At 43.7% G+C, this 70,852-nt stretch overlaps 2 protein-coding genes and 2 non-coding genes across 4 annotated transcripts; 2 read left to right on the top strand and 2 right to left on the bottom strand.

The window, feature by feature from the left end:
* Window positions 1-800: 800 nt before the first annotated feature.
* Window positions 801-873, bottom strand: TRNAG-CCC. Its single transcript has one exon. It is a non-coding gene; the product is annotated as a tRNA-Gly (tRNA).
* A 1,310-nt stretch (window positions 874-2,183) lies between these two features.
* GCM2 (glial cells missing transcription factor 2) lies at window positions 2,184-8,455 on the bottom strand. The gene is made up of 5 exons (XM_043906967.1): window positions 8,366-8,455; window positions 5,283-5,535; window positions 5,012-5,124; window positions 4,053-4,178; window positions 2,184-3,104 (listed from the first exon to the last, which is right to left on the bottom strand). The coding sequence occupies exons 1-5, from the start codon at window positions 8,453-8,455 to the stop codon at window positions 2,184-2,186; spliced, it is 1,503 nt and encodes a 500-aa protein (XP_043762902.1).
* Window positions 8,456-12,817: 4,362 nt separating this feature from the next.
* SYCP2L (synaptonemal complex protein 2 like) lies at window positions 12,818-67,873 on the top strand. Its single transcript, XM_043908839.1, has 31 exons — window positions 12,818-12,890; window positions 14,564-14,632; window positions 16,002-16,136; window positions 16,221-16,340; window positions 19,798-19,902; window positions 20,307-20,331; window positions 21,659-21,744; window positions 21,845-21,933; window positions 24,087-24,121; window positions 25,488-25,630; window positions 27,263-27,315; window positions 28,243-28,288; window positions 31,589-31,681; window positions 31,784-31,844; window positions 37,402-37,544; window positions 39,145-39,235; window positions 39,730-39,827; window positions 40,913-40,970; window positions 41,069-41,150; window positions 46,012-46,060; window positions 47,049-47,199; window positions 47,962-48,011; window positions 50,706-50,835; window positions 51,911-51,984; window positions 52,143-52,212; window positions 58,362-58,463; window positions 59,763-59,869; window positions 60,938-61,029; window positions 61,224-61,323; window positions 61,429-61,487; window positions 67,526-67,873. Exons 1-31 carry the CDS (start codon window positions 12,882-12,884, stop codon window positions 67,578-67,580), a joined length of 2,580 nt encoding a protein of 859 aa, XP_043764774.1. The 5' UTR covers window positions 12,818-12,881; the 3' UTR covers window positions 67,581-67,873.
* On the top strand, window positions 53,037-53,108 carry TRNAC-GCA. Its single transcript has one exon. It is a non-coding gene; the product is annotated as a tRNA-Cys (tRNA).
* Window positions 67,874-70,852: the final 2,979 nt, after the last annotated feature.

Raw genomic sequence — 70,852 nt, 5'->3', positions numbered from 1 at the left:
AGAGTTTATAATAGTGTCTGGCCCACATAAGTGCTATGTGATTGCTAGATATGATTAGAAGCTGCTGCGAGTTCTGGCAATGGAAATCTAAGGAAGAGAAGTAGTCCATGAATGTATTAGGCACCTTTTCCCTTTGAGAAAAAGTTGGCCATGGAACAGGAGTGTACTGATACTTTTTTTTAATCTTGTAGCCAGTATTGCATGCATTTATTACATCAGAGTATGAGGGCTTTACGAATCAGGTGAGCAGTAGCAATAAATATACAGTGCTCAATGATTTAAAATGGCATATGATTGACTGCAATTCAGTTATGCAAATTGAGTGTTGCAATCAAGTTTGTGGATAATCCTCCTCCCCCTCAAGTCTCAAAAATTTATCTCTATAGTTTGTTCTTATTTGAAAATTGAATATTTTCATTAAGCACTTGGAGCTGTGCAGAAGTGTGGGTTTGTGTGTGTGTTTGCACACTGCTTTGTTGTTTTTTACTTTTGGTTTGTTGTTCAGTCTCTACGTTGTGTCTGACTCTTTGTGACCCCACGGACTGCTGCTGGCCAGGCTCTTCTATCCATGGGATTTCCCAGGCAAGAATACTGGAGTGAGTGGCCATTTCCTTCTCCAGGGGATGGTCCAGACCCAGAGATCAAAACCGCATCTCTTGTGTCTCCTGCGTTGGCAGGCGGGTTCTTCCCCAGCTGAGCCGCTGGGGAAGTCCTGTTTTTTTGGTAATATTTATTTATTTGACTGCACGGGGTCTTAGTTGCAGCCTGTGGAATCTTCAGTTGTGACGTGTAAGATTTAGTTCCCTGACCAGGGTTCAAACCTGGGCCCCCTGAATTGGGAGCTCAGAGTCTTAGCCACTGGACCACCAGGGAAGTCCCACGCACAGTGTTTCGAAGAGAATTTCTATTATTATATAGCAAATAATTTTTTCTAAGATAAACAAAACTTAAATAAACTAGTATGTTTAATCTATTAAAACAACTGTTTCACAGGTCATAATATGAACAATTTTTTTTCCTATTTTTGCTATGAAATAACTGAAGCTTCAGCTACATTATTTAAAAAAAATTTTTATTATGTTTAATTGAATAACTATCAATTACATTTATGAGGAGTAACAGAGGAATAGTAAAACTAAATTTGAATAAAACATCTCAATTCTAATTTTGAAACCTAATCAAAAAATGTTTTAGTACAGTAAAAATCCACTAAATACACATCATCAGTGTCAGGCTATCTCTGTTAGGAAAACATTCATCAATGTTGAGAGAAGATATTCAACTTGAAAACAAAATTCACTTAAAAACAACGGCACTTTATTACTGTTACATGGTAGATTTCCTTAAAAACTATAGGTATATACTTTGGAGATCATGCAAATTACTTCCTGAAGTATTTTAACAAGTTGTAAATGCTAAATAAAAGTCTTATGAAATGACTCAGGAGATAAGATTGTAACAATATCTTCCCAAAGCTATTTTGACAATCCCTAAGAGCCAAATAAAGATTTGTGAAATTCCTTAATATGATCCAGTGGAGGAGGCTTTGAGTGAGAACCAAGATTCTTGATTTCTACTCCAGCTAACAAACAAAATGCACTTAGCTCGTTAGCTTTCATTTGTGTGTGTGTGTGTGTGTGTGTGTGTGTGTGTGTGTGTGTGTACATGTGCATGCATGTGCTAGCTCAGTTGTGTCCAACTCTTTGCGATCCCATGGACTGTAGCTCACCAGCCTCCTTTGTCCATGGGATTCTCCAGGCAGGAATACTGGAGTGGGTTGCTACTTCCTCCTCCAGGAGATCTCCCTGACCCAGGGATCAAACCCTCCCCTCTTGTGTCTCCTACATTGGCAGACAGATTCTTTACCACTGCGCCACCGGGGAAGCCCAGGTGGGCTTATCTGTCCACACTTATCTGTTCATTTGGAAGTCACATTCCAGACCCGATTCTATGTACTCTAGTAGGCTTTGCTGTGCAAAATTTCCCTGCAGTAACTAAACATTTTCAGTCTATAATTTACTCTGATCATTGGTTTTACTATCATACATATGTACATAAATATTATTGATATAATATATATTTCTTTGCATGCTAAATGAGTCTCCCAATTTAAGAGAGAGCTGCCATGTCGTGTTCCACTGCGCGCATGAAGACCAGTATTATGCTGTGCCCAGGACTGCTCTTCAAAAGTCCTCATTGTCACAGCTAAAGAACGGACTGATTCGATCTGCATACCCAACTGTAGACCCCAGTCCGGAGGGACACACGTCCCAGGTCTCCGCTCCATCTGTCCTGGGGGGCAGAGCGTGTTGTCTGACGGTCCAGCAATCTCTGGGAATCTTCAGAGGAAGCGATGCTGTTGGGGAGGTTGCCGTGACGACGGGAGCTGGAAGGTCCAAGGCTTCTGCGTAGATGGACATCTGGGTGTTTTCAGAAGCATAGTTGCAGCTGGAGAGGCTCTTTACCTCCCGTACATTGTCTCGATATTTCAGGGCGGGGGGCGGGTAGGCCTGGTAGGAGACTTTGGTGGTGGTGGTGATCACCGTCTGAAGGGCTGGAGCGGCGGGAGGGGCGGTCGTGAGGTACCTGCAGGGGGGCTGTGGGGTGTACTGAGGGTGAGCGGCCTCGGGCGGGAACTGTGCTTGGTCCAGCCTCTCCCCCGGGCCAGCTTTTCCAAGGGCTGCTTTCCAGCCGTGCTGTTTACTGGTGAAATCAAAACTCCTCTCAAAGCTGCTGTAGGTGTTGACGTTGCACTGCAGGGTGTTCAGATGAACCCAGTCCGCGTCCTTAGGGATACTGCTGGCGTCTTTATAAAAGGTGGGATATGGGCTCGAATTTGCGTCCCCAGGATCTGCCAATTCATAGCTGCAGGCGGGCCGGGGCAAATAGATTCTTGGGTTCGAATATTTCTGAAAGGGCGGTACTATGTCTCCCTGGAAGGTGGTGAGGTCGCAGGTAGCTTTGTAAGCATCCGAGTTTGGAAAGGAAAGGCAGGGCTGGCCCGGAACAGGGAAGCCAGCATCAGGAATCACATCCAAGTCCTCTGGGTTCTCCAGGGAAGGGATGTTGTTGAAATGTCTCCTGTGATCTTGACTCTCTCCTGCCTAAAGAAATAACACGACATTTTCATCTGTAAATAGAGATGTAAATTACACGGACACCCTCACCTGTTAACAGTCACCAACCAACCAAATAACAAGCTTCCAGTCGGTGACTCTGTGTTATGAGCACAGAAACATGATCTGGGCACCCGGCCCGGGAATTTCACGGCTTGAGCTCAGGCTTGAATTCCTCGCTGCTGAACTCGGAGGGTCCAGGGTAGCCCAGGAGGCTGGGTCTGAGTGGTGGATGGTCCTGTCTTCCGCACACTACATGCAGGATAGCAGAGGCTTAGGAGCCTGCCTCAGACCTGGGTTCAAATCCTGCCTGTCCCTCATGAATTGGACTAGTTACTTAACCTCTCTAAGCCTCAGGCTCCTCACTTGAAAATGGGGCTCAGTAACCATAGTTTCTTCTTAAGGCTTTTGTGATCTTAAGAAGTGTAAACCTCTTAGCCTGTATGTACTGGCACATAGAAAGTGCTCAGACAAGGCCAGTGTCTCTTATCTTCAGGCGAATATTCTGCCTGCTTGGCATACTTTGGTAGATAAGTCAATACTTTGGCTCAAGTTGCACAAAGAACTTTTATCTGTTTTATGTTAATAATGCCAAGGACCCTCTCAAAGCTGTACTGTTAACTCACTGGGATGCACCTATGTTTTTCTGTATGACAGTTGGATAATCGCCCTTGTATTAGAATGTCAGCTCACATCCTCACTCTATCATTAACTGTAGAGATATTCTGCTTTTTTTTTTTTTTCAAGAGGAAGAAGGGATTAGAAGCCCTATTCAAAAATTTTGTTCAATGACATTTTGTTAGAGATATCGAATTTTCACATAAAATCAAACCTTTTAAATTAAGGTATGACATTCCTATTTCATGTAATTCTCAGTATATTTTGTGATGATGACAAACACAGACCACAGGAAGTGTAATGGCAGCTCCCCATTACCTCAGGTTCTCGAATTCTCTTTTTCTGTGGTTGGTAAAAAGAAGCCATTTGTCTCTTGACGGCACTTCTTCTAGCTTCCGTCTCTGATTTACTCTCTGGTCTTGGGTGATCATGAACTCCCTTGGCCTGCATTAATAAGGGGATGAATCACATGTGTTCCTCTGTGGCGAAGCTGGGCAAAAATTAAGTATACCTTTCCCAACACCCCAAATTGCTGTTTTTTCAAAGAAACAGGGAAAAAAAAATTCTTAAGCAAATAAAACTGCACTAATAATAGACATCTTAAAAGATGACCTGAAAGTGAAAGTCACTCAGTCGTATCCAACTCTTTGTGACTCCATGGACTATATACAGTTCATGGAATTCTCCAGGCCAGAATACTGGAGTGAGCTTTTCCCTTCTCCACGGAATCTTCCCAATGCAGGGATCGAACCCAGATCTTCCACCTTGTAGCCGGATTCTTTACCAACTGAGCTAACAGGGAAACCCAAAGATGACCTAAGAGTCCTTTTAAATATGAAAAAACTATAACTAAGTTCACTCTTAGAGAGCACACAGTGGGTGAACTAATTTCTAGGAGCCTAGTAAGGCTAGGCTAGAAGCCACAACACCTACTTCTGGCCAGTTGAGCTGTATTTGGCTTGGTCCAGAGTTTCTAAGGGGCTTCCCTGATGGCTTAGATGGTAAAGAACCTGCCTGCCAATGTCGGTGACAGGGGTTCGATCCCTGGGTCGGGGAGATCCCCTAGAGAAGGGAATGGCAACCCACTCCAGTATTCTTGCCTGGAGAATTCCATGGACAGAGGAGGCTGGCAGGCTACAGTCCACTGGGTCACAAAGAATCAGACACGACTTAGGGACTAAACCAGAAGCGAGAGTGTCTAAGACACCTGGCAGGTGGCCTGGTCCCTGTGAGCCGATGAGAATATCCATCACAAACTGTGGGGTTCCCTCACCTACCTGGAAAAAGATTGCGTTGCCATCCAGTCGCCAGAAGTTGGTTACAGGGTAACCGCTGTGCCCACGACAGGGGATCAATTCCAAGGCAGAGTGACAGTTGGGACAAGGCTTCTCTGCAAAGCCAGAGGTCGGAAATATTAATAATCAATATTAATTATATTACTATTAACAAATATTAATTAATAAAATGTTAATAATTCCCGGCCCCCCTGGAAGGAAGGAAGGGGAACGCAGGCCTGCACGGCCACCCCCACCCGGCCCCAGGGCTCACTCTGCTGCTTCAGCCGCGCCTTGTCGCAGATGGCCGGCCGCAGCTGCAGCCGCGAGCCGTCCGGCAGGGCGCAGTCCCGCGCACACACCACCACGCCCAGGCACGACTTCTTGAGGATGTGGCCGTTGTGGTTGTTGGTGTTGCGCATGGCCCAGCCGCTCAGGTGGCGCTGCGCCTTCTTCTCCTCGCTGCTGTAGATGAAGCGCACATAGCCGTCCGGCCACTCGCAGAAGCGGTCAAAGTGAGCTGGCTTCTGCAAAGGCGTCCAAGGACAGCAATCAAGTTTGTCCACCCCAAACCCCATGCAGCAAGGTTTTCATCTTCTCCGAGCATATCAGGATGAAAACTGAGTCTTTTTAATTCCAGAAATGCTGAAAAACCCAGAAACGGTGCTCTTAAGAAATGTCACTCATCTTGTGTGTGGACCCTTCTGACAATTGGCTATAAACTGATGTTTCTATAGCGCTTCCCACAAAAATGGTACAGGTATTAGTTCTAGCTTTCATATGCCCACAGACCACAGGCACTAGTATTATCCCTATTTAATTGAATAGTAGAGGTTCATCGACTTGCCCAAGGTCACACAGCTAGTAAAATCTGGCTGTAGGATTTGAGCCCACACATTCTGACTCCAGAGCCTGTCCTCCTTACCACCAGGTTATACCACTTCTTGGTGTATTTACATGTTACAAGTATTTTTAAGGTAAGCATTAAAGTGCCAGGGCAGAAAGTGGTTAGAGAGTTCTATCACTGATACACACTTGAGCCTGTATCTTTTCTTCCATGCAGTGGTTTTTCTTCCAAAGCTCTTGGCTTGATACCCAACATGAGAGAGACAGGAACAGCTTCCCAAAGTAGCCTTCCAGGTTTGCCTGCACGCATGTAAGTCACTTCAGCCGTGTCTAGCTATTTGCAACCCCATGGACTGTAGCCTCCCAGGCTCCTCTGTCCATGGGCTTCTCCAGGCAAGAATACTAGAGCAGATGGCCATGCCCTCCTCCAGGGGATCTTTCTGACCCAGGGATTGAACCCATGTCTCCCTCTGATGTCTCCTGCACTGGCAGGCAGGTTCTTTACCACTAGTGCGACCTGGGAAGCCCAGCCTTCCAGGATTACAAGGGTGTTACGATGACAGCCTGGCCATAAGGTAAACCCGAGCACTTGGTGGAGCCTGCTAAGTCCCGGGCCTCTCTCCAGAGCAATATGGATTGTCATTCTCCTACACAAAGAGCTGCCTGGCTAAAATAACGTGATATCTAAAATACTGAACATCATTTTCCTATTCATGTTTGGTGGTCCTTGTCCATATTATGCATTATTTATACTGCAATGTCTTTCCTGTTATAAGTTTAATATAAAATTACCCTTTCCTGTGCACTATTTACCCGGTACTCTCTACGGCATGGGTCTGCAAACTAGGGACCGTGGGCCTAATTCAGCCTCCCACTTGTTTTAGTACCTCCCACAAGCTAAGAATGATTTTGACATTTTTTAATGATTGAGGGGACAAATCAAAACAATTACATGTTGTGACACATGCAAATCATATGAAATTCAGATTTTGGTATCCGTAATAAAGTTGTATTAGAACACGGGCATGTACATTTGTCTACGTGTGGTCTGTTTTCGTGCTATAGTGTGCTAAACACGCACAGGATGGGAGTCTAAGATTGTTATCTAATTCCACTGCTTGATGACAAGTGAATGACCCGAGACTAAGGCAAATTCAGGAACTGTGTCAAGGTCACACCGCGAGGGTAGCCCTTCCTCCTTGGGTTAGCCGGAGCAGGATCCCCTTTCTCCAGCCCAGAGCACCTACCTCTTTAGAGACAGCACACACACTCTCTGTTTAAGAACTAATCTCCCAGAGGATAAGTTCTTCACATTTACATGGGAAGTTTAGAAAATGCTTGTGAGAGAACCCATCCTTCCCTTATTTGGATATGGCTCTTTTCTAAAATACAAGAACAGATTCCCAACCACCGCCTCCCTGGCCCCGTGGGGATTTACATGGACAGAAGTCAGTGAGAAGGACTCACCCTTACTGTAATGTGGTCCACTTTCACAAAATGGCACAGCGTGACACTAAAGTAGGCAGGCTTTAAAACTAACAAATAGGTTTCCACGAATGTGTAGCCCAGAGTACTTATCTCTTTGAGAGGCTACACAATTCATTCTAACTACACAGTTCATTGCTAATGAACTGCTGTCCACCTAAAACCTGAACGGCACATAATGGATGCTGAATAAAGGTCAAGTCTCTCTCACCCCTTGTACCAGAGCATTGCCATAAGTCCACGTCAGCAAAAGCTCCCAGGTCACTCCTAATTCTCCTTGCACCTGCACCCAGGACTTTAAAGTCACTCCCCAGGTTTTGCTTCCAACCACTATGACCAAGCATAACTGCCCAGACCATTCCTTCCTTCTGTTAAAAAATAAAACAAATTCACCCTAAACAGATGACTTTGGTTTTCTCCTCACTAGAGAGGTAAGCTCAGAAGTTGTGTCCAAAACCTGGATTCCAAAGGCTGTCTGGGCACCTGTGACCTGGTTAGCATGACTACAAAGCCCCCCAAGAGCCACGCTTCATCCTGGCAGCCAGGATAGACGGCCCAAGTCCTGCTCTTTAAGATACGGTCGCTGCAATTTATGGTCCTATCTCACAGTTCTGCTGCGTGAGAAGAGGTGGCATCTACATTCACCAAGATGCCGCTCCACCTTTCTAGTGGATGTCGAAGAATGGACAAGGAAGAGTCAGCGGATTTCTACCTCGGTTAAAAGAAAGTGAGGGACGAGGAGTCAGGCTCCCTCCGGCCAGACGACCCGAAACGTGGAGCCTAATTGACAGTTCCCGCTGCTTTCGGTCGTTTTCGAAAGAGTCCGAGGAAACAGGTGGGAGAAGACACATCTCTAACCCCAGCTCTGCCATCGGTGGAGTCCCTGAACACTGGAGGGCTCTCAGGGATGTGTTGCTTTTTTTTTCCTTTGGGGGTGAGGGGTGGCAGGGCGGCCTGTCCACAGTCTCTGCCAAGACACCCCTCCTCTTTGGATAGAAAGCCGCGCGCGCAGCGGGTTTCACGCACCTGCGGCATCTGCGGGTCGTTGATGTCCCAGCTGAGCTTCATGCCGTAGGACCACGCGCAGTCCGCCAGCTGCGCCTCCGCCGCCGGCATCCGCTCCTCCTCGCGGGCGCTCCGCGCCAAGAGCCCTGAAAGATACAAGAAAAACAGACCAACCTAGAGCTGCCCACGGTTGTTCCCCGCCCTGTTGTAAAAGCAAGTGGAGAGAGAGACAGACAGAGAGGCCGATTTAGAAATGCAGAAGCGGCGGGTGAGGGTTCAGGGCGGCTCGGGTGGAGCCCTGTTCTTGGTCGCGGTGCTGAAAAGTCTCCACCTGGAGCGCAGCGCGGGCGCCAGGCGGCTGCCCGCACGTTTATTAAAGGTGCCCCCGCCCCGCGGCCCCGCGCGCGGTGCTCCGCCTTTCCTCGCTCCCCGCCCACTCCCACCCTCCAGGGACCTGCAGGGCCGGTCCCCCACTCCCAGGCAGGGCGAGCGACGGAGGGGAGGTGGACCTGAGCCCTCGAGGTGACGGGAAACTGAAGCCTAGACGGGCCAGAGTGAGGGGGAGGTTGGAATGGCTAAGTTGAAAATCATGTTTTTTCCCTAACCGTTTCAGATTGGATCTAAAGAGAGGCTTCTGAGACAGAACCTTTCCAGCAAAGTCCCCGAGAGGCAATACTCAGTTCCCAGGCAGTTCGGGAACCACCTCGAAGCGCCTCGGCTGCCGCGCGCCCTTATACGAGAAGACGCGCGCACGCCCACTAGCTTTGGGGCGCGTCCTTTTCGCGGATTTTGTTCCGGCTGATGATGATGTTGTTCAGGCGCTCAGTCGTGTCCGACTCCCTGAGACCCCATGGACTGCAGCACTCCAGGCCTCCCTGTCCTCCACCACCTCCCGGAGCTTGCTCAAACATGTCCCCTGAGCCGGTGATGCCATCCAGCCATCTCGTCCTCTGCCGTCCCCTTCTGCTCCGGCCTCTCGGTCTTTTCTAATGAGTCAGTTCTTCACATCAGGTAGGAAGGGGGAAGGGGAAAGAGGGGGCGGGGGGAACTGTGCGGCCCCCAAATCTGTATTTTCTCGGCCTCCTTGACTACTTCTGAGCCTGTTTTCTTTCTGCTAGGAAAAGGATCTGAGGCTCGGGGATTTCTCAGTCGCCATCCACCTGAAACGACCCTTTTAAAAAGTGTTTTTTTTTTTCCTAACCGCGTGGAAATCGTCGTGGAAATACCACCACAAAATCGTATTTACACCTATTCCGTCTGCGGAGGCTCTGGAGACTGGAGGAACCAGATGAACGGGTAGGGCGCTGTGGGCTTCCCAGGGCTGAGACCAAGCCTTTTTTTTAGCTGTGCACCCACTTCCTTAGTGATGGAAGGGCCCAATACAAGAAACCAATGGAAGGAATTAAGTTGCTCTTTGGCCGCCCGGGTCAGCGAGGGAGGGGGGGTTTCCAGAATTCATTCCCTTCGCCTTTGTTCTTGGGGATGGCACGCTCCAGCTACCTGCATAGCCAGACAGAAGTGAAGTAGTTGCTCAGTCCTGCCCGACTCTTTGCGACCCCATGGACTGCAGCCCACCAGCCTCCGCTGTCCATGGGATTTTCCAGGCAAGGATAATGGAGTGGGTTGCCATTTCCTTCTCCAGGGGATCTTCCCGACCCAGGGATAGAACCCGGGTCTCCTGCACTGCAGGCAGATTCTTCAGGCAGCCAAACGGAAGCCGACTTCTAAAGACGTTCCCTGTTAGAGGAGGACGCTTGGAACCTGCATCCCGCCAAATCCTCACCCCCGCGCGCCTAGCGTTTGGCATCGCCGAGCGCGCACACGGATGCAGCGTGGCACCCGGCGGGAAGGACGCCCAGTCCAGCGCCTCTTGCAGGATTACAGCCTCTTCCTTTGGCGAAAAGTGAGGAATGCGATGCGCACTTACAACCGCAGGAAGTGAATCTCGTCCACGCTCCCAGTCCTCTTAACTCTCCAGGTGGAGGGCAAGTCAAACCAACAGTGGAGTTCGACTCAGAGCCGCTGCCGTTGACGGCCCAGGGGCAGAGAATTCCCAAAAGGATAGAAGCCAGATTTGGGTAATGACATGAATTTTCTTCTTTCTCTAGTTTCAAGCCGGGCTTCCCTGCTCCCACCCTCCCCCCAACTCTCCTCTCCCCCACCCCACCCCCTCAAGCAGAGGCGCAAAGTTCTTGTATGAGAAAGTGACAAGTTCATTCCCCAGCCTCCCTACCGTGATCACCCTGCCCCTAAAGTTTTCTATGTTCTAGTGGGTTAGCATTTCTGATTAAAATCATTCAGAGTTGCCGCGAAAGTCTGGGAGGAAACGGAGAAACGTGTTCACTGTTCATCCACTAGTTTCATCCCCAGACTTTCAGTGTCAACCGCTCACTGAACCTCCTGGCATCTCCTATCATTCAGCAGCTTTTTGGGTTGTTTTCTTTTTCCACGATTAAAATTACTGACCCTTCTCTTTTCATTTATTTATTTATTACAAATCGACATTTCTTTGTCGAGTTTAAGATAAAAACAATTTAAAGGCGATCAAGCCTGTCACTCCTCATGGAAATCAGTCCTGAATATTCATTGGAAGGACTGATGCTGAAGCTGAAGCTCCAATACTTGGATCATTTGATGTGAAGAGAGCCAACTCATTGGAAAAGACCCTGATACTGGGAAAGATCGAAAGCAGGAAGAGGAGTCCACAGAGAATGAGATGTTTGGATGGCATCACCAACTCAGAGGACATGAATTTGAGCAAGCTCCGGGAGTTGGAGAAGGACAGGGAAACCTGGCATAATGCAGTCCTCGGGGTCCTAAAGAGTCAGACATGACTTGGCGACTGAACAATAACAACAAAATGTTTTTAATATAACTTCAAAAACAAACTTAAAATCACTTCTGAAAATATGTAGGAACTAATTTCTGGTCTTACTGTAACCACTGTTATACTATTCCTTTTCTCTGTAATTTTGGAATATTCCTAGAGAGTCCTTACCCTTCAAAAATATAAAAAAGAACAATTAAAAAAATGAAAGCCAAGTCAATTAATCAAGTAGTTTTTTTTCTAAATAGATTCTGGTATCCAAAGAAAAGTCTTTGTCTCTACTGTATTTAGTTTGAGCAGAATTAGAATATATATTCCAAGTTATCCTAAAATTATGTCTGGGTGAAACATGTTAGTAAAACAAGCTAATCAAAGTGAAAACATTAAAAAAAAATGGTGTTGTCTGTGATGTTATCTTTAATTTCTCCTGAATTTTTTAATGCATTAACAACCATGTAGTTTGAAAGGCTGTTGTATTTTCCCCACAGTCTGAAAATAATTGATTAAAACTTTTAAACTAATATCAAGAAGACTTAAATGTCATACATTATATTCTTACTGTATTACCTATTTTATTCTCTAAAATAAAGTGTGTTTAAACTGTATTTGATTATTTGTTATTAACCTTTAAATTTTCCTGCCTTAATACTTACATTGATTCAGAACACTATATTCAGAGCTGATTTTGAAATCATTAAAGTTTATTAATTCAAAAGCAAAGGAATCTAAAAGTTTGGTTTAGATTAAAGTAAGTAAATTACATTGTATTTGCCTGGAATGGATATGATGAGCCATGGAATAAGTACTGTATTGAATGGACTGGAGATACAATGCAGAGTTCAAGGCTGACTTGCAGGGATTCTGGTTACATTAAGTTTACCTCTGATACAAACAAATACCTTCTGTACACGTCATGACACCAAGTACCCACAGCACCCGATTATCATACAAGTTAATTTTTTACAAGGAATGTTTGGATTTGAGGGGTCCTTTTGTCTACTTACTTCCCCCCCCCCTTTTTAAAGAAAATTCCAGTCCAACTTATTTTTGTCACCGTGTTCCCATATCAGACAACCGATCAGCCTGAACCTGGCCATTAGTACACATTCTTGTGGGGCTAGAGGAAGTGGGCAGAAAACAAGCAGACTGGATGAAAATGTTTATTTTATTTTGACTGAGCACAGCGAGGTGTGTATATTTTAAAATCCTTTCTTTTGTAATATCAGGAATAAAGTCACAGTTTCGGGTACAAATCTGGTTCCTATGTGGACAGTTCGGTTTCAGTCTGTTAATATCAATGGATCGAAACCAGCTCTACTATCTGTTAAAGGGGGGGCGAAAACTGCCGGCTTCAGCACAGGGAACGCCTATCAGTTTAGAAGTTCGCTTTTAAAGTCTGTTAATTGACATGTTTTCATCCCTCGAGAAATCGCTTTTTCTTAAGGTGCGCTTGCGTGCGCCCAGGTGGCCTTACCCTGGTTCTTACTTAACAGGCCAGCGTTTCTCAAACACGCTTGTCAATCACGGGACTCTCCTAGGTTTTCAGGGGCGGGATGATTAATTAGAGTTTGGGGCGGAGCTTGGCATCCCGGAGCCGTGTGTTACCCCAGCCCTCGCCTGCAGAACCCGGGAGGCGGAGTGCGGCGCGGCGCGTCCGGCTCTGAGCGTGCGCCCTGGTTCGGGTACGTGGCGTCCTGCCTGAGCCTCGGGATGGGGGAGGTGAGTGATCTCGGGGGGAACCTGAGCACCGTAGAACCCCGGCCCCCTCTCCACCGTTCTAGGGGGACGCGGGGGCGCACGTCCGTCGGGCTCTGGGCTCCGAGCAGGATGCTCGGGTTGCTTAGTCGTGTCCGACTCTGCGACTGTAGCCCCGCCAGGCTCCTCTGTCCATGGGATTCTCCAGGTAGGAATACTGGGGTGGGTTGCCAGTTCCTTCTCCGGGGGATCTTCCTGACCCAAGGATCGAACCCGTGTCTCCGTCATTGGCAGGCGGATTCTTTACCACTGCGCCTCCTGGGAAGCCTGGCGTGCCCCCGGCCCTGCGCAGGGGCGCTGGGGCGCTTCACCATTCTTAGGTTTGCTGGGAGTTTATTGGTCGCTTTCAGGCAGACTATAAGGTAGAATAGAAACTTCTGGTCCCTCGCTAGTAAAGCGTTTGGGGAAGGGGGAATTGGAGAATTAATGTTTGAAGGCAATGAAGTGGTTCTTTCCCAGTTGCTCGGGATGTTTTCCCAGCCCGTTTTCTCTCTGGTTGCGTAGAAAGTGCAAGGACGCAAACCCACCCAGGTCCCAGATATACGGCCCCAAGATTCTGGGGCTTCTGTTAGCCCCGCCGCCCAGGGTTTGGAAGGGGTAAAGTGGATTGGTACTTTCCCTCATTCCTTTTCTTGAATACACTGTTGGCAGAAAAAACAAGCCTGGATTTGAGTTTTTAAATTCACCTTTTTTTTCCTATTTAAAAATAATATTATTGTAAAATGTGCTGACATTTAAGGATTTTATCCAGTACACAAAGGACTGTTAGCCCAAGCTAGATTTTTTTTTTTTTTAACAACCTCTTTGGGAGAGAGATTAAGATTTTTTAAAAAGTTATTTTTTAATTGTTGGGAGCAGGTGAGATGCCATTGTTAAGCGTGTTTGTGAAAACTAGGTTGGTAATCCGGGAATCACTTCTTGAAGAAAATGTGCAACAACCCAACGTTTAGTAAGTTTTCTTGTCGTTGCTGTTTTGTTCCTTGGAGTTTCAGTTTTAAGTCCTAGTGAAGTGAAGTCGCTCAGTCGTGTGCGACTCTTTGCAACCCCATGGACTGTAGCCCACCAGGCTCCTTGGTCCATGGGATTTTCCAGGCATGAATACTGGAGTGGGTTGCCATTTCCTTCTCCAGGGGATCTTCCCGACCCAGGGAAGGAACCTGGGTCTCCTGCATTGTAGGTAGACACTTTTACAGTCTGAGCCACCACATTTAAAATTCATGAAAGTCAAAAAAAATAAAATTCGTGAAAGTCAGAAATATAAAGCTTAAGCTCACGACTGGGCTTGAAACTCACTTTAGAAAACTTTATTTTATAAGCTCTCATTCTGAAAATGGTTCATTATTTCAAAGCCGCCTTTTTTTTTTTTAAACTATAGTTGCCGCTATAGAGTTTAAATTTATTTTATATGGTCACTTATTACAATGATATTTGCTTTGTTCCTTGTGATAGTTTGTCGTAAGTGTTAAGGTTGGATAAAGCTTTGGGTCTTTCTTCTAAGTCGTAGTTTTCTTAGACCTATAGTCAGTGGCATGAATGAAGAAAGTTTTGTTCAGGAAAATAATATAAACCTTATTTCTTTTTAAAACTTAGTGCATTTCTTTGAAATAAATTTTTTTAAATGTTTTCTTTGTACACAGGAGAATGAAGGTCCTTTGCAGTCCATTCAGGAAAAGGATGAGAGTGGAATGCCCCAGGATGCTTTCTCTGTAAAGATCAAGTTTCTGTTCTGTGTGTGTGTGCTGTGTTGTTCTTTGTTTCCTGGACTACCCACGTGATTTCTTCCTCCAGTTATTCAAGCCTGAGAAATCCTCTTCTACTTTTCTAATCTGCATCAATTTATCACCATGTCTTTATTACCCTACTAATATCCTAATGTAGGCTATTCCATTGCACTATTCTAGGTGGAAGTAGACAGTATCGAACTAAATGGACACAATGCTGGCTCTTCTAGAACTTCCAGCCTGGCAGAGAGCCAAAGAGACAGATTAACAACAAAAGTAAGATGGTAGGAAGAAAATGGAACAGGTGTTGTGATGGAGAATAATTGCACTTGACTGACTATAGACAGGGGCTTCCCAGGTGGTGTAGTGATAAAGAACCTGCCTGCCAGTGCAGGAGACCTAAGAGGCGTGGGTTCGATCCCTGGGTTGGGAAGATCCCCTGGAGGGGAGGGCATGGCAACCCATTCCAGTATTCTTGCCTAGAGAATCCCATGGACAGAGGAGCCTGGTGGGCTACAGTCCCTAGGGTTGCAAAGAGTCGGACATGACTGAAGCAGCATAACACAACTTAAATTCTGTTTAAATGTTTAATTTCAAATGCTCTCTCCTCACTTAAATCAATACTAGGAATAAATGGAATATCAGGTTGGATATAGTAAAATGACTCGGTAAAATACTGAAGTTAGCCTGTAGGGTTGGACTGGGTTTTCTTGATTAAAGAAGAAATCATATCTTTTATAGTACAGGTATTTAAGAATACATGTTATTCAAGCACACATACAGAGACACACATATAGAGATAGGTCTCGACTAACTTTCAGGCAGAAAAGTTCAGTTTCATTCATCATAGCAATTTGTGTTTATTAGTTCCTTTAACTGTAAATATTTGTGTTGAAATTGTTTTCTCCTGTTAAAATCATTTATGTAACTTAATGAGTAATAATAGGCTTGAATTTTGTAGTGTTATAGAGTTTCTAACATCACTGAGGATAAAGTCTCTTTATCCACAGATACCTGGAATTCAGGTGTGGTTTTCCGTAAGTCAGCGGTTCTCAGACTTTAGCATGATGAGGATCACCTGAAAGGCCCTGCTCCCAGAGTTTCTGGCTCCTAACACGTCCCCTGGTGATGTCCGTGCTGTACCGGTGGTGGTTTTGCAAACTACTGTCTTAAGCCCCCAAAATCATTGCCTGCATGGTTATTATTCAAGACATAACTCTCTATTCTTACCCTCTTTTTCGGCACTGAATTTTTCTGCACTGAATTATTCCTGATAACAATTGTTAGAAATATCACTATGAGATAAATATCCTTGGGGGGGGAAAGAGTAATTTTCAAACGGTCAACATTCCAGCTTCAATCGCTTATTACCAATGCATTCCATGATGAAGGATTTCAGAAAATCAAAGAATATTTTCAGGGACAGCGCCATGTTCCTCAAAAATATAACAGTCTTTTATTACGCCATCTTGACAGATCAATAAATAAGGCAAGTGAGTTTTGTTTGTTTTGTAATCAGAATACCGACGTGTAACTGTGTAAGATTTTTAACTTGGTGTGGTCTCATCCCAAGGAACTGGATAAAAATGAATTCCAGCATGTTTCTCTGTTGCTGAAATGTATCCAGCGATTCTTCATTGATGGCCTCAAAGAAGATGAGCCTTTACTGATTAAGCAGGGTCTGATCCCAAAGATAAGTGTCATCTTTTAATTTTGTGCGGATTTGGGTAATTTAAAGTGCAATAGAAGATTCAGTTGCCCAGTTTGGTATTTTATGTTCCTTTGAAGTCAGATTTGAAAAGGAATTGATGGCAGGGCTTATGCCTGTATCTAATCAAAACTTAAGTTCCACGTGTTTCCTGATGTATGGGGTGGACGGGACACTTGGGGAGTGGACAGGAATAAGCAGACACAGTCCCCCCTCCCCTTGACAAGTCAATGCGCAGTTATGGTATGATTTTATTATTTCAGTGAATTTAGCTTAAATATAGAATGAAGAGAGTGGATTATTACACCCCTCCCCCAAAAGCTGTATAACTATTTCAATAGACTTTATTAACAAGATTATTGTTGTTCACTGACTCAGTCACGTCTGACTCTTTGCGACCCCATGGACTGCAGCACTCCATGCTTCCCTGTCCTTCACCATCTCCCAGAGTTTTTGCTCAGATTCATGTCCATTGAGTCAGTGATGCCACCCAACCACCATCTTCTGTCAATCCCTTTCTCCTCCTGTCCTCAGTCTTTCCAGCATCAGGGTCTTTTCCAATAACAAGATTGGACCTAGATAAATGATCAGTTTATCCTTTGCCACAGGCCACTTCTCCAACTTCCTAGAAGCCTAGCTGAATCTGTAAAAAACACATGGCAAAAGTATCTTTTGTTTATTCTAGGTCACCCAATCACGCAATTCTGTTTTTTAATCAGAAGGTAACATTGTGTGTGCCTTTGATGATGGCATCTGGAAGCAAAACAGAGTTTTCACAGTCTCTTGCTGTCCTTTTTTTTTTTTTTCCATGATTAAGATTTGCAGCCCTGAGATTGATTATTGATGAGAACATGAGGGTAGGTAGGGGACAGAAGGGTGACAAAGCTGGCAATGAAATCTCTGTTTACCCACTTGTACCTGAAGTTTATCAAGATCAGGTTGGGCCAAGGAGATGTGTCTGTCCTTTTTCACTTTAAAATGCCCGGAGGCCTACAGTCCATGGGGTTGAAAAGAGTTGGACGTGACTGAGCGACTAAGCAACAACTCCCTGGTATACTTACTTATGCAGGTGATGTGAAGTGGGGGCAAAGAGCCAAAACTCCAAAAGAATGGAGCGGGGTGTCCCAAGGCACCTTGGAAGCTGAAGCTGATTTGAGGGGATGAATTGGGATCTGCTCTGAGCGGAAATCTATATTTAGACTTCAGAATGCCTTCCCAAGTGTTGAAAAGTGTCAGATCAGGTCTCCACTGGACTTTTGAAACCAAATAGGAATTTCCACATTCCGTTGGAATTCTAGCTGGTGATGGAAATGCCACAGCCATAATTTAAACACCTTGTAAAGCATGTAGTGTTAATTCGTGTAGGTATTGACCCAGGAGACTAGGTTGATATTATCAGAGTGGAGGTGGGTACCAGAGTTTGTACTTCGAAAGCCCACTGGGCTCACAGGCTCAACACAGTGTGCTGGGAGGTGGTTCGCCATAGAAGAAGAATTTCCTACAGAGAGGAGCAAGTGTGGCCCTGTACTTGAAGATTCAGGAGGACTGGGTGACTTCTCCTTTGCCATATGCGTAATGGTAACAGTTACTGCATCCATCAATAATTATCTGTCTGGTTTCTGGTAATGACACAGCTGTAGGGGCAACTGGTGTAACAGTTATTATGCATAATCTTGGCACAGAGATGCCTTCAGAGTGAATTCCTAGTCCAGGTTTGATCAAATAATGTGACATTTTGCCCACTTGTCTAAATCTATACTCAGTGGATTTTGATGGGCTGGGGCAGGGGGACAGGATTTGGGGGCATAAATGGAATAGTTACAGAAATGTATTTAAAAGCATAGAATATTGAGCATGAGTATAGGGAGGAAGAAAAATGTGCCTTAGCAGTGAGTTCTGCTTGTAGAGGAACATTAAAAAAGATTTTTTTATTAGAGAGTAGCTGATTTACAATGTCATGTTAGTTTCAGGTATATAGCCAAGTGAATCACTTACACGTATATCCACTTGTTAAAATTTCTTTCCCGATGTAGGCCATTAGAGTGTTGAGTAGAGTTCCCTGTACTATACAACAAGTTATTATTTATCTGTTATATATATATTAATAGTGTTGTGTATAAAGCAGTCTCAATTTATCCCCTGCCCCACTGACCTCTGGGACATTTCTTCCATGGACTGTTGGAGAAAAGTTTGCTTTAGGAGGTGGATGATTCAATCAAATGCAAATATTTGTCTGATTTGAGATAAAAGAAAATCACCTGGAACTTAATAGAGCTTCCAAACCTTGCTGTACCTTAGAATCACCTAGAGAGCTTTGAGACATCATGTGAGGGTCCCATTGCCAGAGATTCTGATTTACTGGGTCTGCAGTGGTCTCACTCATGAGGGCATTTTAAAGCTCCCCAGGATTTCCTAATGTGCAGCAAAGATTGAGAGCTGATGGTTTCATCCATGGCCTTCAGATGGTACCTCAGGTTCTCGACTCTAAAGTGGACAAAGTTTCCAAGGCCCCACTCCTGTAAGAGTTCCTCATCACAAACTCATGTCACCAACCTCTTGTTCAATTGATGATTTCTAACTGTGCATGCCAGGGTTTTCTTTCTTTTTTATAAGGATGTCTAGTCTCTGCAAAAAACATCCAAAGATGGCCTTCGCTTTATTGAATAAATATATTCTAGAGAGGTTTATGGGCTTCCCAGGTGGCTCAGTGGTAAAGAATCTGCCTGCCCATGCAGGAGACACTGGTTTGATCCCTGGGTTGGGAAGATTTCCTGGAGAAGGGAATGGCAACCCACTCCAGTGTTCTTGCCTGGAGAATCCCATGGACAGAGGAGCCCGGCGTGCTGCAGTCTGTGTGGTCGCAAAGAGAGACGACTGAGCATCTGAGCATACACAGAGCACAGAGGGTTTATATGTTAATTTTAAATCACACCAATTCTAGCAACGTAATATGAACTGGGATAGATGTTCCTATGGGGTGGGGGTGGTGAGGGGTGGGGATCTCTAACTAGCTGGAAGCTTCTCGAAGAAGAAAGGAAGGAAGGTGGCCGGGCCTGTGTCCTGCACTGGCCCACTTCTGGAGCGCTCCCTGGAATCTGCTGTCCTTTGACTTTGGATGGCTTGTTTTCTGTAGCCTCCCAGGTTACAGGAATGAGAAATTTCTCCTGCGTTCTCTTGACCACTCACTAGCCCCTTTATAAGGCTTTCTGGTGTGGATGATCCTGGCACAGTCTCCAGTTCTTGCTGGTATCAGAACTTATTGCAACCCTGTAGTGGTCTGAGTCCATTCTGGAGTGGTCTAGATGAAGACTTCAGGACCAGACCTAATCGAAATGACAGGGAATGGAAAGAGGTCTTTAAAATGATAGAGTTGTGAAATTTATCGAATGGAGAGTAGTAATTCAGTCCTAGAGGTTGTATAAGTATTTCTTTTCTTGTGTACATGGTTTCCTGGTTTGAAAGAACAGTGGGATTTCTGACCATGGCAGACCTAGCCTCAGACACATCTCTGAAGAATGTGACAGAAGACTTTTTTGACACAGCCTTGGTAAGGATGGGGGTGGGTGCTTTCCTGAGCAGATACCATTGGTAATTTGCAGGAATCTTCAAGTCGTTTATAAAGCTTGTGTTTTTCTAAGAAGTGGATTTTACTAAATGACTCATATTTTATTATTAGAAATGTTATATGAAATAGTAACAAACAATATGTGTAACCAATGTTATAGAAAAATAAGGTGATTTATTTTCAAATATTTTATTCACCTGAATGGAGGTAATAGGCGGATTTTAATAAAGTGGATTGAAAGTCAACTAGGATTTCTCTATAATTTTTTTCTATGGTAGTTAAAGTCAACTTCTGCCTGTTAGAGAATTATCAGCATTAATACATTAATGTTATAGTTGCTAATGCTTTTAAAAAATAATAGAAGTTTTACTTTTTCTTTTCATTAGACTATTTCCAGAAGTAGTAGTAAAGGTAAGTGTACTATTTACTACTAATTGGCTGTTGACCTCTCACTAATAGAATATTCTTGAATAGAGAAGAATATTTATCTAAATGATACATAGAAGTGATGTGGGTTTAACTATTATATTTGGGTTAACTGACCATCTTATCATAGATTGTGGTGCTGCAGTGAATTTTGCTATAAAGGGTGCCTCATTTACCTCTGGTACGTCTTTATTTTGCTGCTTCTCCCACCATTTGGTTATTCAGTTCTGATAGGGATGGAGAGCCACTTTTATCATCCAAACAGCAAAATTACCTATTACTGATTTAACTTAAAATCAATTCTGATGCCTCTGTCTGTCTTTCAAAAGCACAAAAGGTAGGTAATTTGGATGTTAGGGTGATATTGTTCAGCTTAACTCACGTTAAAGGCAATTCCACATTTATGAAACCATGCTTTCAAAGATGCAGAGGGGTGGAGTGGGGTGGGGGAGGTTAAGAGGGAGGGGCCATGTATACTTCGGGCTAATTCACGATATTGTATGGCAGAAACCAACACAACATTGTAAAGCAATTATCCTCCAATTAAATATAAAGAAAACAAAGATGGATAGATATCGGGGCCATTTTAATGTCCTCTCTCTGTTGTCCGTCTTTTTTATTTTGAAAAGCTGCTACTAAATTCACACTACATTCTACAGTGGATGTGCTGCACTATGCTTAGTCGCTCAGTCGTGTCCGACTCTTTGCGACCTGTGGATTATAGTCTGCCCGGCTCCTCTGTCCATGGGATTCTCCAGGCAAGAATCCTGGAGTGGGTTGCCATTCCCATCTCCAGGGTATCTTCCTGATCCAGGGATCGAACCTGGGTCTTCTGCATTGCAGGCAGATTCTTTACCGTCTGAGCCACCAGAGAAGCCGCCTAAGACCTTTATAAAATTTTTGCTTTTACGAAATACACAAATGTGGGAAACGCATGGAAACAATGGTAAACTGTGCAGGGGCCGCCCTTGCCCGTTGCTCACTCTGGATACCAAACCAGCTTTGCCTGAGATGTGGTGATCGCAGTCAGACTCTGCATGCACTGCTGCTGTTTCTCTCCACGGGCGTCTAGGTCGTGCAGGGCAAGGAAGCCTGGCGTGCTGCAGTTCATGGGATCGCAGAGAGTCTGACAGGACTTAGTGACTGAACAACAACAAACGCCCTGGGGGTTTCTACAACTTGCAGTAGGCTGTCATGTGTCCCTTATCCAGCCTAGATAATTTCACAAACATTTGCTGCCCATGGCTTTTCAGCCTTTGCCTCCTTTCTCTTTTTTAGCATCAGTGTGATTCTTGGAAAATTCTGCTTTCAGGGAAAATTCAGATGTTGAATTCCTTCATATTGACCTTGGGATTTCTAGTGACGGAAGAAGCTGTAAATCCTTTGATCCAACGGGAGGTGAGCTGCTGACAGCCGTTGCCCTGGGCCCCGTGGAGAAGGTTGTGCCTAGTCCCCTCTCTCGTTTCTTCCTCTGAAAACCTTTCCTGACTCCCAACAGGCACTGAGGACCTTGAACAGCATTCTGCAAGCTGTCCCTCGGGAAGAGAGAAAACGGCTCCTCTTGTTGGAAGGCCCCTGTCGCCTTATGTACGTGACCTTGACCTGATTTGGTGGTGATATAAGGGCAAAATCTCTCTGGAGCATACTACCCCAATCTATTGTGCTTCCGTGGTGGCTCAGATGGTAAAGAATCTGCCTGCAATGCAGGAGACCTGGATTGGATCCCTGGGTCAGGAAGATCCCCTGGAGAAGGGCATGGCAACCCACTCCAGGATTCTTGTCTGGAGAATCCCATGGACAGAGGAGCCTGATGGGCTACAGTCCATGGGGTCACAAAGAGCCAGACACAACGGGGCAACTAACACACAGACAATCTTTGTTCTGTTTAGGTGTTTGCAGTGGTGGTGGGTTTTTTGTGGTTTTTTTTTGTTGTTGTTCTATCACATTTGTGAGGTGAAATACTTTTCTCAGGCTTTAGATTATTTTTCACTGTGAATGTGAAGCGAATTAGCGACTCCTGGGAGAATGTTAAGAATACAGACCTGGTGCCAGGCTTCAGCCTTCCAATCCTGGTTTTGCCACTCACACTGGTTGTTCTCTAGAGCACAGTCTTTTTTTTTTTTTTTGATAGAGCACAGTCTTAACTCACTACGCCTCAGTCTGCTCACCTGTAAAACGGAACCAACATTAATACCTGATCGATAGAGAGCAGGTTGAATCAGGCAATCCGTTGGAAGTGATTAGCATATCACCTGGTAGGGAGCAGATACTCACAGGTTACCAGCCGTTAGCTGTCCCAGGGCGGCATGTATTGCTTTCCACGGGATGGACTTGGGGGGTTTTGGTGACCCACTCACAGTTACATGGTTCCTGGGACATTGAAATTTGGAGGTAAGGTGGTCGTGTTGACCATGGAAGCAGCACTGACTTGTTTTGAGATTTGAGCCTGAACCTGTGACGGTGTGCTGAGCACCAGTCAGCATCAGAGACATCACTGTGGCCCTCCTCTGTTCAAGTGACACGCAGCCATGCCTGCAAGAGGAGGGAATCCAGTGTATTACAGTGTGGGCTTCCCTGATGGCTCAGATGGTGAAGAATCCGCCTGCAATGCAGGAGACATGGGTTCGATCCCTGAGTCAGGAAGATCCCCTGGAGGAGGACATGGAAACCCACTCCAGTGTTCTTGCCTGGAGAATCCCCAAGGACAGAGGAGCCAGGCGGGCCGCGGTCCATGGGGTCACCAGGGGTTGGACACGACTGAGTGACTAAGCCCAGCAGAGACCTGATAGAGGTGGTTGGTGCCTGTGGAGCTCAGCGCGTTTGTCCGTTTAACTCTGCAGGATGCAGTGTTTCCTCTGAAGTTTTCCTGCTGCGTTTCTTTGAACACAGTAGTTTAATTGTTACCCTTAGTCATGCACCTAGATCTGGAGAGGAGTCGACCTGATGGACTCTGCTCAGTTTTCAGACTAATGCAATGGTCCTGTCTTAACATTTGAGTGTTCTCACCTGGAATGTTCTGCACTTCTAGTCAAATGTAAACCTGCAAACATAAAATTAAGTAGAACTCTCGATAAGACCATTCTAAAATGTCTACTAAATTGTGACAAATCCATCCATTTATGATGAGAAACTGAACTGTTACAAGATTTCTGAAATCCATTCTTTAACTGTGGAGTTATGACATTAAAAAAGACCAGCCCCACACTTGTTAGCATTTAATTGAAATTCTTAAATGAACATGAAGTTTGGGAATCTCTGGTGGTTACCATAATGTGATAACTTAACCCCATTACATCTGTAACTTTATCAGTTTTAAAATTTGATTCCAAACAGTGATAGGAAAGACCCACAGCACCTACTATATCGTTTCTTCCAGGGTCAAGCTATGTGATAATAGTAATAAAAAATATACATCTTCACAGGCTGGTGAGGTGATTATAGAATTCCAGAATCTTAGCATTTGCTGAATCTTCAGAGATGATCAAACTCACTTTACAGAAGAACTAGAATCTCAGAATGTGTAGTAGTTCTGGTTTCTCTTTAAAAAGTATATTTAAGTCAATATATACATTTGAGACTTTTCCCATAAAAATGTGTTCTTGACATTGAGGACATTCTGATAATGAGTTTGAAATACTTAAAAAAATATACATCTCAGTTTAAAATTTTAATGCCAATGTAGTAAAGTTTTACTTATTTATGTTCATCCCAGTAAAATGAAATTTATCTAAATATTTCAGGAAAGACCTTGCAAGGACAATCTTGACTGTGGGTGGTAAGAAGCATTTAGAATTTTAAATATGAGAATATTAAATACTGGACATGGGGGGTTTAATGAGCATCTGGGAACTATGGGGAGTAAAGTATGGTCAAATTGAAAATAGGAAGTAGAATTTTATTTTTAATTTATGATTGAAGCATTAAGCATGCTGAAACGAATAGTTAATGAATATTCCTTTACTCTCCAATGAGGTGAGTCAGATTTGATCATTTTTCCACATTTGCTTTAAATTCTTTTTTAAGTAAATCAAAGTTACAGGTAAAGCCCTGTGTCCAAATTCCCATCCCATTCCCCTCTTTATCTGTAGAGATAATCCTTGACTTGGACTTGTTTTCCATTTTCAAGAATATGTTTATACTTTAATACATATATTCACAAGCAACATACACTGTTACTTTGCAAATTTAAGTTTGCATATCCAGTTGCCATTTGATTTTTACCTTTAAAATTGTTTAAAATCTAAGCATGTTGGGATATGTAGTTTTGTTTATCTGCTCTGAAAAACCAGTTTATGTTGAGATTTTGTTACAGTAGAAATATTTCTTAAGGCTGGGAAAAAAATCTTTTTTTTTTTTTTTTTTAAATTGAGGTCTAGTTGATGTATAATATGTTACAGGTATACAATATAGTAATTCACAATTTTTAAAGGTTATACTCAGTTTATAGTTACTGTAAAATTCGTTCTGTATTCCCCATGCTGGGCAGTGTATCCTTATAGCTGATTTTATACTCAATACTTTGTATCTCTTACTTCCTCACTCCTATCTTGCCCCTCTCCCCTTCCCTCTTCCCACTGGTAACCACTAATTTGTTCTCTGTGTCTGCAAGTCTTAGACATAGTTGCTTTTGAATGTTTTAATATATCTGAAATATATACTGCAGATGTAACATTTAATTTTTTAAGAAATTGTTGCATATTGACCTGTTGTTTGGATTTTTCTCCTAATATTTCTTATAGATGAATGTAAATGATTATTGGGACTTCCCTTGGTGGCTCAGATTGTAAAGAATCTGCCTGCAGTGCAGGAGACCTGGGTTTGAACCCTAGGTTGGGAAGATCCTCCAGAGAAGGGAATGGCAACCCACTCTTGTATTCTTGCGTGGAGAATCGCACAGACAGAGGAGCCTGGCGGGCTGCAGTCCATGGGGTCGCAAAGGGTCAGACACGACTGAGCGACTCACACTTTCACACTTCAAATGATTATAATTGCTCCAGGATATAGCTTGCTACTTAAAACTAGAAGCCACAGGCTAGCCTTCTGAGCTGGAACTTCTTAGAGCAAATGCTGATCTGTGGAACTCGTTTCTTCTTTGCTCTGTGCCCAGAATTATCCCTGTCTGCCGTGTTTTTAATCTCTAGATTATGACCAGCAGGTGGCTCTCTGTGAAGCGTTGTGTAGACTGACGATGAGAAAATCCAGGGAGGACTTTGTCCCTCAGTGGTTTGAAGATGACACCATAGCTAAGGCTTTCAAAGAAATTAACGACCGAGAATTTGAGACGGTGAGATCTGTGGTCATGAAAATTCCATTTAATCAATACTCATGAAGCATCTTCTCAGAGCCTTCGTGTATGTTGGGCTTAGGGGAGGGCTTTTTTTCTTGAGTGTGATTGTGTTGCCATTTTGAAGCTTCCTGTTTCCCACTTTTGTGAAAATAACTTGAGGACAATAAAAATAAAGTATGTGTGGGCCAAATACCAGCCTAGAGTTAGGACATCTTTATAGGAAACCCAGCCTGGAGACAGAACTGTGTGAATTTGATGGATCCAGTCAGAGACCATGTCATGGAGCGGGAAGTGACTTTCAACAAACCTGGAAGGCTAGGGAGAGTCGGAAAAGAAAAGAGTGTGCCTTGCAGAGAGCAGCTGGGGTGATGATGCAGGCTGAGGCTGGTCTGGGGGCTCTGGTCTGGGGTGGTTATGACATGAGCTCTCCAGCCTCCGCAGTCTGAAGTGAAGTGAAAGCCGCTCAGTCGTGTCTGACTCTTTGTGACCCCATGCTCTATACAGTCCATGGAATTCTCCAGGCCAGGATACTGGAGTGGGTAGCCTTTCCCTTCTCCAGGGCATCTTCCCAACCTATAGTTCGAACCCAGGTCTCCCACATTGCAGGCGGATTCTTTACCAGCTGAGCCACAAGGAAAGCCAATAATTTTTGGTGTCTTTCATGCAACCTGCTTCCCTGGTAGCTCAGTTGGTAAAGAATCCGCTTGCAATGCAGGAGACCCCGGTTCGATTCCTGGATCAGGAAGATCTATGGGAGAATGAATAGGTTACCCACTCTAGTATTCTGGCCTGGAGAATTCCATGCCCTGTATAATCCATGGGGTCACAAAGAGTCGGACACGACTGAGCAACTTCACTTTCACTTTTCACTTTCAGTTTTGCAAAACAAAAGTAATTACCTTGTTTCTCAAATCATTTTCCATCAGAGCCGTCAGTTTCTTAGTGGAGTTGCTTTCAGAGGAAGGCTCACATCCGTGTCCCTTTAGTGCTGAATGTAGACGTGGAGCATGAGAACTGTTTACCGCAACAGACATCCCCTGCCAACAAGAGGGGAAAAAAACCTGGATCAGTACTTCTCTAGTTTTAGAATTTGGGGGGTAACAAGTTTGCTTCCCTAATGGTTTTTGATCAGGAGAACTCTAGACGTATTCTTTATTCTTAGAACCTATAGCAGGAGAGAGATTCCAGGAAGGAGCAGGAGAGAGAACTGCTGATAAAGAAAATTGGCAGTGGATAAATCCACCAGGATAAACCCCCAGTTGATAAGTTTTATGGGTTTGTGGTTGGCTTGCGCTGGGGAGATGGATGCCCAAGGGTTAGTCAAATATTACAGTCTAGGTAATCAGTAAGAGGTATTCCACTTGTTCACTTGTTTAACCCAGGGAAACATAATTGCACATAAAGTATTCCTCAGCTGGGGGTTCAGAACTTGAGCCTGGAGCCTCCTCTTTCTGACACAAAGCATTGTTACAGTTATCATGGTTAATAATAAGTCCTTATGGAGTCTTGATGTCACTGGATCCTGAAAATGTAGAAGCAAACACTGGTCTCTGTTATGCTGCAAAGGGTAGTATTTAAATTGAATATCTTGGTTTGTTTAACAAAAAGTTTGCATTCTTTACTTTGAAGGATTGTAGACGGTTTGTCAATCACCTAAATGACAGACTTGGTGACCAAAGAAGGTAAGATGTTTCTCTGAGCTTTACTTGATTGACTAGTTCTATTCTGAGTGTCTTTTTAAACATTTTTTTGGTTTTTGATTGTGCTGGGTCTTTGTCTCTGCACGCGGGCTTTCTCTATAGTTGTGGCAAGCGGGGGCTTCTCTCCATGGTGGAGCACAGATTTCTCTTGGGGTGATGTCTCTTGTTGCAGAGCGCAGGCTGTGGGGTGCGTGGGTTTCGGTAGTTGTGGCTCACGGGCGTAGCTGTTCCGAGGCATGTAGGATCTTCCCTGGGCTAGGGATCGAACCTGTGTCTCCTGCATTGGCAGGCAGATTCTTATCCCCGTACTACCAGAGAAATCACTGAATGTCTGATTATTTTTAGGAAATCTAGAATCTGTTTTATTTTAGGGGAGAATTAGAATACAGAATTTACTGGGCATCGCTGGGTTATCCACTGAGTAAGAATGCTCAGAAGCGAAGCCTCATTGTGCCTAGCGATTCATTAGTGTGTGTGTAAAATGGTTTCATTCAGTCTGTAACATATTTATTTGTGATTTAGAGCAGTTGTAACATTATACCCTCCAGAGAGATTTTATGATGATTTCCTGTAGGTCTGAGGATAACTAGGGAAAGATGTATTATGGACAGGTAAGTCTCTGAGACGATATTGGCTAAGTTCACTCCTTTCGTTAGGACTCTTGCCAGGCAGCTGGGTTGCGGTGTATGCAGGACTGAAAACCTGGCTTGTAACCTTCCAGGTGGGATTTGAATTCTGCCCATGGAAACAGATCTCCATTTGCAGCTTTGAGAGCCTCTTCCATACTTTGTACCAAGGGAGTTAACAGCACACCTAGTTATCCATACTTGTGTATAGAATGTCTGTAGCTTGTGTGTGGGGGGTCCATCCATATTTTATTTTACTTTTTAATTGTGAGATGTTTTGCAGGGTCTATTCATTTCCATGCATTGCTGCTTTTGCTGGTGAGCATGAGGTATGTCTGTCTTTGGGGCTGTGAAGTTGGGTGCTATATACTGAGATCCATAGGTAGATGTACATCAGGCCAAACTGCTTTTGCTACATAGAAGGGTGTTTTCGTTTTTTTTTTTAAAAGGAATCTTTCTTCCTAGAGGGCTCAACTCTGAAGCTTACTATGTAAGAGCTCTACTGTTACTACTTGATCAATGAATTTTTGAGTCTGTATACCTTGCTCATGAGGTCAGTTATAGGATCCTTGTATTACTCTATCCTGTTGATGGGCAGCATTGTTCACTCCTGGATTGGAGGGAAAAGGGCAGGTCCCTTGCTTATTTCCTTCCAGGAGGTGCCTCCCACTCTGTCCCCAGCAACTGGGGTCACTCTCCTTTCTCTAGCTCATTCTACCTTGTTCTTCATAGTCCAAAATTGTGTAGTCTCTTTTCACCCTCTTCTTTGGCTTCTAGAGGAACAAGATCCTTCATGTAAAAGTGCCCCAACCTGTGCCATCTCAGGTTTTTTTCGGGTAAACTTTTCAAAGGTCTCTGAACCTGGACTTCACTGAGGTTTCCTGGATCATGTCTCTTGAATGTCCTCGTTAACTCTTTCTTTGCTTTGGTTCTAGCGCTGGCTTCTTGGCCTCTGTGAGCTGAACTGTTAGATCATGACTACATGATAAATTCTTTCTCTCTCAAACTGATTTTGATAGCTTGATTCCTGCATCTCAGGTCTATCTCTTTTTCCTTTCGGTTGTCTGAGGACTCCAATCCCTGCTTGCTTGCTTCTTTCTAGGCCTTCTAAATTTCCATCAGCTTCAGTAGGGGTCTGTACACTGGCTCTCCACGACACAGACATGTGTTAACACCTTTGCTCAACTCTAGCTGTTATTAATAAAAAGGGGACATGCATGATGGAATGGTGACCAAGAAATACTGTTTATTGGAGAAGCAAGTGGGAGAAGAGTAAGTCTAGTGTTTGTCCCACTTGCTGAGGAATAGAAACTTTATATATGCTTGTCGAGTGTGTCTGACGTATCTGGGAAGAAACAAAGGCATTGTTAATGGTTCCCATGAAAAGGAACCTCTGTGAAGTTGGGGGATAAAGAAGGAGACATTTACTCTTTCTTTAAGCACCATACTGTTTTAATCTATCTTTCTTTCCTTCTTCCTCCTTTCTTTTTCTTATTAAAAAAAAAAAAAAAAGTAAAAATATATCTAGGAATTTCTCTGGAGCTGTTGCGGTCAGTGTCGGTTCGGCTCAGTTTCAGATATCTCCTCGTTCCAGCTTACAGATCTCGATATCTACAGGCCTCTTCCGGTATAATCGGTGTTTTCTACAGGGATTTTAATCTGTTGCACCGCTCTCTTCTGAAGCGGTTCCCTTTGTTTATTTGGCTTCTGTTTGCCAGTTTCTTCAGAGCCTCATTTCCGCCCTGACACAGGCGGGCGGAGGTGGACTCTTATTCAGGTAGCTAGTTCCGTCGCGCTGCAGGGAGGGGCTGACGCTGCGGGGAGGGGCTGGCGCTGCGGGGAGAGGCTGGCGCTGGTTTCTCGGTCTGCGCTGCTCAGAGTCCCGGCCGCTCCTCATGGAGCGCGCCGCGCGCAGCTTCAGCTCAGCGCGGAACAAAAGGCTGCGTCCGCTCTTGTGCCTTCCCCGTCAGAGCGTTCCAGGAAGCCAGAAGCTTGACCGGCGCACTCTCTCCAGGTGCGGCGCACCCTCTCCCTTCCACGGTCCCAATCTCGGTTTCCGCCGGCGCCAGTCGGTGTGTGCGCCTTCTGCCCTCTGCCCCCAGCCCGTCCCCGCCCGCGTCGGTCGGGTGCCTGCGCGCTGTGTCCCGCCGCGACCTGCTCCCGCCTCAGGCGGGTCTGGGCCGGTCCGCAGTCTGCGAGCCCCTCTCCGGACTCTCTCGGTCCCCCCGTTCGGCGAACGGCCGGCAGCGAGTTCGGGCCGGCCAATTTTCTCTCTCTTCCCTGCTCTCCCACAGTTCAAGCCGGCAGCTCACAAAAGCTGCCTCCGATTGTCCTCAGGGCACTCAGGCCCGGACCCTGCCCCAAACAATGCCGCCCGCTCCTCTCCGTGCCGACCCCACTTGCTGGTGGCGGATGCGGGTGTCTGGGGCACTTTTCTGCTGAGAGTTGCTTTTAGGCACGTAATCTGTGGGTTTTATTTATTGTTTCCCTCCCAGTCAGGTTGCCCTCCTAGATTCAAACGCTTCCCCCAGGCCTGCCAGTGCGAGGGTTTCCCGGTGTCTGGAAACGTCCTCTAAAGACTTGCTTCCCGGGACGGATCTCCGTCCTTAGCTCTTTTGTCTCACTTTTTATCTTTTATATTTTTTCCTACCTCCTTTCGAAGACAATGGGCTGCTTTTCTGGGCGCCTGATGACCTCAGCTAGCGATCAGAAGTTGTTTTGTGAAGTTTGCTCTGCGTTCAGATATTCTTTTGATGAATTTGTAGGAGAGAAAGTGGTCTCCCCTTCCTACTCCTCCGCCATCTTGGCTCCTCCTCTGACTTCTTCCTCCTTTCTTTAAGAGCATATATTTACTTTGTAATACAATCATTTCTTGGTTCCTATGGGGGGCCAGGCCCAGGACCCCTTGTGGATGCCAAAATCTGAGGATACCCAAGTCCCTTATCTAAAATAGCTTAGTATTTGCATACAATGAACACACACTCTCCCACATACTTTAAATCATCTCTAGATTACTTACCATGCAAATGCTATGCAAATAGTTGCAAATATTAATACAGTATGTTATATAAATAATTGCCAGTGTGGCAAAAATCAAGGTTTGCTTTTTAGAACTTTCTGAATCAATCCACATTTGTTTGAATGAACCCATGGATATGGAGGACGGATGGTAATCAATGAAAATGAGGATAATGTGAAATCTTCAGGTCTTAGCCTTCTTCTAACATGTGGCAAGTTAGACAGCCAATCAGCATTTTTATTTGATCACAGTACCTCCTTGCTAGAAGTTTCTATCCGTATGCCATGTGGATTGTTACTGCTTTCACATAGAACTGTTTTCTCTGTGACTTGAACTAGAAAAAAATGGTGTGGATAGTTATCTGACACATTTAAACATCTATTGCTAAGTACGGAGTTGTTTATATAAGTTTTTATAAGTATATAGAGCTTTTCCAGAAATAGGTGAGCTGTTACAATTGAAACCTTCTTCCTGTTTTGCAGAAGTTAGAGACAATAGAAGGAGACTCTGTAATCTTGAAGTAGGGTGGTTCTAGGGAAAAAAAGCTCTGTTTTTAGTGGAATTTTCATTTGAACCTTTCACAGATTAACACTGGAATTATATCTTACAGATGAGAAAACCTGCAGATGAAAAATTAGAGAAATTTTGGATCGATTTCAACCTAGGGAGTCAGAGTGTAACTTTTTATATAAACAATCCTGAGGTAATCATGTTTGATTCCTGTTTAGACCTCAGTGCCTAGAGAATGTTGATATCCAAGTGTGTGTTAGTGCTCATGAATTTCACTTATTTTTTTTTCCCCAAGAGTGATCTGTGGGACTCAGTAAGACTTTTGAAGGAAGCAGTGATGAATTTCAGCATACTGGGTAAGATGTTCATTCTAAACTACTCCACACTTTACTGCCGAGTGTTATTTCTGTTTACAGTTGCTGTGTATGGTTAGTGAATCCAGGGCGAACTTTGCTTGCCCTGACGTAGAGGGCGCTGGTGAGTGTGGTGGAAGCTGGGCTGTGCTCGGGGGAAGGACTCGTGACCTCCAGTCTGTAACGTTGGGGTTCGGTGACTTGCCTGATTTTCTCACTGTAAAAAAAATGGCTATAGTTCCTGAACAAACTGAAAATAGACTCACCATGGGATCCAGCAGTTCCACTTCTGGATTTATATACAGAAGAATTGAAAGTTGGGCTTGAATAGATTTGCATGCCAATGTTCATGGCCGCCTGATTCACAATAGCCAAGAGAGGGAAGACACTCACGTGTTCATTGACCGATGGATGGATAAAGTAGATGTAATCTGTACATACAGTGGACTGTTATTTACCTTTAAAAAAAGGAAATTTTGGCACATGCCACAACATAGATGAACCCTGAGGATGTCATGCTAAGTAGTAAACGCTAGTCACAAAAAGACAAATACTGTGTGGTTCCACTAAAACGAAGTGTCTAAAGTCAAGTCAAGTCGAGAGAGACAGAAAGCAGAATGGTGGTTACCAGGGGCTGTGGGGAGGGGGAAATGGAGGGTTGCTTAATGGGTACAGAGTTTCAGATTAGTAAGATGAAAAAGTTCTGGAGATCTTTTCTACACCCATGTGAATATACTTAATACCACTGAACTCTACACTTAAGAAAGATTAACAAGGTAATTGTTATATTTTGTATCACAATTTTAAGAAGTAGATATAGTACCTGCCTTCTGTTTCCCACACATTTACACTAACGATTTATGAGTTACATGGGTATGTACAACATGTAGGTAAATATAAGCCCTCTGCCCCCCTCTTCGTAAATCTCTATCGCTCACCTCTCTTCTCTGCTTGGTAGGTAGAATTGAGGGGCATGGAGTTGGGGAGCGATCCTTTTCTGGGTGGATAAAAGTAAGGTCCTGGTCTAGTTCAGCATTTCAGATATCATCACACTTAACCAGGATCCCTGAAATTGGGTCTTTAAAAAATACAAGGATGTTTTGAATATAACTCAATATGCATAATCATTGGGTTTACTAAGGAGTTAAATAAATTGAATTAATTGGGTTTACTAAAGAGTTAACTAGATAGCATATTAAAAAGCAGAGACATTACTTTGCCAACAAAGGTCTGTCTGGTCAAGGCTATGGTTTTTCCAGTGGTCATATATGGATGTGAGAGTTGGACTGTGAAGAAAGCTGAGCACCGAAAAACTGATGCTTCTAAACTGTGGTGTTGGAGAAGACTCTTGAGAGTCCCTTGGACTGCAAGGAGATCCAACCAGTCCATCCTAAAGGAGATCAGTCCTGGGTGTTCATTGGAAGGACTGATGCTGAAGCTGAAACTCCAATATTTTGGCCACCTCATGTGAAGTGTTGACTCATTGGAAAAGACCCTGATGCTGGGAGGGATCCAGGCCAGGAGGAGAAGGGGATGACAGAGAATGAGATGGCTGGATGGCATCACCGACTCGATGGGCATGAGTTTGAGTAAAATCTGAGAGTTGGTGATGGACAGGGAGGCCTGGCGTGCTGCGATTCATGGGGTTGCAAAGAGTCAGACACGACTGAGCGACTGAACTGAACTGAAGGAGTTAAAATACCATGCAATTATATGGATTCTATGCTTACTTCACAAAGAATCTAGGGCGGCTTGCCTATTTATACCAAAATAAGAGAAATGGAAAGTTGAAAGCACAAATAAGCATGACAGAGTCTATCGTGAAGGCTGAACTGAACTTGGCCACCGTGGAGATTCAGACTTGGTGCTTAGCTTACTGAAGGCCAGGGTGAAAAGTGAAGCAGAATATATAACATGATTCCTACCTTATAAGCCCTGTAAAGAACAGATCCATCCTTCTAGCTTTGAACTCTCACTGGAGGTTCTCCCAAGGGGCTCCTGAGGGTAAGCCAGTCTTTCCTCAGCCCCGAGTGTTCCTTGCTGGACTTTCCTGGGTACATAAGTTAACTTCAGTGTTTTGTTAAAGGATGATTTTTGAAAAGGTGAAATGGTGACCCTCATAAAAATACATTAATAAAATGTGGATTAAAGGCCATATTAATGAGATAATTGGTAAGATGTAATAACCAGGAAGATGCAAAAAACTACATAATATAGACAATTTACAAATAGGTTTGTAAATAGAATAGTTGTGTTTCATAAACACAATTTGAGTTTCTATGAACAAGAATCACTTGCATTATTTAATTTCTTCTGTTAAATATTATTAGAAAAAGAGGGAAATTGGGGCAAGAGGAGGCAGTAAAGGAAGAAACAGGAGAGGAGAGTCTTTCACTGTTCAGCTCTGGAAGAAAAGGAAAGAAGGAAAGGATGGTGAAGACCGCCCATCATTCAGATGCTAGTTGCAAGTCAATTACAGGTTGACACCTGTATGTCTGACCAACCGGGTACCACTCAGAGGTTCCCACAAGCTCCTCCTGGGGTTTCATAATTTGCTATAATGGTTCACAGAACTCAGGGAAACATGTTTGTTTACATTTATCAGATTGTTGTAGGGGATGATAAAGTGACTGCCTGTAATGCGGGAGACCTGGGTTCAATCCCTGGGTCAGGAAGATCCCCTGGAGAAGGAAATGGCAACCCACTCCAGTACTCTTGCCTGGAAAATCCCATGGATGGAGGAGCCTGGTAGGCTATAGTCCATGGGGTCGCAAAGAGTCGGATACGACTGAACAACTTCACTGGTACGTAATAAAGGATCCAGAGGGTCCATAGTGCAGGGGCTTCTCTTTCTGAGGAGCTGGGCTGCGTCACCCTCCTGGAATGTTTGTGTTCACCAGCCTGACAGCTCTGTGAACCCCATAGTTCAGGGATTTTTATGGCAGCTTTATCATGTAGGCATGATCCAATATTAACTCCACCTCTGGCCTTTTCTCCCCTCCCTGAAGGTTGGAGAGATGGAAGTTCCAGCCCTCTAACCATACCTTGGTCTTTCTGGGGACCAGTCTGCATCCTGAAGTTGTCTAGGCTCCTCCAGCTACTAGTCATCTCATGAACTTACAAAACACTCATTACTCAGGAGATGCCAAGGGTGTTAGACACTCTGGTGTCAGGAACCAAGGTCAAACACCAAATATGAGAGCAAAAGATGCTTCTAGCACCCCGTTGCTTAAAATGGATTTTAGGAGCTCTGCGTCAGGAACCAAGGCCAAGATCAAATGTATATTTTTTATGGTGACATAGATGGGAAGGAGCAGAAGCCAGCGTTTCTGTAGTCACAGAATTGGAAAGACAGTATACGCTGAGCTGGAAGTGCCTCCTCTCTCTAGGAAAGGGGTTTAAAGACATCTCATTAAAAATGTAAATTAAAAATAAGTATAAATTAAGAATAACTCTTTGCAATCCCATGGACTGTAGCCTGCCAGGCTCTTCTGTCCATAGGTTTCTCCAGGCAAGAATACTGAAATGGGTTGCTATGCCCTCCTCCAGGGGGTCTTCCCAACCCAGGGATCCAGCCCGGGTCTCCCGCATTGCAGGAAGATTCTTTTCTGTCTGAGCTACTAAGGAAGCTATATAGTCATTACCTGCTACTATTTAAGATATGTAACATATCATTGGTATTTACTCTGAAGTCAATATTTTGTAGAGACTTCCATGGATCTGACTGTGGTCAGATCCTAATATTACTTTACAGATTGTAAGTTTTTGAACCCTGAACTTTGCTGCTGAGGTGTTTTCAATAACCCACTTGTCAAGTTAATATCCCAATTCATAAATATATCACCTTTTGGGGAGACTCTTAAGATTCATAAAGTGCCTCATAGGAGCTGGAGGAGGTAGGTGTGACTTGGTAGTTCTGTAGTCGAGGAAGCTGAGGCTTGTATAGCAAACTCAGTGAACAAGACTCGCCTTTTGTGTGCACAGCCCTTCCTGCTAAGGGGTTGGCAGTGCTTTAGGAGCCTGTTGAGGGTTTGGTGTAGCTCTTGGGCTATTTTTTCTCACCCTTGTTTCTTTGCATTTAGCCCCACAGCCCAGTTCAGTTCAGTTGCTCAGTTGTGTCCGACTCTGTGACCCCATGGACTGCAGCATGCCAGGCTTCCTCGTCTATCACCAGCTCCCAGAGCTTGCTAAAACTCATATCCATTGAGTCGGTGACGCCATCCAACCATCTCACCATCTGCCATCCCCTTCTGCCTTCAGTCTTTCCCAACATCAGGATCTTTTCCAATGAGTCAGCTCTTCGCATCAGGTGGCCAAAGTATTAGAGCTTCAGCATTAGTCCTACCGATGAATACCCAGGACTGATTTCCTTTAGGATGGACTGGTTTGATCAGCTTGCAGTTCAAGGGACTCTCAAGAGTCTTCTCCAGCACCACAGTTAGCTATTTACTTTTTCAGACACTGTTTAAAATTGGTTTTGCTGAAGAGTTTGAGACTTACCCCCAGAGACTGAATGTCCAGTAAGATCAGCCTTTGGGGGATTGTTGAATTTCACTAGAGGCTAGCACTATCCTATATAAATATGATCCGAACCATGTATTAAAATTTTTCTAGTAGCCTCATTAAAGTTTTGTTTTTTTTTCAAGTGGACTGATTTTAATGTGTATTTCACTCAGTATGTCCAAAATATTCACAGTTTAACATGTACTCAATGTGAACAATTAATGAGATACTTTACCTTCTCTTTTTGGTACTAGTCTTTATAAGCTCTGGTTTTATGCTTATAACGCATCTCGTGTTGTACTAGCCGTATTTCGAGTATCAGGGGCCACAGATCTGAGCTCAGGTGTGGTTTTTTTTTCTCCTTTTTCCATTCTCAGCAGTTTGTGAAAGAGCTTTGCCGGCTCTCTCATGGTTTTTTGTTCCTGCTGCTTCCAACGCAGCTTGTACTCACCGCGGCTTATGCTTGGACTCACTATGAATTGTGGTCTGAACTAGTTGTCTATTAAAAACAACTACTATTTGTCAGTAAAGGGCTGGTGTCTGGGTTGGAGACCCTCAAGGACACTATTGTCTGAGAAGCAGGCCTCTCCGAGGATGTTTCCATTTCTCTTTAAGTGGAGTCTGTTGAGATGAGTGTGGATTATTTCAGTTTGTGTATTGGAAACAGTGGGTTTTTATTTTGAATTGTAGAAATGGGTGGGGTCTAAGAGAATGAAGTTTGTGCTTAATATATTGAGAAGTAAAATACCTGTCAGAGATGATAGCTTTGTGTTCACAAATGTTCTTTAAAAAATGGATTGAATTTTAGAAGACCTATCTCAACTGCTATGCTGCTAAATTACATCTGTTTCTGCAAGATTAACTACTTAAACATAATGTGTGTATATAAAAACACATGTGCATTTGATAAAAATAATTTCAGAGTAACTTTATTTAAATAATATCTTTTCAGCTTATTGCAGAAAAATCTGGACAGTAGTTGTCATTTAAAATTATAAAATTTAAAAACACAACCCTTTTCAGTTTGTCGATCTACGTGGACTTTATTTTTTGCTAGAAACTGAGATGAAGATGCTCAAAATTTACCTGAAGAAGCCAATTAATATCCGAAACAAAGAAGTGATGAAAATAGAAATCCATTTTGAACTGCAATTCAACATATCACAAGCTTCCATTAAGGCTTTAGGAGAAGACAAACAGGTGACAGATTTAATTCTTCTTTACTATTTGAATATGTTTCGTTTCATTTCCATATTGGGGTTTTATAAATTGAAGTATAATTGACATAAAACATTATTTGTTTCAGGTATAAATCATAACGATCCCATTTTGTATATATTGTGAAATAATTGTCATAATGAGACTAGTTGACAGCCATCACCATCGTTAGAAGTTTTTTTTTCTTGTGAAAGCTTTTACTCTCTTAGCAACATCAAATATGCAGTATAGTATTAACTATAATCACGATGCTGTATGTTAAATTCCCTTGACATACTCATTTTAAAATAGGAAATTTGTACCTTTCGACCCCCTTCACTCATTTCACCTACCCTCAACCCCCTCCTCTGGAATCATCAATCTGCTGTTTGTATCTGTGAGCTTATTTTTGTTGTTGTCATTTTTAAGACTCCACACACAAGTAAGGTCGTATGGAATTTGCCTTTCTCTGTCTGACTTACCTCAGTTTGCATAAGGCCCTCACAGTCCATCCATATTGTTGCAAATGGCAAATTTGCTTCTTTTTAATGGCTGTATAACATTCTATATAAAAATACATATGTGACTCCAGAGAAACATTTGTCAATTTTGTTTATATTTTCAAAGAAATTGCTCTTAGTTTTGTTGATCTTTTCTGGGGTTTTTTTTCCTCTACTTTGTTCATTTCCATCCTTTTTTCTTTGTTCTACTAACTGGGTTCATTTATTTTCGTTTTCTAGTTCCTTCAAGTGTAAAGATATGTTGTTTATTTGAGATCTTTCTTCTTTATTTTTTGATGTGGGCATTTATCACTACAACTTCCCTCTTAGAACTGCTTTTGCTGTATCTCATAAATTTGGTATGTTTTATTTCCATTTTCATTTGCCAAAAGGTATTTTTAAACTCTCCTTTGCTTTCTTCATTGACCCATTGGTTTTTCAGACGTGTGTCATTTAGTCGGCACATATTTATGAATTTACCAGTTTTCCTCTTGTAATTGATTTCTGGTTTCACATCATTGTGGTCGGTAAGGACTTACTATGATTTCAGTCTTAAGTTTATTAAGACTTGTTTTGTGGCCTAATATATGAGTGTTTCCTGGATTCTGTGTGTGTTGAAAGAAAGTGTATTCTGTTGCTTTTGGGTAGAACGTTATGTGTATGTCAAGTCCATCTGATCTAACATTAATTTAAGGCTGATGTCTTCACTTAATTTTCCATCTAAATGATGTATCCATGATGTAAGTGGGGTATTAAAGTCCCTTTTGTGTGTTCAGTCACTCAGTCATGTCCGACTCTTTGCAGCCGCATGTACCCTATGTAGGCCTCCAGGCTCCTCTGCCCATGGAATTTTCCCAGCAAGAATACTGGAGTGGGTAGCCATTCCCTTTTCCAGGGGACCTTCCTGACCCACGGATGGAACCCATGTCTCTTGCATCCCTTGCCTTGGCAGGTGGATTCTTTACCCCTACCTCCACCTGGGAAGCCCCCATTTAAAGTCCCTTCCTATTATCATATTGCTATTTCTCTCTATGTATGTTAATGTTAAATTTATAAAAGAATTATTGCTTTTAAAAACCGTGTGGTTTTGGTGTGCATTTCAGGTGATGCCTGACCAGACAAAAATCTCGGCCGTTTTTGGTGAATTAGAGAAAGAAGACCCTGAGATTCCTAGCAGCCACAAAATAGAGACAGGTATATTGGGAAATAACAAAATTTCTTACCTGGATTCCCTGTAGAAGCAATGATAAAATGTTACTTGAAAGAGGTTACTGAAAACCTGTGGTCATATGAGTAATTAATGTGCTACGCCTTTGGAGAAAAAAGTTGGAAATTAAACCTTGAATTATTTTGTCCACCTGATACAGTCTCTCTGGGGGTCAGTTGGAAATGACAAAGGAGAAATAATGGTGGGGTGGCTGGGGGAAAGTGCTAGGGGCGTGTAGGGGCCTGTCTGCCCACAAAGCTGGCCCTGCACTGGTAAAATATTTCTTATGAGTTAGACCCAAAGGCCAAGGTGCCTCTAGATTTTTGGTGTGTTTGAGGCAGGCCCTAATTACCAGTTCTCACCAGAAGATGGCGCTGTACCAGCCGTGTGGCTCCCATGACCAGGGTTTGCAGGGCGTATGCAGCATTTTGTATGGTTATTGTTACCATTTTTTTTATTGCTCTTTTCTTCATGCGTATAGACGAAGCAAAGGACTCCACAGAGCCGGCAGAGGTAACCGGGGCTGAAGACGACCACCACCTGATAACTGTCCCCTTAAACAACCAGTCTGAGCCTGCTGTAAGTACAGGGGCCTGGGCCGGACTCTGAACCGTGTCCTCCAGGGTGCTGGCAGGTGGAAGCCGGCTCTCCCGGCTTGTTGTCCAGGTTCTCCCTGCCAGCCATCGCGCTCTTCTCTTGACTCTCCCCTCCTTTCAGTTAGGTTCACCAGCTGCACTTATTCTTCCGTGCCTTTCCTCAACTTGGCTCTCCCGCGGAGTGTGTGACTGGGCTGGCTTGGCCTCATTTGGGATTTGGAGACTGAGCTTGGGAGAAGCAACATCGTTTCTGGAATCAGACCTGGCTCTTAGTTACTGACTGTGGGAACTTGGAGAAATGATGTAACATCACTGGGGCTGAGGCTTCTCATCTAGAGAACAAAGCTGGTTTGGGCTTCCCTGGAGGCTCAGTGATAAAGAATCCACCTGCCAATGCAGGAGACGCAGGTTCAGTCATTGGATCTGGAAGATCCCAGGAAGAAGGACATGGCAACCCACTCCGGTATTCTTGCCTGGAGAATCCCATGGACAGAGGAGCCTGGCAGGCTGTAGTCCATGGGGTCGTAAAGAGCTGGACACGACTTAAGTGAATAAAGAAAACAAACAATAGCTGGTTTATAGTGTGGTCCTCTTAGGACCAAAAACCCAACACACATAAAGCTCCTAACACAAGGCTTGGCATGTATTGGTGTTCAGTCCATTTTCTTATGTTTGATCACATGGACACATTATAGAGAAGTGTGATGATAGTGTCATAGTTTTAAAACAAATATACACCAAAGATTATTTCTACAGATAGATTGTCTTTTGGGGAACTCGTACATCTCAACAGTTATGATGCTGTTGACATTTTTGTAAGTCTTCCTTTGATGTTTCCCTTAGTAACTGTGAGACACTCTTGATTATCTTTGATGTTGTAGATCTTCTCCTGTGGGTGGGTATCTTTTTTTTTTTTTAACAACCAGTAGTCACTTGGAGACAAATTTAATGAAGAAAGAGCCTGATATCTAAGTATTCAAATGCTTTTCTTTGGAGGTGTAGAATGATTCCCAAAAGTCTCAAAGGCACCCTAATTAAGCAGATGTTTATATATGCATTTTCCTGCAGCAAACAAACACAGCTGATAATTCACCTGAAAAATCAAAACTGGATGATACACAAAAAGGTCGGATTTTTTTTTTCCATCATACGACTTGAATGGTATATTTCAATGTATACTTCAGATGCTTAACAATTTTTGTTTTCTATTTTTATGCTTGGAAGTTACTTCAGAACGCGAGTATTCTGTAGATTCACAAGAATCATCAGCAACAATTCAGTTTCCTACATTAAATGATGCATCTAGGTAAGTGATTTTCAGAAGTCATAAACCACTTAGATTGTTGTTAATGTGACTTGTTAATTGCAATTTGACTGTCTGGGTTTTCCCCTTTCCTGTATCTGGCCATGCCCCACACAAGGAGAGAGCATTGTGTGCAGTTTTCTGTGAATAACTTCAGCAGGGCTGCAGTGTTTTCTTGTCCTACGGGTCTCTACCCCTTTCATGGATCACAGCCTTGTCGTGGCCACGGGGCCTGCATAACTCAATGAAGCTATGAGCTGTGCTGGACAGGGCCCCCCAAGATGGACGGGTCATGCTGGAGAGTTCTGACAAAGTGTGGTCCACTGGAGGAGGAAACTGTAGCCCCAATGTTATCTTTGATGATGTAGTTTTCCCTAGCAGAAGACTGGATACTCCTAGACAGAAAATGCGTATCACTTGGCACTAATTTATTTGCCACTTTTCCATGGAGGCCTCTGAAGAATGGGTCATACATGTGATTTTTTTTTTTTACAGCTTTGTTGAGATAGAATTGAAATAACATGTACCTATGTAAAGTGTACAATTTGAGTTTTGACATTTGTCTACACCTGGGAGCCATCACCACAATCAAGATAAGGACCATATCCATCATCTCCAAGAATTTCTTCCTGCCCCTTGGAAATCCCTCCCTCTTTCTCCATGACCACCCCCACCCTTGGCAATCACTGATCTGCTTTGTCACTATAGATGAGTTTGTAGTTTTAAAAATCTTACTTAAATGGAATCAAGCTGGAGGCACTCTTTTTTTTACCCCCGCCCCTAGCGTCTTTCATTCATTGTAATTATTGGGATTGGCCAAGAAGTTTGTTCAGTTTTTTCATCACTTATAGAAAAATCTGAACAAACTTTTTGACCAACCCAGTGTTTTGAGATTCTTCATGTTGTATCAGCAGTTCAGTAGTATTGAAGAGAATATGGAGAACAGTGGATCCATTGTATGGATACACCACAACTTGTCTGTCCATTCTCCTGTTGATGGACATTTGAGTTTCCAGTTTTTTTGTTGTTACAAGTAAAGCCCTTGGGCTTCATGTATAAGCCTCTCTGTGGAGGTGGAGGTGGCTTAGCTGCTAAGTCATGTCTGGCTCTTTGCAGCTCCATGGACTGTAGCCCGCCAGCCTCCTCTGTCCGTGGGATTCTCCAGGCAAGAATACTGGAGTGGTTTTTCATTTCCTTCTCCAGGGGATCTTCCTGACCCAGGAATTGAACTCCGGTCTCCTGCACTGCAGGCAGATTCTTTACCACTGAGCCACCTGGGAAACTCCTCTGTATGGAGATTTATGCTTTCTTTTCTCTTGGGTGAATATATAGGAGTGGAATAGCTGGATCATAATCGGTGTATATTTAACTTTTTAAAAAACTGCCAAGATGTTTTCCAGTGTCTTTAGAGCATTCTACATTACCACCAATAGTCTTTGAGGGTTCTGGTTGCTAGGCTTTCTCATCAGTAGGTTCAGTAATATATTTTCACTGATGGATGAACTAAGGAAAGAATGAACAGATCCAGTACTGATGTGGGCTGTTTCTTCATTTTTCTACCAGAACCACACAGTCCCACAAAGGGTCCTCAGTGAGTGATAATTTCCTTTATTTACTTCATTAATTTTTATTTATTGTTATGGCTCCACCTCCCAAACACCATTCTTCTTCTTTGAATTATTAGATATCTTTCTGTGTTGTGTATCTGTGTCAGCATTTATTATTTGGGGGCTTTAAGGGTTTACAGTTTATATGTAATTGTAAATTACATATGTAATTTACATATGTAAATTCCAAATTGTAAATTACACATGCAGCTCTAGGACCTGCATTTGTCTCAGTCTTGTCCGACTCTTTGCGACCCCGTGGACTGTAGCCTGCCAGGCTCCTCTGGGATTTTCCAGGCATGAACACTTGTTTGTGGGTTGCTGTTTCCTGCTCCAGGGGATCTTCCCGACCCAGGGATCGAACCGTTGTCTCCTACATTGCAGGCGGATGCTTTACCAATGAACAGGTCTATTTCTCCCTTAATAATGTTAGTTTAAAGTACTCTTTGTCACACTGTGAAATCTGTTCCTTTCTGACCTTAAAAATGAGAGTTAGAAGCCAGGAGTAGAGCCTACATGAGTCAGGCCGTCCAGGAACGAAAAAGGAGTGTTTGTATATCATCCCTGTAGCTAGCCATTTCGTGGTCAAAGGTCAGTCTCAATTGGAAGAGAGTAGAGACCTACCCCCCCCCCCCCGCCCACTCTGCTTCCTTCTCGTCACACTTTCCTGTCCAGGCACCCAGTGTTTCGTCCTTCCAGATCCCTGGAGCAGTCCAGGTTTCTTCTGGCTCCGCTCCTACCTCTCACGCCCGCCCCAGCAGGAGTGGGAGCCGGAGGGCCTGTGCCACCTGGTTTGGAAGTGTGCCGAGCTCAGGCGACCCTGCAGCCTTCCTCTGGGGCTCTGATCCTCCCGGAAACCTGCTGCCCTGCTCTGCGCCTGTCTGATCCTCCGTTCAGCAGTGAGAACTCCCCAGCCCTGCTTGAATCCGAGAATCCTTCTCCTTCTGGGAAGTGTGGGACATTGTTGCTGCTGCTCCGAGAAGTCTAGATTCGTCTTTGGGAAGGGGCTGCCCACGTGTTGTCCTGCGGAATATGGCCATGTAGAGCAGAGGGTAGGTCTTGGTCTTCCGGAGGGTACTCATTCCCCGAGAACATCTAGCAAAACCACTGCAGACTCTGAGCAAGGGGATTCCAGACTGGAGTAATCTGTTCACCTCCAGGTCTCTGTTTCTCTGTCTGCAAATGAGTACCTCAATTAAAAGGGACATTCAGATGCCTTTACGGCAAAGAAATCTTGGGTACTGCTCGGAGCTTTTTAGCTCTTTCGTGTTGGAATAAATAAAACAGCACATACAACTGCTTTTACATTCAGACTGAAACCGCAGAATGCAATTGAGGGCTCAGAAGAGCACAGGTTTCTCTGTCTCGATGCAGAAAGAACTCAGAAGCAGAGTGGCAGGTAAGGGAAGAGTTTATTAGTTCTTGCCTGGAAAATTCCATGGATAGAGGGCTACAGTCTGTGGGGTCCCAAAGAGTTGGTAATGGCTGAGCATGCTCTTGCTAAAAAGGTTCAAGTTGCAGGCAGATGAGAGGGCTTTGAGCACTTCATAGCTTATGTTTTTATAGTCAAAGGAACAGCAGGGAGAAAGCCACTGTCTTCCTCATCCTTGAGTTAAGCTTCCATCATCGGCTCCTCCCCCATGTCAGGCTGGGAAATTTTCTTCTCCCCTACATGGTAAACTGGGACCATCATGGCACTATTCAAATCATCAGAAGAGTGGTTACATATGCTACTGCTGCTAGACTATGGTAAATCATGTCAGGTGTCAGTATAATGGGGCTTCCCAGGTGACTCAGTCAGTAAAGAATCTACCTGCCAATGCAGGAGACATGGGTTCGATCCCTGGATCAGGAAGATCCTCCTGGAGGAGGTGGCAACCCACTTTAGTATTCTCACCTGGAGAATTCCATGGACAGAGGAGCCTGGCAGCTACAGTCCACGGGGTCGCAAAGAGTTGGACACAACTTGGTGACTGAACAACAGCAACCAGTATGATGAGGATTTTCCACATTGGAATGTCACCTCTCCCCTCTATTTTTGTTTTTAATGTGTGCAGAGGAGCATGTCCTGGGGATCATTAACCTAGTGACCTCAACCAGGAGGATGCAGACATCATTGACTTGATGTGCGTTTTTGTTGGTTTCATTGTTAAGCAGGCCTGCTTTGCTTCATGATTTTCCAGCTGCTTTCTGGGGTGATCATTAACTTAACGTTGGTCTCCCAAAGTTCTTTAAAGTTCTCCATCTACCTATAGTCTTCAAGTGGGATTTTAAAGTAGCTCTTTGATTATTGCAGTCTGTCCCTGTTCAGACTACACACACATGCACAATAACATTTAGTATGGGGCTGACTTTTTAAAAAATTGTGATAAAATATACATAATGTAAAGTTTGCCATCTTCACCATTGTAAGTATATCTTCTGTGGCATTAAATGCACTCACGTTGTTGTAGTCATCACCTCTGTCCACCTCCTGAGCATTTTCCATTTTCCCCGTCTGAAATGCTCATTTTCCATCTTCCCCATTAAACAACTCCCCAATTTAACAACATTGAAAGATATAAGAGACCTAGAAGGACACACCAAATGCTAAACTACTTGTGATCATGAATCACTTTGTTTTTTGCTCCTTGTGTTTTTTGGTTTCCTATTATGCATGTGTTAACTTTTAAGAAATAAATGTTATTTTAAAAACCTTAAAGATTAGTATACAAAAATCAAATTTCTTTCTGTATGCTAGCAAATAGATAATAGCAAACCATGTTATCTGATAAGGGGTTAATGTCCAAAATATATAAGGAATAACTACATTCAGTAGCAAAAAAAAAAAAAAATCATCTGATTAATAAAGGAGGGGAAAGGCTTTCAACAGACATTTCTCCAAAGACGATATACAAACGGTCAAGAAGTGTGTGAGAAGATGCTTGATGTCACTAATCATCCAGAAAGGCTTTCGTAGCGCCCAGCTGAGTCTAAGACAGAACAGGGTAGGAAACGCTGCTGACTTGCTCATCTTGCCCTGCCAGCCTCTTCTTTATATGCCACATGGGGATGGGCTCAACAAAGGTTTTGTTTTAAATAGCAAATTGTTGGCAGGCAGAAGATGTATGGAACTGAATTGCAAGACAAGAAGTTTGTCACAGAATGGGGTGCTTCCCTGCGCTGGGCTCACAGAAGACAGAGGGCACGTGGAAGAAAAAAGAAGGGCGAAGGTGTTGGGGCCACAGTTCTGTTAATTCAATGTATTTTGATTTCAGGGAAGATTCTGCTTTTGAGGATAATAGAAAGCAAGAAACAAGGATGTCGGTAATGGAATCACTTTCATTGTTTTGGGGCAGTCCTTCCCGTTTTAGTTACTTGCATACCATCTTCAGACTTTGCCTTGGCTCTGCGTCTTTATGATTCTCAGTTAAATTTATCTTAAGGTCTTTTTAAAAGGAGGTATTTCACTTTCAAGGGGAAAATCAGCATTAATTCTAATAGTGGGTAAAGCCCCTGAGTAGGTACAACAGAGAATAGCAAAGTTATATCGAATTGTAATATTTTTCCTTGTATTAGGCTTTGAGCCAAAAGTCTGTCCTTGCTTTGTCAAAAAAGACATGTTGTATGGCAGAAACCAATACCACATTGTAAAGCAATTATCCTCCAAATTAAAAGTAAATTTAAAAGAAGATTATGAAGTAAAAGAGAAGTGTTAAAGACTTTCTAGCAGCTGAGATTTCCTCTGATAGAATCAGAAGTGTTAATGAATTGAAAAGAAATTTTTTGCTCTAAGTCAGTGATGTTGTTTTGTTCCTACATTATCCGCTTCCATCTCTCTGTTGGTCTTCCTTGGAGAAGCAGAGTGCTTTAAGTCTATCATCAGTGCGTTAGAACAGAAATCTGTGTGAGCAATAAATGAGATTTTTGTTCCTAAAGTTGAGGTCAAGGATTTCAAACAAAGCTCCTTCTGGCTTGCTTTTAGCTGTGGTTCTCAGTCCCATGGGCTGGCATTTTGAAGTTGGTATTGCCATAGTAATCAGGTGCACCAGCGTTTGGAGAGTTACCTACCGTCTCTACAGTTACGATTAGGGAGGATTTTGTTATCTTTTACAACAGCAGCTGTCGAGGGATATCATCATCTTCTTTTTCTCCCTTCTCTGAACTTCTGTGCCCTTTTGTTATGTAAAACAGCCCAGTCTTCGACAAGGAGTTACTTCTCTTTTGCCTAACTTCATAGTCATGTGTTTAAGTGAACATAAATGCTACTAGCATCCTTCCAATAGTTCTCATGTATCACCTGTGTCTGTAAAAGTTTGGTTATAGGAAACACCTTTTCTCGGAGAGTAATCAAGATTCAAGTAGTAGTGGCAGTGAGCTGTCTTGGGCCGGTAACCGAAAAAGGAAATCCTTGAAGTCGTATCCTAGTAGGAAAAAGACAAGAACCAGGAGAAGCAGCTTAAGAGGTAAGTTTGGCATGTGTGTTCTTTCCAGTCACTTTGGAAACAAATCAGTAGGTATTACTTTGGTGGGATGTGATGGGAAAGGGTATCAAAGAGATGTATGATCACATGATCCTGCTACCATTACACGGGAAAGGGAAAATGTCCATATGTGAAACAGTACTAAAGAATATGGAATTGACCAATAATTGTGAAATATGAACTACAGATAAGTGGAGTAAAGAGTTCAGATAAGAAGAGTTTGATGTAATAAGCTGAAATCTTCAGGAAAAGCTTCAAGGAAGGCTGGGTGGGACCTCAGCTAATCCTTGGGAAAAGAACAGGGTTTGAAGAAGTATGGAGAAGAGGAAGCGTTCTGGTTAGGTAAAACTGGAAGAACATGGGCCGGTCTGCTGGGCAGGATGGCAGCCCAAAGGGGAAGAGGGTGGCAGAGGGCGAGATGGTGAGGTGGCATCACCGACTCAACGGACACGCATTTGAGCAAACCCCGAGAGATAGTGAAGGACGGGGAAGCCCGGCGTGCTGCAGTCCGTGGGGTCGCAAAGAGTCGGACACGACTTAGCAGCTGAACAACACCACCAAGAACATGAGAAGAGCGTTCAGAAGCAGCATCGGGAGCAAAGAATTCACGCTGGCCGGAGAGGAACAAAGCTGAGTAGTTAGAGGGTCAGACATTTCAGCAAGCTGCGGGAAGTGTGGATTGCCTCTCGAGTGTATCCTGTGTCTCTCATAAGTAAACAAGGCTCTTGTTTCCTTTCATTCTAGTCTTGCCTCCTTTCCCTCCCAGTAGTGGCAGCGACCTTGACAAAGATCGAGTAAGTAAGTTTTTTCTGTGCTTGCATGCGCCCTTTCATGCTGTAAGTTTGAAACAAGTTGGTCTGTTTAGGTTTGAACTACTTTTATTTAAAAAAACTGCTTTCCGGAATAGAAAAATAACAAACCAGTGGTTTACTAGTGTGTAAACCACCTTCAGTAGAAACTTCAAGGACTTCCACATATTTAATATGGATCTTGGGCAGAGATTTAGGATCTTTTTTTTTTTTGGTTGAAAGCTTATTGAAAGATGTTTATTACAAAGTATGCTTGAAATCTGGGCTATTCTGATTTCCTGCAAATATGTGTTCTTTTGAATTTGTATTTTAAAATAAACTTCTTAATTTAATTCTTCTCTTAGTTTTAGGTTTGTGGACATGTTATTCACAAAGATTTTAATTATTTAAATCTTTATGTTGCCAGAGGTTGAAATGCCTTCAGGCTTATATAAATATTGAATAAACTCTGAACTTTCTTAAATCCCTTCAATTATCCTAGTTTTGTAGGAAAGTAGTTAAGAACATGGACATGAGTGTCCTCCAGACTAATTCAAAGCTTAATTTATCATGTTTTTAGCTGAATTACCTTTCTCAGCAGTTGGCTTATGTCCTTTGTTGAATGAAATTAGATATAGTGTATATAGTAAAGTATGTGTTTGTGTGTGATTATGGTTATATTTTATATATAATATATATCATGTATATAAATATACATCACAAACTATATGTATATATCACATTATATACCATATATAAAACATGTACATATATACATGATTATATATTATGTCACACAGTGAAAATGAAAACTGTTTCACTTTCCATTTTCACTATGTAACATATAATCATATATATGTGTAACACTTTATATGTGTGTGTATATATGCAGACACACAAAAACACACATACTACAGAATTAGTGCAAAGTGTGTAAGAATTTTCTAGTTTTACTTTTCACTTTCACTATATAACATAATCACGTATATATGAAATATATTTTATATATGGTATATACTGTGATACATAATCATGTGTGTATAGTATGTGATGTATATTCTATATAATTGTGTACATACATGTAGAATACATACACTTAACTTATAGATAAATATATATATTTATATATATGTGTATATGCACACAAAAGCACAGACACTACAGAACACAGTGTGAAGTGTTTAAGGATTTCCTGTGGGCGGCGCCGGGATTCTGAGGACGTCAGCAGCACCCTGCTCATCTGTACACAAGTATAATGTGTTTAGTGCTCTGATGGGATCTGGCCGTGGAGCTGGGGGTAAAGAACCCGCCTGGGTTCGATCCCTGGGTCAGGAAGATCCCCTGGAGGAGGAAATGGCAACCCATTCCAGTATCTTGCCTAGAGCATCCCATGGACAGAGAAACCTGGCGGGCTGCAGTCCACGGGGTCGCAGAGTCGGACATGACCGAGCGACTTGGCCCGCACAGGGCTCCGTCATAGCTTGTTATCTGCCCTCCCTCTGCGTTCCTTCTGCCGTCTGCCCAGGGGGACTCATGTTCTGCAATGACAGGGAGTGGCGATAACTCAAACTTTAAGCCAGAGCAAGTACCTAAATATTTGTTGAGTAGTTCAACCTGAGATAAGGAGTTATCACTTAGAAATAGACCACAGAAGGACTTCCCTGGTGGTCCAGTGGTTCAGATGTGGCCTTCCAGGGCAATGGGTGCAGGTCTGATCCCTGGTTGAGGAGCTAGGATCCCATATGCTTCTGAGCCAAAAAACCAAAACATAAAAACAGAAGCAATATGTAACAAATTCAATAAAGACTCAAAAAAATAGTCCACATCAAAAAAATCTTTAAAAAAAGAAATAGGCTCAAAGAACAGTTTTTAGCAATATACAGCTTTAAAAAAAAAATCAGGTACCAAAAAACATCAAAGCTTTGAGAATCCACAAATTTAAGATATGCAGCTGCCAGGAAGTCTGTGGTGATTCTCAGGGCATTGCTGACTTTATAGAGGCCTTGGTAGCTGACACTGACATCTCTGTGCTGGAGTTTAAGAGAATAACTTAGAGCGAGCGCTGGCAAACCTTTTCTGTGGAGGGTCAGTAGTAAATATCTTGGTCTCTTGGGGCATATGGTTTCTACGGCAACTGTTCACCTCTGCCATTGTAGCATGCAGGCAGCCTATGTGTAGTACGCGAATGCATGGATGTTCCAATTAAACTTCATTTACGAAAACTTTATTCCCATTGAGCTGTAGAGCTGTCGTTTGTTGACTCCTGGTTTAGAGCAGTGGTTCTCAGACTTTGGTGACCATCAGAATGACCAGAATGGTCACCAGAAATTCAGAAATGGGAATGGTCACCAGAAATGCAGATCGCTGGGTCCTGTCCCCAGAGTTTTTGATTGAGTGTGTTGTCAGTAGGGCTTAAGAATTTACATTTCCATCAAGTTCTCAGGTGCTGCTGAGGCTGTGGTCTGGGACCACACTTTGAGAACTTAGAGTCAGCTTTGAGTTAGTTTATTGATTCATGACCTAATGTGTTTCCAGCCCCGGGATCTTATGGCCTTACTGTTTTTGTTTTTTTTTTCCCAAATGAATCATGTCCAATCCTTAAACATTTTAAAAGGATATTGGAAGTGTATTGGAATGTTTTGATAACTTGCCTTGCGTGGTTGTGAATGATAACACTTTGTAAAAAGTATTGTGTTTTAGGTTAAAATTCTAACACCCTTATCGAAGGATGCCTCCAGGCAAAATAATGTCACACCTCCCAAAATTTCTGGAACCGAATTTCAGAGTAGTTCTGCCTTTTTAACTCCTGAAGATTCTGCCCAGAAAACAAGTATGTGATTTTCTGTTGATTTACATAGAAAAAATTGTATTTTGGAAATGGTAGTTTAAAAAAGCAAACAATGTTTCTGTTAATATCTGTTGAAGAAAGTGTGAAGATATGATTGATTAATCTTCTCTTTCTTGTCCTGATTAACAAAAGACAGAGGACTTTGTGTTTTAATTCCGTTTAACATTTGAGATCGCCTTGTGGGTAAGAATGGCTGGAATTCATCTGCTTTTAAAACGCAAATGGTGGTTGACTGCAGGGTTTGGTAAACTTTTTCTGTAGAGCAACAGGTAGTATTTATTTTTTTGCTTTTTTGGCCCCTAGAGTTTCTGTTGCAACTATTCAACTCTGCGTTTGTAGTCCCAAATCAGTCACAGACAAGATGTAAACCAATGGTTGTATCTGTGTTTCCATAAAATTTTATTTATAAAGCCAAGTGACAGATTGGATTTGACCTGAGGGGCCAGGGTGTGCCGACTCTTGACTTATAAGGTTTATCTCATCCCCCACTGTGTTTTATTGAAACAGTTGACATCTTTTAAATTGGTGAGAGTCAGGATATTGTTTTCTTCACCTTTATCATCCTACAGCTTTGCACATTGGCGGGTACATAGTAACACTTAGCAGGCAAGTGCCAGCCTCTAAGTTTGGCTGCCCCTGGAAGAAAAGAGGTAGGGAAAGAAAAATAGGAGAGAGGAAATGCAGCATGAGAGAGTCAGGGCAATAAAGGAACAGATCTCAGAGAGGAAAGAGAACTACAGCGGTGAGGTCATAGAATTCTTGCCACGCATTTGGGGCCACATGGGCAGCTACTAAAGGTGCCGATCTAGTGAGGTAACAGGCTATTCGTTTTATCTGCAAACCTGTAAACCTAATACCCGTGTATACTCTGAAAGATACAAAGTGTTTTTTGGTTTGAGTTTTTTTCTTTTTCTTTTTTTTTTTTAATAACTGTATCCCTTACAGGGGGCAGGGTATGTTGAAATTTAATTTGTAGATTGATAGTGAAATGTCATTTCCTCATTTGCTTCTTAGCATGTTTATTCTCTTATAACTATTCATTCTCTCCAATACGCAGAGCTTCACAGTCCCAGCCCAGTGAGCGATCTTTCTTCGCTGGGGCACTCAGATGTTGAAGAAAATGTATCTAAGGTACGATTTAATTGTTGGTTATGTATCTGGTTTTCCAGAATTGATATTATACTTAATGTACTGGCTTATTCCTTCTTAAGGGATGATGTAATACTGTGTATTGCTTATTTTGACACAAATACATGTATTTCTGATCCTTTTTTTTTTTTTTTTTTAAGACTGTGGCCCCAGAGTCATTGATGAAAAGTACTAGCTTCCAACATAAACTGCAAACTGTAGAAGACAGAGGTGAGAGAATTCTAAACTTTTTTTTTTTTTTTTTGCAGAATTAAGCAAAATTAATCTGATTTTGGCTGACAGGGCTGTTATTCAAATGGAGGCAGATATAATCACTATACAGAGAGACAGTTGCCAGACCTTGGGGAGGGCAATGCCGTCTGCTTCCTTGCTCCAAGTGTGCTGAAGGTCAAGGGGAGGAACGGGTTTCACTCCCGAAACAAGAAGGTCTGTGTCAGGAAGCACATAGCCTGGGATCCGAGTCCCATCACCTAGCACACCCCCTCTCTGACCCCGGGGTGGGTGGTACTGAAGTCCTGCGCTATTATAGCGTTGTTGCTTCCTCCTTTCACATCTGTTAATGTTTGCGTAAAATAGGTGCTGCGATATCGGGTGCATATATATTTACAGTTTGTTACCTTCTTTTCATGAATTGATCCATATGTCATTATGTGATGATCTTTTTCTCGCATTATATTTTTTAACCTAAAGTCTATTTTTCTGATAATCTATAGTAGATACATAAAAGATAAAGAAAAGGGAATCAAAACATACCACTGTAGAAAATTGACTGCAAAAGAAAACAGCAAGAGAAGGACTGTAAAAGAGCCAGAAATCAATGAATATAAAGGCGTTAGTAAGCCCTTAAAAATCAATCACTACTTTAAGTGTAAATAGATTAAATTGTCCAATCAAATGATGGAGAGTGGCTAAATGGATAAAAATAACAAGACCCAACTATCTGCTGCCTACCGAGACTCAGTTCAGCTTTAAGGATGCACAAAGGCTCAGAGTGAAAGATTGGAAAAGGGTATTCTATGCAAGTGGACAGGGCTTCCCTGGTGGCTCAGTTGGTAAAGAATCTGCCTGCAATGCAGGAGAGCCAGGTTCGATCCCTGGGCAGGGAAGATCCCCTGAAGAAGGAAATGGCAACCCACTCTAGTATACTTGCCTGGAGAATCCCATGGACAGAGGAGCCTGGTGGGCTACAGGGGATCACAAAGAGTCAGACACAACTTAGCAACTAAACCAAGGGTCCCCTTGTATATGAGGAATCTTTTCCCACTGCTTTTAAAATTTTCTCTCTGTGTTTGATTTGAGACAGTTTTGTTATGGTGTGTCTTAACAGAAGATCTTTGTGAGGGAATCTTTGGGGGAGTTTATGAGCTTCCTGAACTGGGATGTCCAAATTTCTCCCCAGATTTTGCAAGTTTTCAGCCATTATTATTTTCTTAAATTTTATTTATTTATTTTTGGCTGTACCTGGGTCTTCGTTGCTGCATGGGCTTTTCCATAGTTGGGGTGAGCAGGGGTTACTCGTTGCAGTCCGTGGCCTTCTTATTGTGGTGGCTTCGCTAGTTGTGATGCACAGGCTTTTGTGGTTGCAGCACATGGGCTCAGAGTTGTGGTCCCCAGGCTCTAGAGCACAGGCTCAGTAGTTGTAGCACCGGGGCTTGGTTGCTCTGTGGCATGTGGACTCTTCCCAGACCAGGGATCGAACCCACGTCTCCTGCATTGGAAGGCAGAGTCTTTACCAACTGAGCCACCAGGGAAGCCTGCCATTATTTTCTTAAATAGCTTTCTGCTCCTTTTCCCTCTTTTCTCCTTCTGGGACTCCGAAAAAGTGTAGATTGTTTCCTTTTTTAAAAAATTGGGATATCACTGACAGCATATTAATTTCAAGTGTACGACATAATCATTTGCTATTCATACATGTTGTAAATGATCACAGTGAATGTAGTTAACATCTGTCCCCACACATAGTGAGTCTTTTTCTTGTGATGAGAACTTTTAAGGTCTGCTCTCTCAGAATCTTTCAAATGTGCGATAAAGTCTTAAACTGTAGTTACCCCACTGCCTGTTATGTTTCATCCCCAGGACTTGACTTGCTTCGTCACTGGAAGTTTGTACCTTTGAGTGTTCTTATAGCTAACTGAGCTTCCTTAGAGCAACTATTTTGCATTCTTTTTTAGGCAAATTGTAGAGCTCCATTTTTTTTTTTTTTTTGTGGAGGTCAGTCGCTGTATTTTTTTTTTTTTTTAAAGTCGCTCAGTCATATCCGACTCTTTGCAACCCCATGGACTATGCACTCCATGGAATTCTCCAGGCCAGGATACTGTATAATCGTGTTTTTTGGAGGGGTCGCATTTCCCTGAGTTTCCTGTTCCTTGAAGTTTTGCGTTGCTGTCTTCATATTCAGTCTATACTGATTGGCTTCAGGAGAGAAATGCATTTTGTCTCCTAGGGATTCTGAAGCCTTCCCAGGCCTTTTGTAAGGATATGCCTGCTCCACGCTTTTCTTTCTCCGGGGACCCTCTGCAGACTGCGTTTTCTCTGCACGCTGCACAGCAGGCCGGGTGCTGACAGCCTCCTGGGGCCGTGGGGGGTGGGTGCTCACGCTTGGTGCTTCCTCCCAGTCCTGCCGAGTGGGCCGTGGGGGGTGGGTGCTCATGCTTGGTGCTTCCTCCCAGTCCTGCCGAGTGGGTCGTGGGGGGTGGGTGCTCATGCTTGGTGCTTCCAGTCCTGCCGAGTGGGTCGTGGGGGGTGGGTGCTCACGCTTGGTGCTTCCTCCCAGTCCTGCCGAGTAGGTCGTGGGGGGTGGGTGCTCATGCTTGGTGCTTCCTCCCAGTCCTGCCGAGTGGGTCTGGCTGCCTTAAGGGTGCTCACAGCAGGTGCCCTTCGTTGTTGCTTAGTCGCTCAGTCATGTCTGACTCTTTGTGATCCTGTGGACTGTAGCCCGCCAGGCTCCTCTGTCCTGTGGGATTTCTCAGGCAGGAATACTGGAGTGCTCTTGGGAGTGTGCAAAAGGAGCCAGCCCCAGGGTGGGCTTGTGTGTGGGCGAGGCGTCCAGATTTTTGTGGTGTCCGTGGACCAGCTGCAGGGTCATCCCGTAGGTGATGCGTGTCCAGCAGCTCTTGAGAAGGCTTCCTTATGGGGTCCCTGCAGGCTTCCTTATGGGGCCTCTGAGGCAGGTAGTAGGATCTGCGCCTCTTCGATGCTCCCTGAGAACCCTGGATGCTGTTCTCCAAGCCCCTCCCCACCCCAGGCCCTGTAGTGTACCTCAGGATTCTGGATGGAGCAAGAAAGAAATGGTCTTCTGTGCCTGGGGAAACTGAGCACTCACCCACATGCTCTCGTCGTCCCCCGAGGGAGAAAGCTTGAGCTCAGAGGGTTTCTCTTGGGCCTGAGCTGGGCTGCCCTGAGCACGCGCTGACGTGGCTCAAGTGAGACGGTCCTTGTTATCCTCTCGGATGCGTCCAGTCGCATATTTTTCCTTGTCCAACAGCGTGTCAGGCCTTCACACTGAACTCTCAGACTTCCACAAAGTCCCGTTGTTAGGTGATTTTCAAAACCCTGTGTCCTTTGGGGGAAGACAGGAGGAAACTCCTGTTTGGCTTTTTTGCTCATGGGCTGTTGTTTTAATGTTTACCCTGGAACTTTGGATGTCCTGGGCTCCCAGAGCTGAGAGCAGACAGGAAGACTGACTACTCATGATTTTGCGTTTTGCCCTCATTGTGTACGTTCTTCGAAAGGGGCTTCCCAGGTGTCTCAATAATGAAGAATCTGCCTACAATGCAGGAGACCCGAGTTCGATCCCTGGGTCGGGAAGATCCCCTGGAGAAGCAAATAGCAACCCACTCCAGTATTCTTGCCTGGAAAATCCCGTGGATGGAGGAGCCTGACAGGCTACAGTCCTTGAGGTCACAACGAGTCACACACGACTTAGCAACCAAACAGCAACAACACAACTTAGAAATAAGAATAAGAAATTTAAAAAATAAATAAGAAACTTAGACAATGCTATCATGTAGTGATGAACCTCTGCAGAATTCCATGTTTGAATAATCATCTATACATACTCACAAATAAGTATTTATTATTAATTGGTTTGTGTGTGTATTCTCAGTTGTGTCTGACTCTCTGCAACTCGATGGACTGTATAGCCCACCAGGTTCCTCTGTCCATGGGATTCTGCACGCAAGAATACTGCAGTGGACTGTCATGCCCTCCTCCAGTGGATCTTTCCAACCCAGGGATCAAACCCACAGCTCTTGAGTCTCCTGCATTGGCAAGCAAAATGCATTAATCCAGACAAAAGATTTTTCAGTGGTCTCCATCAGGCTGATAAATTCAACAATAAAGATTGTCTTTAACTTTTCAGATTCTTAGCATAGTACACATTGGTAGAATAAACAGAGGAATTGGCAGTAGGAAAGTGCCTCCACAGGAAGGGTATTTTGGTAAAAAAGGCTTTTCTTGCCCCAGTGAAGGCTCTTGGCCTTTGTCATTTATAGCCACTTGGTGTCACTTCAGAGTAAGGTTTTTTTAATGCCTCAACTTGGGAGAACTTGGCTCTTCATCATAGGGTTGGTTCTGTGTGGCACTAGAAACTGTTTTCGTCAGAAATATGAGTATATAAATGCAATATGGACACCAAATTATTCACTACATACAACATGTGCCCAAAATAAGTTCAGAAGCTCCTCAGATTGCAAAAGCCCTCAACTTTCACAGCGATAAAGACACCTGTGTCCAAAAGCAAGCGGACACTCCTTTAGCAGCCACCAAGAGAACCAGCATTCATTCAAGATCACCTTAGTCTTGGCCACGCTGTGTTTACTCCCTGTGTTCATTTTTTAAGTGCTGCGTGTACATAGTTTTAGCCCCTTTGTGAAAATGTCCAAAAGTCCTGGTTCAAAGAGGCATGCAGTTGCCATGGAAACAAAGCTGAGTCAGCTGCATCACTTAGGACCTGCGTGCTTTAAGGAGTGCGCTGCTTTCCCTAGAGGAGCTCGTTCTCTCTGGAGAGCCGTTCCTCTATTTCAGGTAAAGTAATTTTACAAGATTGTCCCTTCCAAAGGGTTTTCTGTGCCAGATTATTTCCATGTCGCTGAAGTGGGCCATCTGGGATGATCCCCATTTAGTAGGTTCACAAATTCCAAGCAGCTTGTTCAGGGAACCATCACGTTATTTACACAGTGTTCCTGGAGTCCTCTCTCCATTGGAGGTGACTGTTACATCGTCCATGCCAGTAGCTGCTTTGTTTTCCCACGGGGTGGGGCAGGAACATTCAAGGTCATGCTTTGAGCTATTGCTACGAATGTCAGGAGAGGGAGAAGGAAAAAAAAAAAAACCCAGAAGAGGCAAAACAGGCAGAAAGGAGAGAAATGTAAGGAAACATAGTAGTCATTCTTGGGTACCTAACTGGGGCTGGCTAGAATTCTTTCTAAGTGGTTTCTTTGGGTCTTGACTGGGGTGTAGGCACCGTGTGAGATTTAAGCCTGAGTGCTCTTTGTTTTGAGGCCGGAGGAAGACTGGGCTGTGTCTGGATTCTTTCCTGAATTAAAAAAAATCGTTTAGCCTTGAAACAGTGCAGCTCCCTAGCAAATACCCATCCGACTCGATGGACATGAGTTTGAGCAAGCTCCAGGAGTTGGTGATGGACAGGGAAGCCTGGCGTGCTGCAGTCGGTGGGGTTCCAAGGAGTCGGTTACAACTGAGGACTGAACTGAACTGATACTTTTCAAACAAAGGAACACACCTGAATCTTAGAGCAGTGAAAAGAGATAGCTACACCTCTCCAAGTTGAGAGTATTGCTTATGCTTTTCACTTAAAAAAAACACACACACACACACAAAAACACGAGAGGAGCTGGATATGAGCTCTTTCAGGTTCCGAGTGAGAATGTGATCACTTAAACACTAGGGAGGCCCTCCTTGGTGAGACAGCCCTCAGTCTGGTGCTGAGGCTACACATCACCAGCAGGTGGCGCCCTCCTGGGGCTGATCCGATCAACTTCCAAGGGCCAGTCTGCCTGGAAACCTGCTACCTTGCCCCTTCAGCAGGGAGCCCTGGTAGTGGTTTGATGCCAACCATTACTGCTTTCCATTTGAACCAGCCCGTACCCTGGAAAGGAGAGTGCTCCTACATGAGCTCATCAAAGGGTGCTCGGGTCCTCTTGCAGTCTTCAGCATGCCTAGTGCTTTGAGGCTTGTCCTCAGTCACCATGCCAAATGCTAAGCAATTTGTAACAAGGCGGGAACACATTTCACTTGCCACTCATCACGGCTAGATATTCACTGGTGAAAAGAGAACAAGGTAAATCTGGGACCAAGGGGACGTGTGTGCGTGGTCATCAGTGTGTTCCACTTGCCTTCAGACACAGCCGACCGTCACGGTGCTAAGTGGAAACAGCCACGATTGGAAGACGGTGGTGAACCAGGAGCCCTTTCCTCGGTGGCAGAGGAAGCTGAGTTGGCAGGTAACGCCGGACACCCCGAATGTTTCAGATGTGTGAGCACTGAGCGTCCCAACGGTAACTACAAGGCAGCTAGAGTTTTAAGATCATAGTGGCTGCAGGAGCCTAAAAATGAAGCACTTTGTCCTCATAGACATTAGTAAATTGTTGCACAAACTGTAGATAAGAGCAAGCACTGTCTGCTCCTGGCATTTTGATTTCTGCCTCTTCACTCTTTGTGGCAATTTCCAGGGCCCAAATATTCTTAAATTTACAGGTATCTGCTTTCAGTTCAGTTCAGTCGCTCAGTCGTGTCTGACTCTTTGCGACCCCGTGAATCGCAGCTCGCCAGGCCTCCCTGTCTATCACCGACTCCCGGAGTTTACTCAGACTCATGCCCATCGAGTCGGTGATACCATCCAGCCATCTCATCCTCTGTGGTCCCCTTCTCCTCCTGCCCCCAATCCCTCCCAGCATCAGGATCTTTTCCAATGAGTCAACTCTTCGCATGAGGTGGCCAAAGTATTGGAGTTTCAGCTTCAGCATCAGTCCTTCCAATTAGTATTAGTCAAATGTTTGTGTTAGAAATATCCACTCCACAGATGAAGGAGAATGATCTGAAATGTCTACATACATGGGGTTGGCCTTCTGGATGAGTGACACGACTATCCTTTGAAACAAAAGGCTCTAAGAAGGCAAATTTGGAGGCCCCCAGGTGGTAAGAGCCAGGCAGCCCTGCGTTCCGCTCCTGGAGCTGTCGGTGTGAGCTCACACCAGTTGTGTGATACCTGTGTGAAAAGTGGACGTGAACAGTGCCTGCTTCACTTGGATTTTGTGAGAATTAAATGAGTTGGTCCATATGCTGCCAGACCCTTTGTGAGCCCTCGTAAAGCTTCTTGGCATTCAGAAGCTGTTAAATGCCAGTCCTTAGAATGTCTTACCCATCACATCGTCCTAGAGACCTCTGACAACACCTCAGCCTGCTTCTAGGATGTACTATCAGTTGCTCTGATTTAAGGTGCTGGGAAAGTTTGTTGAAGTGAGCGCTTGCCAGACAGTGAGTTTTGGTGGGAAGCTGTGTGAAGCATCAGCTGAGGACTCTTGGCTCAAGCTGGCCCAGTCGGTCACGGTTGGAGTCGGCCTTGCTGCAGCCATGGACGACTGTAGAAGCATGAAGTCCGTGACCCACAGAAGCCAGCGGGTCTTCTCTGGGTCATGCCCGTGTTTCTAAAGGACTTCCCATGCTCTGGGCAGCAGGCAGTCTGAGCACACCTACTTCAGCCCTTTGTTAGTTTTACTTAATGTTCTATTCTTCTTGTGCAGAAAGCATTTCAACTTCATCCTTAAACGTTACGCCAGAGAACTTGAAAGGTTCTGTGATGATCACCGCTTTTGAAAACTTCACTAGAGAACTGAAAAGAAACTATGAGGTAATGGCCCAGTAAAAATGAAAAGCTAGAAACAAAAAAAAAAAGAAAGAAAAGCTAGCTCGTTATGCATCTGAAGTAACAGGTTCACATTCATTAATCCCACTGTGGTCCTTCCTGTGTGAAGGTGTGCCTGAGTCTCCGGGAGGTACATTTGTCCTAGCTGTGATTGCTGAATTTAGTGCCTTTGTGAATTGTGGTTTGTATTTATAAGACAGCTGTTCTGGGGACTTCCCTGGTGGTCCAGTGGTTAAGAATCCGAGCTTCCGCTGCAGGGGGCATGGGTTCGATCCCTGATCGGGGAACTAAGATCCCACATGCTGCATGGTGTGGCCAAAAAACCAAAAACCAAACCCCAGCTTAAACCAGGTCAGCTATTCCTTGTCCATTTGCTATCGTGGGACCAGATGGACCTTATGGAAAGGCTTTGGGTTTTGTTGATTGCAGTCTCAGAAAACTGGACAAGCAGGAAGCAATGATTTGGTCGCAGTGACAGACACGGAAGGGGCCAGGGGACCACCTGGATGAGAGAGGCGTCTGGGACGGAGAGGAAGGTGGTCTGTGGGTGGGTGGCCAGCTGACCAGGGCAAATCTTTGGGACACCACACATGCAGGCGGTCATAGAACCTTGTCTGCAAAAGGAACTTTGAAACCATTTGCATCCCCTCCCTTTCCCTACTGTTTATAAATCCCTAAGGAATTATTTGTTGTGAAAAATACTTATGGTCTCACCCTAACATATATTCATTGAACTAACTTGAAAGATCTCCAGTCTTTTTTTCTGCAATACTAATGTAAGCTGAATTATAATGGAAATTTGTTCATGATACTCGATATGTGTATCAATGGCATGAATATAAGTTTTCCTGTTTTAGCTTATTGTCCCTTATTGATATCAAACCTGAGGTAATAAAATATGAAATGTGTAGCATGGTGTCTTATTACAGTGCTTTAGTGATGATGTTTGCTGTGACTATTACGTGCGGGCAGCATCTTTTTAATACGAAGCATATACCCAATTTATGTAGTTCTGTTTAACCTGGATGTGCTCATTTTGTTGTTATGGTTTAGCTTAGGTACAGAAGGAGCCCACTTTATTCCAGAAATGCAAAGGAAGTACCAGATTGCCTGATAGAACTTCTAAACCAGATACATCATCGCAGGTAAGTGTCGGGTTTCAACACAAGTTTATGGAATTGTAGTCCCTCAAAGCAACATTTCCAAGGGGAAAGGAGATGTATATTCTTAGGACAAGAAACATCTAGAGAAAAATATGGAGTATCTCTGCAATAAGATTAGGAATGTCTTTGTCATATCCGGCGGTCCGGTGAAGTTTGTTGCTCTTGTTTTTTCTCAGACTGAATAAACTAGAACAGTTTCACAGCTTTGTTCTCCAAGAGCTGAGCAATCTTGACAAGGATATCGACGTTCTCCAACACCTTGAGGACGATGTTCTGGTAAGTTCTTTTTGTTTGGAACGTTCTCTGTGACTTAACAGGATGTGTTCTGGCATAGAAAAACTGTCAACCACTTCAACCAACCCACCTCTTATTCAATTTTAGGAATTTTGGGGGAAGCAGTCGGCTGACCTGAAATCGTTCTGTGAACTCCAGCTGCAGAGGTATTTTGTTTTTTTTTTTAAACAAGTGTCTTTTCTAGAAGTATCTTCGTTGAAGTAGGAGGTCTTTAGCTAAAGCATGAGTGGTTGATGTTGGTAAAACGTTACTTAGGTAACTAATTAGCTGCATCTTTCCTAACCAGCCGCTTCTTGGGACTCCCTGGGCATAGAGCATGGCTTATGATACCGATCAAGACGTATACATTTTGAAAAGCACAAACAGGATCATCCAAACTTCTTTTTTTTTTTGGATACATATTGTTTTCTTTTTAAGCAAGATTTTTAAAATTAAAATAGATTCTGAGAAAAATATCGAGGTTTCTGAGTGAACAGTTGCTTTTCGGTTAAACTGAACTGTGTACTTAATAGAATATATTCTACCCACCTTATATACGGGGTATATGTGTACTTTTTTATTTTTAAATTTTATTTACTTACGTAGTTTATTTTTGGCTGCGCTGGGTCTTCGTCGCTGCCCCAGTTTCTCTAGTTGCGGCGAGGGCAGGCTGCTTTCCTTGTGGTGGGCAGGCTTTCTCATCGCAGTGGCTTTCCTGTTGCAGAGCAGGGGCTCTAGGCATGCGGGCTTCCATAGCTGCCGTGTGCAGGCTCAGTAGTTGTGATGCATGGACTCAGTTGCCCCCGAGGTATGTGGGATCTTCCCGGACCAGGGATTGAACCTGTGTCCCCTGCATTGGCAGGCGGATTCTTAACCCCTGGACCACCAGGAAAGTCCATTTTTAAACATGTATGTATACATTTTAAAACAACACGTGGGATTATCTTGCCGCGTGTTCCTCTCACTGTGGTTAGTCCGTCTCCATTCTGAGGCTGCTGCTTCTGTCCACTTGGAATAGTTTCCTCTTTCTAGAGGGGAGGAAGTGGGCAAGTGGATAGTGAAGTCCTTTACTCTGGTGCTTCTGTCCCGGGAAGAATTCTAGTGTGTTTGTCTTTCTCGAATCAAAAGGGATCCCTATATAAATGTATACTAGCCAAAGCCTTCTCTATCATATAAGAATAAGCTTTTATCATGGAAATCTGTCATGTGGTTTCAAAAAGGATATTATTCTGATCATATCGTGTATTTCAAACCAGAACAAAAACTGTCAGTGTTTGAATTAGCCATTCTACTGTTTTCTCAGTTAATATAAGGAATAATATTGACAGTATAGCCTCTAGATTTTCAAAGTTCTTTCAAACACACCTCTCACCCCGTGTACCATTCATTATACATGGTGATAGTGGATATCCATTTAAAATCTCTTCACTAAATGCCCATGGTTGTTAAGAATGGTTCTCAAGCTGGTTGGAATTAAGACCTCTCAACACTTTTAAAATTTATTGAGGATCCCCAGAAAGCTTTGGCTTTGTAAGTTCTGTCTGTGAATATGTTCCACATTAAAAATTGAGACTGAGTTTTTTTAATTTTAAAATAGTTTATTTATTGTCATGTAGGAAATATTCTGAGACAGTGTTTGAAATGTGTTTATTTAAAAAGAACAGTAATTATTGTTGTATGGCAGAAACCAGCACAATATGGTAAAGCAGTTTTCCTTCAATTAAAAATAAGTAGATTTAAAAAATTAAAAGAACAGTAATAAATGTTTACATATAGATATAAATAACAGATTTTTATGAAAAATAGACTTCTCAAAATAAGAACTATGAGAAGATTAGTGTTGTTTTATGCTTTTGCAGATCTCTCTAATGTCTGGCTTAATCAGCTCAGTCGCTCAGTCGTGTCTGATTCTTTGTGACCCCATAGACTGCAGCACACCAGGCCTCCCTGTCCATCACCAGCTCTTGGAGTTTACTCAAACTCATGTCCATCGACTCAGTGCTGCCATCCAACCATCTCATCCTCTGTCATCCCCTTCTCCTCCTGCCTTCAATCTTTCCCAGCATCAGGGTCTTTTCAGATGAGTCAGTTCTTTGCATCAGGTGGCCAAAGTTTTGGAGCTTGAGCTTCAGCATCAGTCCTTCCAATGAATATTCAGGACTGATCTCCTTTAGGATGGACTGGTTGGATCTCCTTGCAGTCCAAGGGACTCTCAAGAGTCTTCTCTAACACCACAGTTCAAAAGCATCAATTCTTTGGCACTCAGCTTCCTTTATAGTCCAACTTTCACATCCATACATGACCACTGGAAAAACCATAGCTTTGACTAGACGGACCTTTGTTGGCAAAGTAATGTCTCTGCTTTTTAATATGCTGTCTAGATTGGTCATAGCTTTTCTTCCAAGGAGCAAGCATCTTTTAATTTCATAACTTCAGTCACCATCTGCAGTGATTTTGGAGCCCAAGAAAATAAAGTCTGTCACTATTTCCATTGTTTCCCCATCTATTTGCTATGAAGTGATGGGACCGGATGCCATGATCTTAGTTTTCTGAATGTTGAGTTTTAAGCCAGCTCTTTCACTTTCCTGAAGAAGCTCCTCAGTTCCTCTTCTCTTTCTCTCATAAGGGTGGTGTCATCTGCATATCTGAGGTTTATTGATATTTCTCCCAGCAATCTTCATTTCAGCTTGTGCTTCATCCAGCCTGGAATTTCTCATGATGTACTCTGCATATAAGTTAAATAAGCAGGGTGACAATATACAGCCTTGACGTACTCCTTTTCCTATTTGGAACCAGTCTGCTGTTCCATGTCCAGTTCTAACTGTTGCTTCTTGACCTGTGTACAGATTTCTCAGGAGGCAGGTCAGGTGGTCTGGTTTTCCATCTCTTTAAGAATCTTGCACAATTTGTGGTGATCCACACAGTCTGGCTAAATAAGGGACTTTTTCTATCTGCTTCTGAATTCCATCCATCGTGACATCACACATCAGGTAGCCTCTGGAAAACTCCACTGAACGTTTGTAGAGAGTGTAGGAATGAAGGAAGCAAATTTTGTGCTAGTTTTCATCACAGTATTACCAGAATAGTTTTGACCTCACAGAATCTTTGAAAACTTAGACATCCCAAAAGCTCACACTTTGGGAACTGCTGGTAGTGATGTGTGCGTGCGTGCATGCGTGTGTGTGTGTGTGTAGACTGGGAAAGTTCTGCTTTTACTGGTGGAGGGAGAAGGAGAAGGGTGTGGCTGGATCTTAAAGGCTGGATGTGAGACGTACATTAGATTTGTGGTTTCAGCATCTGAACGGAGCTGTCAAGTGGGTAACCGGATATTCAAGACTGAAACTCACGGTGGAGGGTCTGACAGCGAGACAGGATGCGTTGACTTAGGAACCAGTTACAGAGATAAGTTGTTCCAGGACAGAATTCTCTGGCTGCTCCAGGGTGCTGAAGTTTGATAAGGGAGAGGAAGCCAGCAGAAGAGGGCGAGAGGATTATGCAAGGAGGGGGTGGTGTTACAGAGGATGAGAAGATGTGTGCCCATGCATATGTAGTGAGAGGTCTGGATTCTAGGAGATTCTCATTAAAATGTCAACCATGGTTATTTCTGTGTGGTGACATTTTAGGTGACTTGACTTTTCTAACTCAGGCTGTTCTGTATTTTTGGATTTAGTGCAAGATATAAATGACTTTGGGTTTCCCTGGTGGCTAAGATGGTAAGGAGTCCACCTGCACTGCAGGAGACCTGGATTTGATCCCTGGGTCAGGAAGATTCCCCTGGAGCAGGGAATGGCAACCCACTCCCGTACTTTTGCCTGGAGAATTCCATGGAGCAGTCTGGCGGGCTACAGTCCATAGAGTCACAAAGAGTTGGACACAACTGAGCTACTAACATTTTCACTTTAATAAATGACTCTTGTGTAATAAACTCAAACAACATAACATTTCATCAAGTAAGTGAATTTTCCTCTCTCCCTAGCCTGCCTTCCTTTTTATGATCCAGAGAGAACTATCTCTTTACTGTTTGGTATATATTCTTCTTGATTTTTTTCTGTTTCAGTTCAGTTCAGTTGCTCAGTTGTGTCCAGCTCTTTGTGACCCCATGGACTGCAGCACGCTAGGCTTCCCTGTCCATCACCAACTCCCAGAGATTGCTCAAACTCATGTCCATTGAGTTGGTGATGCCATCCAACCATCTCATCCTCTATTGTCCCCTTCTCCTCCCGCCTTCAGTCTTTCCCAGCATCAGGGTCTTTTCAGATGAGTTAGTTCTTTGCATCAGGTGGCCAGAGTATTGGAGTTTCAGCTTCAGCGTCAGTCCTTCCAGGGAATATTCATGACTGATTTCCTTTAGGATAGACTGGTTGGATCTCCTTGCAGTCCAAGGGACTCGCAAGAGTCTTCTCCAACACCACAGTTCAAAAGCATCAATTCTTCGGTGCTCAGCTATGTTCCTTTGTTTACATAAGAATATATACAAATGTCTTGATAAGTTTCAGTATGTATATTTTAAGTAACATAAATGAGATATTAAATTTTATGTGCATTGCTCTTCCTTTGCTCTCTCAGTAACAGAAGTAGGATTTCTTTCCAAGTCAGTAATAAGGATCTGCTAATTTTTAAAATAACTGTAGCTATTCTAGCTTATGGGTCTGTTACACTTTCACAGTTGATTTCCTGTTGATGAGCATTCAGATTATTTTAAATTATCACAAATAAATCTTAGTGAATAGCCTTGTAACTGTATCTTGAATGACTTTTGGTATCAGGGAAACATTACTGTTTTATTTGGGGAAAACAAAAATAACAAAATCTCCAAGTCAAACTAGTACTAAAAGAGGATATGGATAAAAGCCTAATCTGGGCTAAGAATATTAGAATTCCGGCCCTAGTGGGGAATTGGATCTAATGCGAGTTAAATGTATGTGTTGCGATCAGTCATGTATAGGAGAAATCAGGCTCCAGCAGCTGAACCAAATAGAGGTTTTGTTTGAACTCTGTGAGCAGTAGCCCAGAGGGATTTTGTCCAAGGCTGGTGCTGCGCTCAGTCGTGTCTGACTCTTTGAGACCCCCACGGACTATAGCCCACCAGGCACCTCTGTCCATGGGATTCTCCAGGGCAAGAATACTGGAGTGGGTTGCCATTTCCTTCTCCAGGGGATCTTCCCAACCCAAGGATCAAACCTGCATCTCCTGTGTCTCCTGCCTTGCAGGTAGATTCTTCACGGGCTGCGTCATCAGGGAAGCCCATGGAAGGCTGGTACGGCAGCGTTAATGCCAGTTAGGGACGCAGGTTCTTTTCGCTTCCTACTCTGTTGTCTTTCCTTGGCTTCGGGCTTCATGGTCACAGAACCGCAGCTCTACCTCCAAGCACGTCTGCTTTCCATGCAGGGAGGGGCAGATGGTGAAGGATTTGGTAAAAGACGTGTGCCAGTAGAATCTATCTCCTCTTTTAAAAATTAGGGAAACAGTTTTCATGGAAGTCGAATCAGTAGACTTTTGTCTCCCTCTTATTGGCCAGAACCGAATCACATGAAGCTTGCTAGTTACGAGGGGATCTGGGGCTGCAGATTTAAACTGAGCTTGTTACTGTCTTCCTGCAAAGTGGGGTTCTGTTAATAAGGAGAAAGGGGAGCATAGATGTTGGATAGGTAACCAGCGATGTCTGTCATGCCTGAATTAAATTGTATGTGCTGAACACAGGAGAAGATTGAGAAATAAATCACAGATGCGATTCTGTCTGTTCTCAATGAGCACGCACCCTAGTGTTCGCTTTAGGATGGGAGAGTCTGGTCCCTACCCACCTCTTGATTTGTGAGCCTCCAACGGGACTCAATCTGCTTATTGACAATGTGCATTTTCCCAAAAGCCAGACCAGCCACTTTATCTGGTCCTCCCCCCAAGAAATAGCTGTCTTTTCTCCAAAACACCAAAGGAAAAAACAATAACATCATGCATTAGACTGTGGAGAGACAATACGTGTGCCTTGAAAGCAGCACATGTTTAAGAGATTTTTGAGAGTGACTTTGACCCCGGGCAGTTCCCTCCAGTGCAGTGAGCTTAGCTCCCAGTGGAGCTGGATATCTGGGTTAGGGAGGTAGCCGATGACAGAGAGTGACGTTCAGGTTGGCTCCCTGAGCTCTAGGGGCCAGGAGGGGAGATCATTCGGGCTTCACTAACCGCTCTCCTCCTGTTCCCTTTCCACCAGCCTGAGCCACGGGAAGGAGATAAAGCAGCCTCCGGCCACATGCGCAGTGCCTTAGTGCTCTGTGCCCACTCACAGCAAACGGAATTCCTGAGACCTGCCAAGTCTGGGTAGACTGTAATATGTTGGTCGTTTGTCCATTTGTTCACAAAGGTTTACCTTTTGTATTTAAATTTGGTCAGAAAATAAGACATTCAGGATGTTTAGCAACTTGGAGTGATGTTGCCTTTTTTTTTTTTTTAAAGTAAAATTGATTTTTATTTGAGAAGTGTCTTCAAGTTATTTGGAGAAGGGAAACCTCAGCATCTGTGTATATATACTACTAAGCATGTCTCTTTAAGGGAGAGCTTACTTTGGGATGAAAATAGCTCGGATGAAAATGGTGTTGTATTTTGAAATAGTTATTCTTCTGTTGATTGGCAGATATTCTGTTTTCTCTGGAACTTTAACAAAACTTCCAGCTCTAGCAGAGGAGAAATATTCATCTTTTGATAATTACTAAATGCTCTATAATAAAGTCTGGTGCGTGGAGTTGTATATACAGCTGACTGGGTTTATTTTAGAAAAGTGAAACCTACATAAGTTAAGCGCATCTATAAAGTACATGCTTGGATAACTACAGTTAAAGACTGTACACTGAACGCCAGATTATACATTATATAATTGTTATATAATATAGCTTAGTTATAGTTTAATATGCCTAACGCAGTCTTTATAACCCCAATTTGTCGTTTTTCTTAAATTTTTTAATGAGCTATGTTTTAGTATACTGTAAGCTATAAGAGTATCAGAGCACTTATTTAATAGCTTCTTTTTGTAAGATGTGATTAACATTTAAATTAGTAGACTTTGAGTAAAGCGGATTACCCTCCATAAAGTGGGTGGGCATCGCCTAATCAGTTGAAGACCTTAAAAGTCAAGATGGGCTTCCCCGATGACTCAGCATGTGAAGAATCTGCCTGCAAGGCAGGAGACACAGGAGATGCAGGTTTGATCCTTGGTTGGGAAGATCCCCTGGAGAAGGAAATGGCAACCCACTCCAGAAAGAAGCGATTCTGTTTCAAGATTACTGCCTAGAAACCCTGCCTGAGTTTCCATCTGATGGCCAGCCCTGCAGATTTCACACTGGCCAGCTCCCACACTTTTGGGAGCCAGTTGCTGAACGATATCTCCCTCTCTCTCTCTATATACAATTTATATGTGTATATGTTATATATGGGCTTTCCTGGTGGCTCAGATGGTAAAGCTTCTGTCTGCAATGCAGGATACCTGGGTTCGATCCCTGGGTTGGGAAGATCCCCTGGAGAAGGAAATGGCAGCCCACTTCAGTATTCTTGCCTGGAAAATCCCATGGACGGCAGAGCCTGGTAGGCTACCTGCCATGGGGTCACAAAGAGTCGGACACGACTGAGCAACTTCACTTTCACATGTTATATATATATATGTATATGTTATATACACATATAAATTGTATATCACAATATTTATATCTATATCCTATTGGTTGTCTTTCTCTGGAGAATCCTGACTAATACAGAAGGTCTCCAATCCAGTGTAGTTGAGACCTTTTCCAGGAGCTTACGGAATGAAATGTATGTGTGTGTGTGTGTGTGTGTGTGTGAGAATGTGTCTGTGTGTGGCAGGAAGGTGGAAGGGGGTCAGAATGGTTAGAACATATGGACAATAGGTGTCAGTTCAGCATTCTGATGCTTTTAGAAAATGAGTATGCTAATTAAGATTTTTAAAAAAAAACCCACAAAACTCGGCTTTGCCTTGGGTCAAGGAAAGCTGGAGAATCTTCTTTCCACATGAACTGGGATCCGCTGAGGAGGAGGCCCAGCTGTACTTGGTCGAGCGCTTACGTTTCTGGTCCTTGAATGGTTTGATGCTCCCGTTTATGATATGGTTGTTAGTACCGAGCAGATAATAGAGAAGCAGACGCCGTCTCGGATCCGGAGGACTGGCCACTGGTGGCTGAAACCTCTCTTCCTGGGAACTCAGGTAAGCTAAGCTGGCGTCGCTGGATCTTTCTCTACATGCACGGGCATTATCGATTGTCACCACAGGACATGGTGGCTTTGCGACTTGGCCAGGGAGACTCAGGTCCCTGTACCTTCCTGGCGAGAGTGGCCACAGCGGGGCTCCACGGGGAGGCTTGCGGGCAGAGGACTGGGCTTGCCGCTTTGCACGCCCGCTTTGCACGGACGCCTCGTGGCCGGTCCGCGGGCTCCCCCCGAGGCCCTGAGGCACGTGCTGGCCCTGCAGCTGCTCTGCTTCCCGGCCATCTGTCAGCTCCTCCTCCCGGGCCCGGTGTGTGCAGGGCTCTGGGACACAGGCCTTGGCTTCCGCAGGTCGCCCTCATCACCGAGGTCGGAGGCACCTGACTGCCTGTGTGGGCTGCAGCTCAGTCTTGTTCTCGGCCTTCCTCACCCCACGTCCAATTTCTCTTCCCAAGTGTCTGCGGTGTGCACGCCGAGCGCCCACGTCAGACCTGCTGCCAGCCGCCTTCCCAAGGCGCCTCCTTCACTCCCGCAGCTGCGAGAGGTCGGCTTCTGGGGGATTCACGTGGCTTTCACCTAGTGGTTCTGCTTCTCAGCTTGCACCGAATACACAGTGCAGTTGTTAGCAAAAGAAGGGAAGACTTCAAATAGACTCCCAAAGTGCACTTATTCACACTCGGTGATGGCCTTTCAGCTGTCTGGGTCGTTCTTCTCGAGCCAGGAGTGGCAGAGTGGTGTTGGGAGCTGAGTCAGGTACAAACAGTGGTCTCAGCATTTGTCTTTGGTTCCCCTCGTGATGGGAGGAGACCAAATCGTGACACCTTTAACAGCATCAGCAGCCGTTCTTGCTGTTTAGCGGTAACCCTTGTCTTCCTATAGGAGGTACTCACTGGTTGTGAGCTCTTTCTTCTTTATTTTTAATTGAAGGATAATTACTTTACAATTTGTGTTGGTTTCTGCCATACATCAGCATGAATCAGCCATAGATATATACATATGTCCCCTCCCTCTTCAACCTCCCATCTTCCACCCTGAACCTGAGCTCTTTGAGCAGAGACCCTGTTTGATCTCTTCACTATTTTATTCCAAAGCCCTGGTATGATGCCAGCCACGTGGAGGGCATTGGAGAAGTGCCTCATCATGGTGGAAGGATGGTGAGTCCTGGGAGAATCCTAGGTGTTTAACCTCTGGGATTTGCTGGGACAAAGTTCCCTCCCTGTCTCTTTGGAAAATTCCTCACCCATCAAAACTAAGCCCAAATACTATCTCCTTTGGAAAAGTTTTCTTGGTAAGCTGTTTTCCATATTTCTGTTATTTTATATTTAAATGT

The sequence above is a fragment of the Cervus elaphus genome, chromosome 7, assembly GCF_910594005.1.
Source record: "Cervus elaphus chromosome 7, mCerEla1.1, whole genome shotgun sequence".
Taxonomy (NCBI): Eukaryota; Metazoa; Chordata; class Mammalia; order Artiodactyla; family Cervidae; genus Cervus; species Cervus elaphus.
Note: the sequence above shows the minus strand (reverse complement) of the source record. Positions and strands in the feature narration are given on the sequence as shown.

Bases quoted from the DNA above. Each gene is read 5' to 3' on its own strand.
- GCM2 (XM_043906967.1), bottom strand. From the start codon at position 8,455: ATGCCGGCGGCGGAGGCGCAGCTGGCGGACTGCGCGTGGTCCTACGGC. The intron at 5,125-5,282 runs GTGAGCCCTGGG...CTGGCTTTGCAG, and splicing joins GGCGCGGCTGAAGCAGCAGA to AGAAGCCTTGTCCCAACTGT. The intron at 3,105-4,052 runs GTAATGGGGAGC...TTATTTCTTTAG, and splicing joins AGAGAATTCGAGAACCTGAG to GCAGGAGAGAGTCAAGATCA.
- SYCP2L (XM_043908839.1), top strand. The intron at 16,137-16,220 runs GCAAGTGAGTTT...TCTCATCCCAAG, and splicing joins TTGACAGATCAATAAATAAG to GAACTGGATAAAAATGAATT. The intron at 31,682-31,783 runs GTAATCATGTTT...TTTTTCCCCAAG, and splicing joins TTTATATAAACAATCCTGAG to AGTGATCTGTGGGACTCAGT.